The 53,548-nt window shown below is 29.7% G+C and overlaps 6 protein-coding genes across 10 annotated transcripts; 3 read left to right on the forward strand and 3 right to left on the reverse strand.

The window, feature by feature from the left end:
- The first annotated feature begins 861 nt into the window (after positions 1 to 861).
- Positions 862 to 6,431, forward strand: LOC106765146. Of its 3 annotated transcripts, none has more exons than XM_014649656.2 (9): positions 862 to 1,146; positions 1,221 to 1,312; positions 1,442 to 1,513; positions 1,615 to 1,721; positions 1,887 to 1,942; positions 2,679 to 2,853; positions 4,106 to 4,189; positions 4,755 to 5,042; positions 5,429 to 6,431. In XM_014649656.2, the coding sequence occupies exons 1-9, from the start codon at positions 970 to 972 to the stop codon at positions 6,274 to 6,276; spliced, it is 1,899 nt and encodes a 632-aa protein (XP_014505142.1). In that variant the 5' UTR covers positions 862 to 969; the 3' UTR covers positions 6,277 to 6,431. The 3 variants fall into 3 exon arrangements, with proteins under 3 accessions (XP_014505142.1, XP_022637637.1, XP_014505143.1); XM_022781916.1 differs by having other exon boundaries at positions 5,531 to 6,431; XM_014649657.2 differs by lacking the exon at positions 4,106 to 4,189 and having other exon boundaries at positions 5,429 to 6,276.
- Positions 6,432 to 11,741: 5,310 nt separating this feature from the next.
- On the forward strand, positions 11,742 to 13,514 carry LOC106764403 (heat stress transcription factor B-4b). Its single transcript, XM_014648689.2, has 2 exons — positions 11,742 to 12,353; positions 12,706 to 13,514. Exons 1-2 carry the CDS (start codon positions 12,102 to 12,104, stop codon positions 13,270 to 13,272), a joined length of 819 nt encoding a protein of 272 aa, XP_014504175.1. The 5' UTR covers positions 11,742 to 12,101; the 3' UTR covers positions 13,273 to 13,514.
- A 7,727-nt stretch (positions 13,515 to 21,241) lies between these two features.
- LOC106765018 (F-box protein At2g26850) lies at positions 21,242 to 25,652 on the forward strand. The gene is made up of 5 exons (XM_014649500.2): positions 21,242 to 23,061; positions 23,228 to 23,307; positions 23,482 to 23,660; positions 23,904 to 23,978; positions 25,185 to 25,652. Exons 1-5 carry the CDS (start codon positions 22,384 to 22,386, stop codon positions 25,370 to 25,372), a joined length of 1,200 nt encoding a protein of 399 aa, XP_014504986.1. The 5' UTR covers positions 21,242 to 22,383; the 3' UTR covers positions 25,373 to 25,652.
- An 87-nt stretch (positions 25,653 to 25,739) lies between these two features.
- LOC111241827 lies at positions 25,740 to 28,494 on the reverse strand. Its single transcript, XM_022781917.1, has 3 exons — positions 28,470 to 28,494; positions 27,288 to 27,361; positions 25,740 to 27,203 (listed from the first exon to the last, which is right to left on the reverse strand). The coding sequence occupies exon 3, from the start codon at positions 27,117 to 27,119 to the stop codon at positions 26,025 to 26,027; it is 1,095 nt and encodes a 364-aa protein (XP_022637638.1). The 5' UTR covers positions 27,120 to 27,203; positions 27,288 to 27,361; positions 28,470 to 28,494; the 3' UTR covers positions 25,740 to 26,024.
- Positions 28,495 to 39,884: 11,390 nt separating this feature from the next.
- LOC106763107 (hydroxymethylglutaryl-CoA lyase, mitochondrial) lies at positions 39,885 to 44,519 on the reverse strand. 3 transcript variants are annotated; one of them, XM_014647288.2, is made up of 9 exons: positions 44,334 to 44,519; positions 43,000 to 43,190; positions 42,662 to 42,863; positions 42,292 to 42,471; positions 41,959 to 42,039; positions 41,725 to 41,888; positions 41,344 to 41,480; positions 41,025 to 41,140; positions 39,885 to 40,396 (listed from the first exon to the last, which is right to left on the reverse strand). In XM_014647288.2, the coding sequence occupies exons 2-9, from the start codon at positions 43,164 to 43,166 to the stop codon at positions 40,142 to 40,144; spliced, it is 1,302 nt and encodes a 433-aa protein (XP_014502774.1). In that variant the 5' UTR covers positions 43,167 to 43,190; positions 44,334 to 44,519; the 3' UTR covers positions 39,885 to 40,141. The 3 variants fall into 3 exon arrangements, with proteins under 3 accessions (XP_014502774.1, XP_014502772.1, XP_014502775.1); XM_014647286.2 differs by lacking the exon at positions 44,334 to 44,519 and adding an exon at positions 44,218 to 44,295; XM_014647289.2 differs by lacking the exon at positions 44,334 to 44,519 and adding an exon at positions 43,612 to 44,201.
- Positions 44,520 to 49,408: 4,889 nt separating this feature from the next.
- Positions 49,409 to 52,527, reverse strand: LOC106764033. The gene is made up of 6 exons (XM_014648233.2): positions 52,336 to 52,527; positions 50,869 to 50,919; positions 50,715 to 50,787; positions 50,500 to 50,540; positions 49,726 to 49,785; positions 49,409 to 49,605 (listed from the first exon to the last, which is right to left on the reverse strand). The coding sequence occupies exons 1-6, from the start codon at positions 52,399 to 52,401 to the stop codon at positions 49,552 to 49,554; spliced, it is 345 nt and encodes a 114-aa protein (XP_014503719.1). The 5' UTR covers positions 52,402 to 52,527; the 3' UTR covers positions 49,409 to 49,551.
- Between the last annotated feature and the right edge of the window lie 1,021 nt (positions 52,528 to 53,548).

The following is a 53,548-nucleotide window of genomic DNA, read 5'->3' on the forward strand; positions in this document are numbered from 1 at the left end:
CCTTTTCACCGCAGAGGTTTCTTTACATCATACATTTTTAATTGATAATTAAAATAATGATGATAAGTGTGTGTTTGTGTTTCAGAAGAAAGAATTTGTAATATGCTATCAGAATAATATAAAAAAAAAATATAAATATAAAAGTATATAAACATAAATACACATATATAAACAGAAAATAAAATAATTATAATATTGTATAAATTATTCACATCAATTATTATTAATTGTATTTTCTTTTATATAAATGATTTTCTATTATTCATGACATTTAAGCAATCAATAACCATTTGATTAATTAAGGAAAAAATCATCCTGATAATCCAAATTAGAGTTAAGTTGACTTTTAAAGCATTTATGGTCATTCGAAAACACTACATAGCTTGATCCTTTCTGGAAAAAAGGATAACGACTAAGAAGGAAGATCCATTGAAAGAGATTATGTTATCCAAATAAAAATAATTTACTACTATTACTATTATTATTATTATTATTATTATTATTATTATTAATTTTATTTTCTTAAAAGATACCTAGTTATTCCGTAGTTAATATTAATGTTATTTATAACACATTTTCTGATTAAAATTTTATTTTGTTATTATGTAATATTATATAATTATTTATCTTTAATTTTTAATTTAATTGTTTTAAAATGTATTTCACCAACAAAAATAATTAAAACTAATAATTTAAATTAAAATAAATCATAATATATCATTTAAAAAATAATCAAAGATAAAATTTAACAAATAGAACATTAAAATTATATATTTTATAAATGTGTTTTTACAACACTTTATATGATGCATATCAATGCGGATAGAATATATATTGTATAAATTTTAAAAACCATAATAGCAAGGAGTAAGTAATCCGTGGAGAATATTAGGATTGAAAAGAAGAGGGAAATAGCCGCGGTGGAAGTGTGACTAAAAGGTGCGTTAACACTTCGCCGCCACCTCTGAGATGGATCCGCCATTGGTATTAGGGTTCGAACAAGTAGCCAACGTGGTTGCAGAATCGTCCTCGTCTTCATCAAGCGCACGAAGATTGGTGCCTTGGTTGAATTGGGACGAGTGGCTCTTCGTCAAACACGCTCTCTTCTCCAATTCTCCTCACTCTGTTTCATCAGCTCTCAAACGAGTAAGTTTCTCAATTTCCTTCTCATAAGACGGTGCAACTGTAAACCTAACCGCGTTTTCTTTTCTGTGTTTCAGATATCCACATGGCGAAGTCGAGGTTCTCTGCCGGTTTTGATCGAAGTCACTGCTTCCATAATCGAAATTCAACTCAAAGATTCCTATTTCAGGTAACCTTAACTCCTCTCCTCTTGTACCTCTTATTAACATTTGCTATTTCAAATTAGAAAAATAATATATATGCATAATACATTAGGTATATGTTAAACTTTAAGCAGTTTTGTTTGATTTAATTGTAGGCAGGATCAATTGAATGAAGCTTCTCTTTCAGAGGAGATGCTTGCTATGCTGTATTGCATGGCGATCATGAGGTTTGCTTACTCTGCCTTTCTTTTTTATGTTTCTTTTTGCCATTGATAATCACATTTTGAAAGCTTTTCCTTGCTAAGTATAATGGTTTTTTCTTTTGAAGGCTTGTGAATTGTGCTGTTGAGAAGACGCGCAAGAAAGAAGTGGCATCGATTGCAGTGGCAGCTGATGCAATTGGTATTCCGCGCATGCTGATTGATATTCGACATGGTGAACAAGTCTCCTCCTGCCCTTGTTAATTATTGTTTTTGTCTCGCTGATAGAATGGGACATGATCTTCATACTGGTCAAATGTCAAAAAACTTCACATCATTGTTTCTTTCATTTCATTATGGGCGGCCATGCCTTTTTTCTTATTTATTGCTGTAATTGCAGAGGGATCACACCGTGAACTTCCATCACTTAAGATTGTTCGTACTGCTTCTGTCAAGGTCTGTACAGTTCATTTCAGTTTGATTGATTATCTGTCTCTCAACAATCTATAGGCTATTTTGTAATTAAATTCTTAACACGTGGGTGTAGTCCATGGTTGGGGTTAAATTTTTGGCTTTCAGGAAAGGACTGGACTGAATTTTCTTTCTCAATGTCCTTGTGTAACTGTACTATAATAGTTTTAATATATGAAAGAAAGTATTGTTGCTCTTGTAATGGTATCAAAAGACTGAGTACATGCATGTATTCACTGAAATATATGCTACATTTGCAATGGCACATTAATTTTTTCCTCCTTTGTACATTTCTTTTACATTGTTTATTGTTTAATTATATAACATTATGATGATTCAATTCAAATGATAACCAGAACCATTAATTATCCAAGTTATACTCTATACTCTAACTCAGATAATGATATTGTCACAGGACCTTGGTAAAATCTACTTTTAGACTTTTCAGGACTGTAAGTAAGAACTAGTTAATTATTCTATCACTTTCTATGTGCCAGCTTGGCATTGTCATGGCAGAAAGTGATATTTGAAGTCTACTTTGTAGTTTGTTGTTATAATCATCTTCAGAATAATGCACACTTCATTTTTACATTTTCAAATTGAATTTTAATATATCCATGATTGAATAGTTTTCTCTTACTTCATTGTGGACAATTTCTTCCCATATTCTTAACATGTATGTTTATCTCCAAACTCATCTAATGTTTGGTAATAATTTCAGGCACTTGATTGGTTAAAATCTTATTATTGGGAGCCTCAGAGCAAAGCAATTCCTTTTCAAGGTGAAGGAATAACAGAAGTCAAGAAAGAAATTAAGTCTAAGATTCGTGAATTAGCTATCTTCTTGAAAGTCAATGGGAGTGTCCAGTCTAGTTCTTCACAGCTAAAGGGAAAACGTCCGTAAGCAATTTTCATTTTCATCATATTTTGACTTTAGTCATTGTCTTGCACATGTTTATTTGAAGTCAAATATCTTCAATTCTATGTGGAATGAGAGATATTTAGGTTGAAACTTCTGTTTTCCTATTTTCTGTTTCATTTAAGTGCATGAAACTTATGCACGTGGGAAAGTATGTGATTTAATGTTGAAAGCCCAATACAAAAATTTGATGGTTGGAAGTCCTTTGCCCCATTATTTTGTGGATCGCGTATTCTGTGTTTAGGATGCATGATATTAAACCTTTTGAATCTAGTTTATTTTTTTCTTGGTAATCTAGTGTTCTTCCATCCTGGTCACTGATATTCCAATTCCTCTCACATCAGAAATAATAAATATTGTAAGAGTAATTAAAGAAACAATGATGTCCTTGTTGCTTTCTGTTCATTTTCAGAATGTGATATACCAAGAAAAAGATTAAAGTGAAAAAGATTAAAGTGATAACCTGTATACCAATTTAATTTTATACTCATGGCTTGTTTTATTTTTTCCCATTCACTTGCTTTAACTTGAGGTACGTAGTTAATTTAAATATAAAGAATAAATTTTTGTAGTATAATAGTAAGGGTAACACATGTCAAGGAATTTTTATTATTGGATGTAAAGTTCATGGTGTAGTATTGTTTTTAGATTGCATACAAGATGTATTTATAGATGTAGTTTACTACTAGCTGTTATAAGAACTGACAGCTGTACAAAGAAATTAAGAAGCTGTACAGTACATTTGTAAACTATACAAGTTAACTATAGTGTTTATACGAACAATAACAGTAAGATGACATTCAACTGCATATTTTTCTTCCAGTAATATCTTTTGAAGAGCAACTCCTATTATAACTTTTTTACAAGCTCGTTGCTTTTTAAAAAGCAAGTCCTCATTTTTCTATTATATTATATCAATTTAGTTCTAGCTTGTATAGATGTGTCCAACATATGAAGTAGGGTTATTATACTTGTCTGCAGAACCCTACAAACATCTACTTCTTGATACAGTTTCTTTTGGAAATTATGGATTTTTGCTCACATTAAAGTGAAACATTTAATTTTTTGCTTCATGTGCTTACCACCTTGTGATAATATTTTATTTATTTCATGGCAAGTATTTTGTCTATAGTCAGCTGTTGGGATAGATTTTTTGTTTTAAAGCATGTACTTGCCATTTCTTTTGTGTCTAGAAAATTCTGACGTCTTGTATATTTTCTCTTTTAAAGGGGTCAAACAGAGTGAATTGCTTTTTGGGCGAAATAAACTATTGTCTCTTATGAATTGGAAGAGTAAACCTTCACGAACTGGAGGTATTATATTGTTCAAATTTCTTAATCCAATAAAACTTATTTGTTGTATTTGTGTGTGTAAAAGGAGAATGGGTTGCAGAGGGATATAGGGCAAGACATACTTTAAAATTGTGTCTGAAGACCATGTAACTAAAAAAAAAAATTGGAAAAGAAAGGATGCAACACCATTTGTTTCTACTTAACCACTTTTACAGGATACTGTTGTTTTCTTGGTCTCTTTCTGGTCTTCAAATCACATCTTGATTTTTGAGAGTTCCTTAGTTTATTATGGTTTTCTGTTTTTCAGTGGGTGTTATTTCCTTCTTTATCGTGGTTGTTCTGTTTTATGAGGACTCCTGACCATCTCATCTTTTTTTCTTTCATAAGAAACTCAAGTGTTGGATTTCCTTAAAGCTGAGCGACCAAATAGATGAGATTCTTAATATATAATATGATATATTGGGTATTCTTATCTTACTCTGAAAAATAAGTGATGCTGAACTAATTTGTTGTAGAGTAACTTCAGTTTTCATTATTATTTCAGGGTATCCATGACCTAATTACTTGTGAATTGCAATGCTTTCAGGATCTAAGAAGCAGATCAAGAAGATCTTGAAATATGTTCTTCAATTATATTCCTCCTTTTCTTCAGAGATTGTTTCTGTTTTGTTGGAGTATCTTCTTAAAGCTTTAAGTTCCTCAGAGTTGGAGGAGAAGGCAGACGATGTTTCTATTGGTCCAACCACAGAGAAGGTTTTGGCTGATTGGAAGCTTGTCATACTTAAACTGTGCGATAAGGAACCAGAATTACTTCTGAATCTTCTGAAGGAAGTCCTTGATATGATCGAGACTCGGGAAGATATAAAGCACGAAGGTTGGTTGCATTTTTTTCCTTGTACAGCACCCCTTTTCATTATGTAGAGTTTCTGGTTGAAGTTTAATATCTGTTTGTTTTGGGGTACTTGGGATGTATCTTTCCTGTGTGCTTTTCTTCTTTGATATCATGTTCAGTTACTTATTAAATGCCATATACTTTCTAGGGCTTTTGCAATGTACTACTGATGGAAATGCTTTTTTTATTGGATTCCCTTAGGTATAGCTTCCGCCTTAAGTCCACAAGAAGTCAGATATTGAATCAATTTATTTTTGTCCTTCATTTTTGTTTGGGTGTCTGTTCTCTTACTTAGCACTTGACTTTAGATTGCTTAATTTCTTCAATATTGATCTCAAATCGTTCCATTCTTTTAAAAACTTTGGTAGATAACCCAAATATGGGGATTTTACAATCAAGGACAGAGTTTCGGCTTTCTTCTTTGTTTGCATGGCTTGTTGGAATTCTCAGTAGAGTTCCTTCTGCAGCAGCAAATATGCCAAGAGGAGTTTTCCTTGGACTTGTTCATAGATGTCTTCTAATATCACAACTTTGCAACAAGCAGCTCATGGATTCAGCAGTTCAGCTCACAGAATTGATGGATGACAACTACTTGATGGAGAAAGTTAAAAAGTTCTCTCGCATTAGTTTGTGGAATTTAGAGCAAGCAGATGATCAAAGCTCTTTATTAACTTCAAATAACATTTTCCAATTTGAAAAATCTATACATGAAGCAGCTAAACAGCTAGAGTTAGTTAAGCATCAGGTTACGAAAAATAAAACCCCAAAGGCGTCGGATTGTGACACTAAAAAATCACAGACATGGACTTTGGCAAAATCATGGAACCCATGTCCAATTGGAATGTTGCCCCGTGCTGTTGGATCATCCGGCCGTCTTCCCGTTCTTGACATTATCAACAATGAAAAACAGAATCAAGTGTCATCTGGTTGTCTTCCCGTTGTTGACATTATTGACAGTGAAGAACAAGATCAAATATGGGAAAAGGAAGAGAATTGGAAATTGACCCCACAAGGTGCCAAGAGAGATGCCACAATAGACCTTCTGCAACTTGATAATTCTACTGTTAAGAAGATGAGAAAGACCGAAGAATTTGGTGAACTAAACAATGAATTACCACTGCAAGGGGGCAAAGGATGTCTCATAGTAGGCGGAGTTTGGAAGAAACTTACAGACGAGCTCCTAGTCATTGATTCATCCGTTGAGATTCTAGTTTAATTTATAGTTACTGCTTAGTTCTTAGCAAGATTGAATTCATGATATGTTGGTTATTTGTATCCTTATTTGTTTGTTTTATTTTAAAAGGTAAGGCTGAAATATGCAATTTCATGAACATATAAGAGAATCATCATATAGCTTAATTACCTGAACAACATTCATGCATAGAATAGGAATTTCGGTCTACATTCTTTTTCCCTTGCTCCGTTTTCAACATTTGCTAAGTGCATCTTCAATCGGTTGCAGTTGGACGCCAATGCGGTATTCCTGTAGAGAAAAGTTCAGCAGGGGCGACCTGAGAACACATGAGCCAAACATTCTGAATACGTTTCATGTGATCTCAGGACGACCCTGTAGAACCCCTCTACCTCGACATATTTGGGAAATGTCTTTACCTTAAACTCAATGTAATGGGTTTATCCAATTTCATTGAATGAAATATATAGCCTCAAGTTATCCTGGTACTGCTAGGTTTGAATGTACTACACCGAAGTACTTCTCACAAAAAAGATTAAGGGGTTGTGTTAGAGTACAATGTTGTACTACTCGTTTTCACACATAGCTCAAACGCGATGTAGTACTACAACTTCCCGTTCCCCACACGTCAATACCAAAGATTATTATAACTTGTTCTTACATTACACAGGTTTGATAACAGATATTTAACTCAATGTGTAGATTTTACTTTCTGATTTGCCCACGATGTAGTCAATTGGGACGTGATTAGGTGCACAAGAATGTAATTTTACTTTTCATAAAGTTAGGGTTTTGTATTAAAGGGAACCCGCAAGTTTATCATATATTATATTATACAGATATTCTAAATGTACATAGAACATCAAATAGAAAAATGTTTAAACAAAATATACGATTATAAACTATATTTAGAAAGTGGGTTCAGGTATAATTAAAGAGGAAAACATGCGTCGTTTTTAATAGATAATTAATTAAAATTAAATCATTTTTAAGATAATGTTATCTAATTTAAGGTAAAAAAGTGCATCAATTAATCTGAGAACAATATTTAAAAATTGGGAAAAGGAAAACAAATTTGATGTAAAAAAGAGACAAATATAATTATTTAAGTGGATATGTACATGTGATTTAAAAGGAAAAAAAGATGAAAATATAATGTCGAAAATAACTAATAATTTAAAATTTTCAAAAATTATTTAATGAATGACGGTAAAATATATCTAAAGTATTTTTAATGAGTCGTTACATGAATCCTTACAATTAAAAATAATATTTTAATGCAAATCTTAAGAATTTCTAAAAATTGACAAAAAAAAAAACCCTCTCTTCAACGTAAGCAAATTTATGTTTGTGGAATTCAATCAAAATATTATTTGAAAAGATTAAAACATTAATATATCATATTTATATATGATTATGTTAGTACATAAGGTGGATAACAAAGAACATATATATATATATAAAGTCGTAAAGAAAGGATCTTAATATTTAATGATAATACTTACCATTCATTTCTATTAATTGTGATCACTTTTTTCTTTAATATGTTTGGAAAAAGAAAAGGAGTCAAATGTTGTATGTGTACTCTAAAAAGGTGAAGAAAAATAAAAAATCCTTGGCATGGGAGAGAAATTGGAAGAATGGAATTAAAATGGCATGCATACTTTCCATTGCAGAAATGCATTACTGCAGCACTTTGACTGTCACGAGGAAAAAACAAAAAACAAAAGGGCAATTGGTAAAGATTAGAGAACAAAATGTATGCATGCAGACATGGAAGAGAGTGAAAGGTTGGTTGGAAAAAAAGCCTATATGAAATTGCCCTTTCCATTCACTTTTATATAGACCACCATCCTTCATTTTTTCTAATGCTTTCTTCTCTCCACACTGCTTCACCTAAATTGTTGTCTTTCCTAGGCAGCCTCTCTCTCTCTCTCTCTCCACTATCCATCACTTTTTCACCTTTTCTATGCCCTCTCTATATAACAAAGTTCTTCAGAGAAAAAAGAGAAAGGAAAACTGTTACTTCCTGTGCTGATCACTGCTTCTGACAATTCCTTGTTCATATTCTAAAACTAAACAACTTTCAATAAACAACACTAACATTTTAAACTAATTAAGTTAATCTTATTTTTCTCATTTATAATGAAAAAGAGAGATAGATATACATATACATAGTGTAAACGTAACCACACTTTAGAGACAAATGCATGAGGGGTAACGATGCAAAAATCCAAGTAATAGGAGCAATTACTTTACATATAAATGCTTGATAGACTAAAGCTTCCTACCATTGTCCTCCGCATGTGAATTTTCATCATTTCCCTGAGATGTGGTGCTGAATTCTTCATCCACTGATGAGCCACTCCATACAAGGAACCACATATCATTCATATCACTTTATTAACCCTCCCACTAAGATTTTCTTTTCAAAAATAAAAATAATATCCTTCCACTATATATATCAGTATAACATGATATAATCATTTTTCATTCCATATTCAGTTATCTGCCCTTCTTAGAGAATGCTTACCTTATTAACTTCACCAGAAAAAGAAAATGACCCTTTGGTAAGATATTCAAAATTTCATCATATGTCAAAGTGTACATCAAAGTCTCTTAACTTAACTACTGTAGATTACTGCTGCTCTTCATTCTTCTGGTACTAGTTCTGAAGTTTATTGAAAAAAAATAGACATGATTAAGTTTCTCAGAATAGATATGTATAACATCCTTAATCATGATAGTTTTTATCTTGTTTATTTTAATCGAAGGTTTGAAATAGTAATTAATAAAGTACAGTAGTTAACTGTGCATGTGTATACAAATACTACACTGATGCAACCAAATCTGGACAAAAGCATATTTTGGGGCTAATAAGGTTTTTTATGCATTGAGTTCGTGCTTCTAGCTATCTTCCACCTTTTCTTTGTAAGGTTGTTTATCCCCTCCATTAAAGGTACACTTGTGGGTGCATGTTGTCAGATTTCAATTTCTCATTTTACATAATAAAATTACTTTGTTAGAACTGCAACACTCACTTCAATGATCTTCACCAAAGAATTAGTGTTTAACTTTCAGTTTAGAGATATTTTCAGTGTAAAAGCAGAAAAAGAACTCTCTCTCTCACACACACACACATATACATATATATATAAAGAGACACAGTTTCTGTTCTTCAAATTTCAAGAGTGCAATCATGGAATTTAATTAACCTGAGTGTTAACTTTTACAAAACCTCTAAGCATTTCAAACCTTCCCTTTTTGTTAATTAATCCAATAATAGTGACTTTTGGAGGCATCTTCTGTATATTAATTTAGTTGCAACATGCTGATATTCACATGTTATGCATTTAGATTTGTGCATGATACATAAAAGACAAAACCCTCTCTCTCTTTCTCTTTAAAAAGGCATGCAGTGGGTCACATGGATGGAGATGGATCATGTGATGCAACAACATACATTGCCCATTTCTACTGGAAACTGTAGGTGTACGTTGGTAACATTAATTTGTAATATTATTAGAATCTTCTCCTTATTGAAACATTATTTGAAGCTTTCAGATTCTTAGCAGTGATGCAGGGTATTTTAGAGGCTTCCTAACTACACATTGACCACCAAACAGTATCAAAAAAATTCAAGATTCAAAAGCATGCTTACAGTTCTTAATTTCAACACATACATTTTCAAAGTAATAAAAGTGAGAAAGAAGAGAAGAATGTGAAAAGAAAGAAAGAAAGTAGAAAGAGAGTGATATGAATGTGACCTCTCCAACAATGGAATCTAGAGCTAGAAGGTTGTGCACAAGATCATTTTCTTCCTTCTCTCATGCATATGTGATTAGAGGCAGCATTGAAAATTGAAATATATGTACATACCTTATCTAGTCAAATGACAGAAGATTCACTCATAATAATTGTGCAGTGTATATATAAATACATTATTCCATGATTGATGAGTAGAAGGAGCTACTTCTGTATGTGTAGGTCACGGGTGTGCTTTGGATTGTACAAAAATGAATAAAGGTCAGAATGTTCTACCTTGAAAACTAGGTACAAAGCACTTTGAGACTTACAATTATATAATAAACTCATTTTCTATCATGTTCTATAGTTATGTACAAGAGGCAAACTTTGACGTATAGCTGTAGTGGGAAAAGATTTAAAATGGTGACCCTCGTGATCCCAACCCAACAGTGATCCCCACAAATATCCCTATGAAATAAGAAAAAGGTATTTCTTCAGAAAATAAAGGGTGGGATGGATATCATAGCTGAGAAAAAGGGAAATTACAACCACATAATTCTTCAACAGTGTTTATCTTTTCTGGTTTCTGAGACACTTTTCTCATGCTGGAAATCAAAAAGTCATGATTTGGGTGATCTAAGAAAGTTTCTATCCCATCAATCCTTATTAGTACTTTATTTGAATGAGATTGTTGTGAGATTAACCTGTCATAGCTTCTGTGTAAACCATAACCTTCAATTATTGTTAAGATAACAATATTTGATGGTGATCATAAATAAAGAATAGTGCTATATATGTATAAAGATAGTTCATTTAACTTTTAGTATTTGAAGCACAATTTTTATCCTTTATTTCCACAACTAATGTGGAGTGATGTGTTCCAAAATTGATCACTTGAAAGAATCATTCGTTATTCAAAAAACAAAAGGGTGGATGGAAATTATACAAAGGTATCATTCAAAGGAACTCATCTGATTAACATTGAATACAGAACAAACCAGTCTAATTAAGAAATGGCTTCTGTGTTACACATTCAAAAAGCTTGAGAAGAGTTGAGAATATCTCCTCTTTTATTGGACAAAAAAATATACAGCACAGCAGGCTTTGGTTCTAGTTTCCAAGTAAAGACGAGGGTGGAGGAGAGGGAGGGACCAACAAATTGAACAACTTCTGACATTGATATAATAGTGGGCCAATGAATATACATAAAAGTAAGCATATTTTCTTTTTAATTTAGAGGACTATCACAACCTTCCAAGTTTCAGTTCCACACAATAGTGTGTGTCATACAGACAAAAATACTTAAAATATCACCTTCCAATTTTAATTATTATTCTAGGAATTTGCGGAGGACATGAGATCTTTGTATCCACAGAACAAAAGATCACTGTATTATGCAGCCTTCAAACTTTTTTAACTTCAAACTCAAATGAACTGATCTTGCAACCCATCTCAGTACATTTTAAGTTTTGATTAATTAATATGCCCTCATGCACCTTCTCTCCAAATTTTGGAGAATATTGTATGCATATGTGTGTGTATATATATATATATATCCCACTGGAATCACTCCAAAATAAAAATAGAAAGTAGCTCACATCTCTAGAAGCATCACAACCCACCACCACTGCATCCCAGAGAACAATCAATAGCTAATTAATAGCTCATTGGATCTTATTATAGCTTATCCTAGAAAAATACATTGTTTTTACTGACATGGTCATATGCTTCTTAAAGTTAGTAAACTAACTACACACATGATAGAGGGGGGGTCGGACAAAGAATAGTTATTTAAGTAAATATGTCATATGTTTCTGTTTCAGAGTTATAAAACTATGAGTAATGATACTTGCATATGTGCATAGTGTACACTTTGTTAGCATCACATAGTGTTATTTATTATACTTTTTGTTCTGTATCTGTTAATCTCTCTTTAGGGTCTAATAGCATAGCCACATAAGTATATGCATGCATCATTTTTCAAAATATAATGTGAGAGAGAGTGAATGAGGTTCTTTAAAACTTGGTGGTGTTGTAAAAGTGAATGAAGAGGAGAGCTCCAAAGCATAGTATTGAAAGCAGCAGCACTCTTTGGTTCAGTGATGGCTTTCACACTAGACAGGTGTGAAGACAGCATGGTGTTCACCATGGATTCTCAGAAGTCTGTGCCTGCTCCCTTTCTGACAAAAACATACCAACTTGTTGATGACCCTCTCACTGACCACATTGTGTCTTGGGGTGATGATGAAACCACCTTTGTTGTGAGAAGGCCCCCAGAGTTTGCCAGAGATCTTCTTCCAAACTATTTCAAGCACAACAACTTCTCAAGCTTTGTTAGACAGCTAAATACCTATGTGAGAATAATGTCTTCTCTATATGCACAACTTCTTTGTTCTCTATATATCCTTCACCATTGCTTTTGTGCTATCTTCTGATAAGTTAAGATTTCCTGAAAGACAATTTTTCACTCCATCTACATTTCTTGACAAAGTTTCTTATTCAGAAGAGTAGAGAAATGGAATCTTCTGTAGTATAAAACCTTAAAAGTACAATGGTCTTGTCTCCATATTTTTGCCTTCATTATTTGAACTAACAAGGATAAGTTATGATTGCCTAGCTAGCCACACAAGCTTCATGATTGACTTATGCTTGTAAAACTGCACATATATATCTATATCTATATATATACCTTTCCTCTTTTTGCAGGGTTTCAAGAAGGTAGCTGCTGATAGGTGGGAGTTTGCAAATGAATACTTCAGAAAAGGATCTAAGCACCTTCTATGTGAAATCCACAGGAGGAAAACCCCTCACCCTTATCAACAACATTACCATATGCATGACCAACCACCACAGCTTCTTCAGCCAGATGAGAATCTGTGTTGGATTGACACTCCTCCATTACCATCTCCTAAGCCAGGCAATGATATCTTAACAGCACTTTCTGAGGACAACCAGAGACTGAGAAGAAAGAACTTCATGCTGTTATCAGAACTCACTCACATGAAGAATCTATACAATGATATCATATATTTCATCCAAAACCATGTAAGTCCTGCTTCCTATGAACAAAGAAGCAGCAGTGCTATTCTGAAGCTGGTAGAATTGGAATCATCACCTCAGTCTCCAAATTTGATCAGACCAGCTAAGAGCCATATCATGGAGAAGTCTTTGGTAAGTTCCAGTGATGAGCCTAATGGTTCTGTGAAGCTCTTTGGTGTTCCTCTCTGTGGCAAAAAGAGATTGCACCCAGGTAACCTTGATCAACAAGAATAGTATGCACTTCTCAGTCAGAATCAGAACTTCTTCACATTATGTTTATCAGCTTTTATTGAACAACTCTCACTGATTTTGCTGACATTTGAAGAGAGACATGTATAGAAGAGGCTTGTGTTCAGATTAGCTAGACTTGTTTCTTTAGAACTTTCTTCTAGATTATATGTTTCTGAAATAGAAAAACCAAAAAAACAGTTTCTTGCTTATTTTATAGTCCAAAAATAATATAGCTTGTTAGTTAATCACCTTTTTTATCACTAATTTTTTTCATTAGTTCCTTAATTTTATATATAACACGTTATTTAGCTAAGAACCAATTCCAGTACTTCCTTAAAGAAAGGATCCAAAGTAATGACAACAAAATGACAACTATTCCTGTCATCACTTCAATGCTCAATTTTATAGTACGCTTCTCTCATAGAATAGACCTTTGAATTGGGAATATTATTAAAATATTGACAACAATATATTTTAATTGTATTTTCAATAAATATAAAATATAAAATGATTGTACATAAGATCTCTTACAATATATAAGAAAAGGGGACAGAAAAAAAAAGTTACTAGAGAAAAGGAAATATTTCATGGAATAAAAGGTAAATTATTTGAATTGTGAAAGAATGTTATAAAATATACAATATATAACAATAACTACTATTTCAGCCTTTTACACATAATATACATGGATAAACTACAATTTTAGTTTTTGAAAGTAAAAGATATTATCACACTAATATCTAAATATACAAATTTTAAAATAAACTTAATATTGTGATTTTAGCTCTTAAACTTCATTATCTTATTATTATTATTTTAATCCTTAAAAGTATATGGATACCATTATCTAAATCACACTACTTTTTGAATCTTAGTGAACTGAAATTAATGAACTCAAACTAGGAAAACCAAACTCATGCATGAATAATCCTTATGGATCTCCGTTGTAGAAGTTCAAGCCCAATTCCAACCCAGCCCAAACTCCTCCATACCGGATTTTTTTCGCAAAAATTAGTTTTAACATTCTGCACCCCATGATTATTTCTTGCACCTCATATTAGCAAGAAAATGACTAATATATCCTCTCTTGCTTACCGTATCATTGTCATTATTATCACTATATCTTTTTTTGTTGTACCCATGCCATCGCTATACTCACGTCGTTTCTAAACCCGATTAACGATGGAGGACATAAAATTAATAATCTGTAAATCACTGTTTAAATACACCGTAAAATATAAAATAGTCATTTTAATGTGGTGAAAACAGTAATTATGAGAGTGCAGAAATCAATAGCCAAAAATTTGACCTAAGAGGCCTGAAACAGAGTTCTGAATTGGACACTCATTTTAAAAGAAAAAAAGGGGTTTATTCCTCTACTTCATTGTTTTCGTCCTCCACCCCAATTTTTTGATGCAGTTCTCATTTTACCCTTACAAAATATATATTAAATAAATTATTAATATATGTGTGATATGGGATCTGAAATCTAAGACTTCATTAGATTACAAAATTTGATTAACACACAAAATCACGTAATAGGAATTTAAAATCTGATAAACAAAAAAAATTAACACTTATCCAAATTTTAAGATGAATAAAAGAATTCACACATAATTAAAGTTCAAAATTTAGTAAATAATATTTGATACGATAAATTTCTTTTCATTCAAATTTTAAAAGTCAATAAACAAAAATATCCACACAACTAAATTTTAAAATTCAATAAAAATAATATTAACATTTAAATAGATTTTGAAATCCAATAAATAAAAAAATTAACATTTAATTAAATTTTGAAATCAAAAGAAATTGACACCAAAATTCAAAAGGAAAAAGTTTTTTTAACAATTCTTTTTTAATAGCTTTTTTACAACGCATACATGATAACTTATGATTGGTCTGTTTCAAATATTTTTTTAAACATAAATTCAAACAGACCAATAAATTGATGACACGTGTCCTATTGTAAAAAAATTGTCAAAATATCATAATCCAATTCAAAATTTAGTAGAAAAATATCTACACTTACGGAATTCCAAATCTGGTCATACACTGACTTAACAACTCATGGTGACCTTTAAACCAATGCAGAAAGTATGAAAATTGTGATCCCATTTACGAGCTGCCTCCTAGCAAATAAATTGAGCACAAAAGCAACAAGTGATGAGTCGAATCCTCCGGAAGGGTACATCACTCGTCATTCTCTTAACTATAGTGAAACCAAACAAATAAAAGAGATGTTATGATAACCGACCATGCCATTACACCAAAGGAAGTTTCATGGACAAAGGATGAATTCGATCACCTTTCAAGCAAATGCAACATAATTGAGTTTTCAAAAATGGTTATTATATAATATTTTGTTGAAAGTCCCACGTCAATTTGAAATAAGATTAAATTATAAAATATAAGTGAAGTGCAAACCTTATCTTAGAAGTTGGTTTTGTAGAATTAAACTAGATTTAAACTCCACTTCTTAATATAATATCAGAGTCATGGTTGAAATCTATTCTAACGATATCTATATAAACATTATAAGTATAAACCAGCAAAATTTAGGAGTGCAAAAAAAAACAAAGAAAAAAAGCTAGTAAAAGTGGCAATAAGAATGATATAGAAATAAAGATGAGTGTTTTGGCATGTGGTTGATAGGTTGATAGAGAAAGAAAGAGATAATTTTATATGGAGAAATATGTGGGGTAGTGGTGGGGCTTTGATGGATCAGATGTTGAAACTTTAGGGAACAACTACCAAAAGATTGTTTGCCTTAGTGCAAATATCAATCCAATTAACCAAACACAATATTATGTTTAAATCATCCAACAAATATTTACTTCACAGTTAAAAACAACTTTTTCAGACATTATCGTCACTTACGAATTTGGCATTTCTAATGTTCATTCAGATTAACCAAAAAAGATTAATCCTTTGAGTAAATCCAAAACACCCACTGAGAAAGATCCACCAAAGTCATATGTATCTATCCCAAAGGGAACCACTTTTGCAGTACATTTCATTCCCTATTGTGCTAACTCACTGCATCCATTGCAGGGGCTATTTTCTAACAATGCTTTCTATCAGCCACGTTGCCCACTTCACACACCCAACAAAAAAAGCTTCCTTTTCTAATGTCTCAATCTTTTAAGCTGCCCTTATCCACCATTGCTCTTCAATTACTCACAAAAAATATTACACTTTTAAATTGTTGACCTCACCACACTCAAAGAACACTAATTATACTTTCTTTCGTATATAGCTTTCTCATTTCATCATTATTTTATCTTTTATATTATATATTAAATAAATATAAAAGTGTGTCTCTTATATTTATTAATGATTTTTTCGCTATTGTCTTTTCTAATTTCTCTTATATTATCATTGTATTTGATATGTTTATATATATATTTTTTTTATGACAAAGATGACTTTTGTTAGTTTATTATAGTAATTCTTCAATAATGACGTCTTTGTTAACTAGATATTAAAAATTCATTCTTTATAATGATTTACAAGAAAAAAATTATATGTAAAATATATATTTTGTCTTCGATAAATTATTAACAATTTAATGTAACTCGAGTATTTATAGATTATATTAATAAGGCTTAATAGCATCGATGGTTTCTATTTTGGTCAGAAAAGCTCGATTTGGTCCTAGTTTTTTTTTCGGTTCAATGTCATCCTAAAGAATGTAATTTATATTCATTTTATTCCTTTTTGTAAATGTCGTTTAAATCGTTAACGACAAACAGTCCAGCTATACATATCAGTGCTGACCTGCCTTGACTAAAACATGATGCAGCCAATGAAAGACTGCCACGTGGCAGTCCCTTCTCCACCCAAAAAATTACGGTTTCTGAATGTAAGGGGGAAGGCTTCCTTACACCTATGCCGCCGCGAGAGGAAAATTGAACGGGTTTCGAAATGCAGGAGCGTGGCAATGCGAATTTGGCTTGTGGTTGCTTGTCTGCGATTTTGTTTATTTCTACTTACAGGTTTGAAAAACAGCTTCGCGATGGTTGAATAAGATGAAGATTGATGGAGAATAGTGTTTTTGCGGAGATGATGATGACGTGACAAGGGTGATCTGTCACTTATTGCACACTGGACTGTCTGCCATTAGCAATTTATACCGCGTTTGCAAAAATGACTAAATTTAACATAAATTACATTCTTTAGAACAACATTAAACCCTAAAAAAAAATTAAGACCAAATGGAACTTTCCTTACCAAAATAGAGACCATAAGTACTATTAAACCTATTAATAATAATATATATGATTTATATGTATTAATTTAAAAAAATGTTAAATATATTATTTTTCTATTTTATTTTTAATTAATTTATTATTATTTCTTATTTATACATTGATGTACCATTATTCTATTTTAGTTTACATCAAAAATCAGAATGAAGCAAACCCAACAAAACCACTTTTGTTTGTGTTTGGCATTTGTGGAGTCCCTTAAATTGATAATGCTTCCTCATTGTACTCTATGCAAAGAATAGAAGCTTGTGTTATAGTACAATTCTGTATCAATTCCACTTTTGATTCTCCATTGTTACAGAATTATGATCACTATCATTATTAGCACAAAGTCTTTGTTTACTGTTAGCATTTGACTTTAAGCTTTTATAACTTTATCATTGATTTTCTTTTTGAAATTTCTAGTTAGAGATTCTTTTTAAATCTCTTATATTTTTAAAATTATTTCTATATCTCCTAATTTTTTTTTATCAAGATGTTAATGAGGAATTATCAACTGTCTGTCTATCTATTAGCATATATAGAAATAATTTTGATATAGCTATTGCTTATGGAAAAGGAAAAACAAGTTCCATTATTAATATGAATTATTTATCAATTTGTATTGAAGTTCAATTTCTAGATGAAACTTTAGTTGATCTTTCTTTTCAACCCGATAATTTGATTGTTTATGTAAAGCATGCAATATCCTTTTCATTTTGGTAATACAGTTGTTTATTTATTTATTTGTGTTATCACTTTATATTTATTATCAAAGAAAAAATAAAATTTATCTTTCCTAAATTGTATCCAATAACACTAATTTTAAAATAAACACTCATATAAATATTATTAGTAAAATAATATTCATATTTCTTATCATTTAATGGATTTTTTTTATTCTAATAAAAAACTTAATTTTTGTATTTTTTTAAGTGTGACACTCTCATTTCTTATTTACTTAAAAATATAAAATTAAATCAATTTTAAATAGAAATTAATAAAAATTGAGTACTTTAATATAAACTCCTCAACTTTTTAATAAAAAATTATATATATATATATATATATATATATATATATATAATTTTATTAAAAATATTAGAAAGGTGTATATATTTATTTTCAGAATCAGAGTAGATGTGAATTATTTGACACAGAGTCAAAGAAATTAAGTATGCAATTTATTTTATTTAAAAAAATTGTCAGTCTTAATATGATGATGTGAAGAATAAGATATGGCAAAGAAAAGTGCTTGTCTTATATTCTAAATTCTGTTTTACTAGTGATTAGGCTTTTTAATTAAACTACCAAAAGAAATAAGTTGGATATGAACAAATCATATTCCTAAGTTAAAAAAAAAAGTTTAAAAATTGGTAAAAGTGACTATTAAAAAAATCTCATGATCGTGATAACATTAAAAAATAGTTTCCAAACAACTTGCATGTGCAAATAGTTTCTTCAAGATATGTAAGAACATTTTAACTTGAAAGAAAAATGGTTCAAGCCAGATTAAAAACAAATTTAATTATGAAAAATAAAAAAACATTTTAAGGTTCAATTTCATTGGCTTAACTTAGATTTTCAAGTGTCTATATTGAACAGCCAAAAAGAAGAAAGAAACAAAGTTATCATTAAAAAAATATAAATAAAAATAAGAAAAACCCTAATGAATGATCTCCACCATGGACCATAAAGAAAGTATAGTGAGTGATGCTTAAAATCATAGCTATGGCTAAACCTAAACCTATATATCTATGCCTACTCTATAGCTAAATAATTATACTTTGTGTTATTAAATTAAAGTGAAGATATTGAGCATTTTTTTTTTTGACAATGATGGTTGCTCCATATATCAACCATATTATTCAAGGACCAATGTCATATATACACCTTTCATATCTCATGCATCATAAACCAATGACATGATCACAATATTTTATAGTGTGAGAATAATATTGAATGTGGATGTTCATTATTTGGGGTGTGTTTATCTATATATTTAGAACATAGTTATTCTCTTAAATGTTCCTCTTGTTTTTTCTTCTCTTCTTCTATGTTGACATTATCTTTGTATTTTCACATATAAATTAATATAAGTTTTTATAAAATATTATTAAAAATTATGAATTTAAATTATAGAGGTAAAAAAGTAGAGCCTTTCGTATTATTTTAAATTGAGTTAAAAATAAAATTTATATAAAATTTTAGTTGACTTGAAAGTTATATCATCTTCATCATAATATAATTCATTCTTCTCTCTGTATATGGAATATTGTGAGGTGATGGACCACCCAAGACATCAATCACAATATCAATATCAATATCACCAAACTGTGAGAGTGAGAGCTCCAATAATTCAATATTTTCTCTTTCTAACATCATTAAATTTTAAATATTAAATCCTGTATTTTTCAAAATTAAATAAACAAAACAGAGTTAGACAATACAACTAATAATTAGTTCATGATTTCATCTTCCTAAGCCTATATAGATTTATTCAATTTATTTTACAATTAGAATTCCAATTATAAAGTATTTGATTAAAAAAATATAAATGGTTATCTCGTGTTAATCACTGTCAAAGTATTACTTTTAAATTAAAATAAAAGATAAAATGATCCAAACTTAAAAAATTAAAAAGATACTTAGTCCACTGAAAGATAACTATAATATTAGTTTTTTCTGCAAATTATATATAATTAAAGCTTAGTGATATATAATTAAAACAATGATATAGATTTTTTTTTAATATTATTGTTATTGTTACTATAGAAGCTATAGACATCATAAACATATATTAAAACATTGAGAAATTTTTAAGAAAACACTTTATCCTAATCTGTAAAAAGTAGTATTAATGTTTAAAGAAGAAAATCACGTTCAATTTTTGAAGTATATAGATTTCATTAGTGAACTCAGTCTTCGTATTATATTCTTGAAAGAATAATATAATCAATGAAACGTATTTATATGTCAATTTTCTATTTATTTTAAAATTAGCAATTACTAATTTTTTTAGAAAAAAAAGTGTTTTCCCAAGTAATAAATTGTTCAAAACACGTGATGCATTAAATTGACTCACTATTTTGAACTGACCTCAAACAAGTCATTTTTTTTTCTTTTTTTTTTAAGTTTGAATTTGAAACTTGAAGTTAAATTTGACTTTGTAATAACGTAATGTTAGTGCAATGAGTTTATTCAATTAATTTTATGAGTGGAAAAAGAAAGTTGAATTATTTAAAAAAAAAAGAAAGTGGTGTAGAGAGATACATTTAGGGTGTGTTTGTTAACTTGCGTTCAAAAAAGTAAAAGTGACAATGATAAGAGTAATTAAGCAAAGCAACAACGCAAATTGACGTTAGAGTGTGTGTGGGGGTTTCGCACCGTCCAATTATCCAAACAAGGAACAAATATTTTAATTGAAGTAATGAAAAGGTGTGGGAGAAGATGTTTGTTACGGTGGACGCGGTTGCAGAGGATGGAAACCCTGAGCTGCAGCTTTAACGTTAACGAATCTCGTCCTATATACGTTATCCAACGTAGTTGCCTTTTGTAGTCAGACACGTTTCCCTCCAAGTAGAAGTTGGAACAAGAAAAAGAAATTGTACAAGATTTTGCAGAGAAAAATAATAATAAATAGTGCTATTGATAGAAGGAATTAAAAAAGGTTTAAAATTCATGGATATTTTTGTGGAAATCCGTGGATGATTGCGATGACATGTCTATGTTTAAGAGTAGAAATGTGTTTGGCATCCACAAAAATCTAACGTAACCTCAGCCTCCCATTTCATTATTTGTGCATAAATTACTCTGCCTTTTCCTTTCACTGTCCACCAATTGTTCTCTATATTGCCCCACAAACACAACAAGAAGAAGAAGAAGAAGAAGAAAAAAAAGAGAGAGAGAAATATTGTGTGATTGCATTTGCAGAAGAGAGGATAATAATTGAGGTGAGGTGAAGAATTTGGTGGAGTGAGGGGAGGCCCTACCACCCTTCACCTTCATTATCCTCTTCACCAGAGTCTCTTTTTAATCCTCTTCTTCTGTATCTGTTTGTCCATAATCTTCCCCACCATCCCAGAGATTGTCCTTTGCCTTGCTTCCCTTGTTTTTCTGGATCTTGAGGCTGCTCTGTGGGCCTCTTTCTGCATAACTTCCAACTAGCTAGATCTATTTTATTCTAGCTGCACGCCAATTATATTCCCAGAAGATTTATTCACTTACCAATAAGATTTAGAGATTCTATCATATATTTATACGTATACATATATATATTTGGTTCTTGTTGTATAGACTCATCTTCCATCTTTTTTCATTTTCAATTCCATTTCTAGGCCTTATAAAACTGATATCAGATCTTGGTGCCCCCACCTCCGTTTCTTGCTGTGTTGATGTTCCCATCTTCTGAGGACTACTGTATACAGATTCTTCATTGAATGACAGCTGTTTAGGTTGACTACACGGTTGTGTTGTTCTCTCTCTTTATTGGAAGCCAATAAGAGAGAGAGAGAGTTAGTATTAAGCTACTGTGGGTTTATTTCCATGGTTCATTCGTGTGGTTGTCTACCTAATTTATTCTGATCTAACTTCGGCCTAGGAGGCCCACCATTGGGTTTTGGTGGGCTTTAATTGAACCAATAAAACCCCCATCTTTAAAAGGTGTTTTCTTTTGAAGGTTCCAATTTGCTTCTTGTGTTTCTTTCCAACAAGGAAGGGAGGGTGTGCCATTAATCTGTGTCAAGTAGTGAGGCCATTTTGGTTTTCCTCTTGATAGCCATTGATGTTGCAAAATTGGCATTAAGGTTGTGTTATCGTATATGCCAAACTCGAACTTGACCTGTGATAGACATCTTACGTGCTAATGCTACTTTACTTTCTCACCTGCATCTCCTTCTTTCTGTTTTTAAAGCCTCTCCTCTCTCTCAAACCACTCCCATCATGGGCTGGTGAGGTCAGGTTGATCTCCCCTTTTTTTTACAAAGACTTGTTAGTGAAGTCCATCTCTAAGCTGTTTAGGAACCACTTTTTGCTTTGTTTTCCTTGTCCAATTCCCACAGCAATGTCTCTAGTGAAGAAGGCTCTTACTTCCAAGGTGGAGAATGTTGAAGACTCCCAAAACATGTCAGTGTTGGACTTGCCAGACCTGGTGTTAGAATGCATTCTTGAAAAGCTCCCTCCAGCTCCACTTTGTCAAATGGCTAGTGTTTGCCGCTCCTTGAGGGAGAGGTGTGTGAGTGATCACCTCTGGGAGAGGCACATGAAACAGAAATGGGGTAGAGTTATTGGTGAAGCTGCTTATAGGGAGTGGAAATGGCATGTTGCTTCTAAAGGGAATGCTGAAACTATTAGATATGGCAGGCAGAAGAGCTTGATGAGGCTTGTGTCCCTTCATTGGCCTTTTTCATGGATGAGAACCAAGGTGGATACAAATAATACCTGCAAGCAGTCAACTTACTTGCCTCCTGATTCACTCATGAGATGGTATCTTGCTCTTGAGACTGGCGACTTCTGGTTTCCTGCTCAGGTCTATAACCGTGAGGTATCTACAATTGTGAATTAACCCTTTGCGCCTTTTCCTATCCAAAACTTGTATTCTATCATGCCACCCTCAATACTGAATCAAGTTTGCTTTTTTATGTTAACTAGAATAGAAAGTTATTGTTTTTTCTCACAAGTTAGTTACATTTTTCCCTTTTTGCCTGCAGAATGGCCATGTAGGATTTATGTTATCTTGCTATGATGCTGAACTTAGCTATGATCCTCAAACTGACACCTTCCAAGCCAGGTAATTGGACATGATTCTTGGTGGTTCTATGTTTGTTCCCATCATCAGCCATTGAAAGAAAAATTCTCCGCAAGTTTTGAAGAGTTTCCACAAGGAAAATAAAGGATTATTAAAAAAAGGAAGAAAAAGAGGATAGATCTAGTGGCCTAATTATTTATTAATTATCGATTACAGGTATCCACCACATGGAAGAAGGGCAGTTGCAGTAGAGCATGGCATTCCATGGGAAAGGCTAAGAGCACCACCTGTTGATACTCCTCCACACGATCTTCATGTCTCCGATTGTCTGCATGATTTGCATCCTGGCGATCACGTAGAGATTCAATGGAGAAGGAACAAGGAATTTCCTTATGGTTTGCTCCTTTACTCAACTCGTTCTTCTACTTCTACTGTTATTATAGATAGTCTGTAGATTGTTAAGCAAACATTAAACAAGAATGACAAAAATCAAAACTTGGATGAATACAATTTTATGGGGAATTCAATTTTGAATCTTTGATATAAAACTAATTACTTAATTTTATTTATGGATCATAGTTTACAATTAATTACCCTTTCTTTGAATAGTTGCGTGATGAAATGCATCTTTATGGCAGGTTGGTGGTATGGTGTTGTAGGCCACTTGGAGTTATGCAATGGGAACGAAAATTACTGCCGCTGTCATAGTAGTGGTGAGTTGATGAATTTTCCTTTTAAATTAATGTGTTTCATCATTAGTTATAATTTCGTGGCTGTAGATTTTACCTTTTATCATTCATTTAATCAATGTTCTGTTCCTCAGTTCAAGTTGAACTATTTTCTGAGTAAAATTGAGCAGTAGATCAAAATAAGGAGGATATGATTTAGTGATTGATTGAAAGGATGACTCTAGAATTTAGATGAATTGTGTTGTCTTGGATTCAACTGAATAATGTTTAAACATGGAAAAAAAGGTAACAACCCCTGCAGAATTTTGAAGAAAAAGGAATTGAGTGAAGGTTGAAGTATTTTGGTTTATGGATTAAATGTTTTGAAGTTTTGTTATTTACCATCATTATGTTTTTCATTGTGGAGATCAAATGGTGAAAAGAATGAGTTGAATGTAAAGATCACTTTGGCAGAGCATACCACAATTTGGGCTAGGTTCCTTTCCTGATAATATATCAAAATTTGGACCACCAGCTATGGTATATGATTGGTCCCCTAGACATATCATGGTCCTCATGTCATTATTCCACCAACACATTGATAACTTATGTCTCAGTGGATACATTCATGGCCAACTATGTTAAAATAAACAAAATTAAATTAGTTTCTCTTGTAGGTTCTGTTTTCCTTTTATGTAATGTGGGGATACCACGGTCACTATAAGCTTCAAAAGTTTGCTTCCATTATCTGATAGGACCAGAATAATCCACAACCTCTACTTAGCTACCCAATTTGATGTTCCATTTAGCATTCCCTTAACAATATATAACAGTATCAACAGGAGAATAATAATGCAAAACACTAATCTGTGCCTCCTTGTGTATACACATTGCTTCCTGGCCATGATTACACATTGCTTTTAGCTGTTATCTTTCTGACAGAACTTTTTTCTGATAAACTCTGTTGTCATATTCTTTCATCATTTTGTGCAAGCATGATGACGGTTTTTACACATGTTCCTGTCTGTTTTTGTTATGAAGTTTTGGAGTGGACTATTTGATGCTGTGGACCACACAGTCATACATACCATCAAAAGCTTTTCTCCACGAATATTGAAAAAAATATAAGTTGGGCCAAAATGAAAACTGAACATGTCAATTTTTTGAGTCATGGCATAAGGCTTTTTGTATGTTTACGTTTCTTTCTTAGGATTCAAATATGGTTTATTTGACACTATGTGTTGGTTGCAGACATGGTGGTGCTAGAGTTCAATCAGTACACTCCTGACTCGCGGTGGAGGAAGACAAGTATCAGTAGAAAAGATCATAGAGAAGAAGGAAATGAAACAGATGGCTTTTATGGGGGAATCAGAAAGCTTAAGAGCGAGGCTGAGATTTCTCTTTGGAAAAGCATTTGGCCTTCTGAAACCTTGGATTAATCAGATTAATCTTCCACATAGCATTATGGCAAGACTAGCATTCTTCTCGGGCATTGGCAGGGCAGGTTCTTCTGCATTAGAGAAAATGGGATATAGGATTCTCATTCAGTCAAATGAGTGTTTGAGACTATCCTATATTTACTTCCCCCCCTTTTTATTAATACATTTTTTTTCATGCTCAACTTTAGCCTGTGATTTTAATCAATGTAAATTACTCATTTATGCACTACTGCTGTAGAACATTCATTCCACAACATATAGAAGATTAAATTAAAACCTATCTGCTTTTCTCAAGTTAGTAAGCGCTGAAATCAGATAACAACATGCCTAAAAAGTTCACTCTCTCTATACGCAAACTGGTTTCTCTTTTGGATATAAGAAGAAAAAGGGCTACAAAGGGAGTATACAGATTGTTATATATGCAAATTCACTTGAGAAAAACTCCAGAAAAAAATAGATATACATAACCAATTTCTGAATAGCATTGCTACCATAGGGTTTACAATTACAAGACAGTATAAAATGGTTAAGTAGAAACAAAATCCAACAACAAAGCTATTACACAAAAAGAACGAATTACAAAACTTTAATTTTCATAATTCATTTCAGCTAACTTCTATATTCTACTGAGACGTTGTATGATTGAATCACTTCACTTTTCGTCCTCATAACCCAAGCAGGGAAAAATCTTTGGCCTGTGGCATACCGATCTCCTTTTTGTCAACTTGGCTGTTCTTGGATCTCTATCACATTGCTTTGATTCTGTTGATGTCGCAGCTTCCAAGTCAAGTTTCCTCACCGAAGGTGGTCTCTCCTGTGCTTCCATTTTATCTTCTAACTTGCTTTGAGCATTGGCTTTTCCTAAGTTACGAAGCCGAAACAAAAACTTCTTTATGCATTCCCTCTTCTTATTCCTTCTCCAAAACCCACATCTTTTCCCCTCATCTTTCTTTGTTGCCATACCAAGTTTTGAAATTGATGCCACTAGTCTCACCTTTCTAGCAAACACCAATCCTTTTGACTCAGACAGCATATACGTTCGTCCCGATACTTCCTTCAATGGCCTTTTGTCAAGCTCACAAACTAGTTCAGCTTTGTCACTACAATGTGACTCAAGTTGACATGACTTTGTTACTCTCACACTTTTCTTAAACTTGTGTCTGAAACTTCTGAATGAAGAAAGTGACCTACTCCTCCTGAAAACATGTCTTGCATTTGTTCTATTTTCTCCTCTGACCTTCTTCAAAGCCACCATGAAGGGATCAGAGTCATCGTTCCGAAAACTATGCCGTGAAAGCCGAAGTCTAAACACCGATCCCGAGGACCTTGAAGACGCCAGTTTTGGTCTGTAAATGCTACCAACTTCAAATTTTTGAAGCCTGGGAGGAAGTTTGAGAGGTGGCATCAGTGGCAAGACTTTACCATCACAGAAAAGCTCATCAGCAAATGCCATAGTCTGCAATGAATCACCAAAAGGGTTCTTCTCATCCTTCTGGTTTATCTCAGAGTCCAAGTCAGTGACACTAACATTGAATCTACGACTGGTTTCAAATTCAAACTCATCCCCAGTGAAATCTGAATCCTCGTATTCTGTTTCCGTTGGTGTTGTGTAGTGTGTTTGAGAATCAAAGGGTGATCTCAGTCCGAGCCTGTTAGGACTAGTTGGTTCACTGTAGAACCACATCTCTTGGCCAAAACTACATGCACTCATGTAGCATGACTCGTTCGAAAAAGATATTTCCGTCATGTTTCGCACACAACACAAAACCTTATAAGGAAATGGTACAAGGTTGTGTGTATGTGTTTGTGTTTTGAGTAGGGATTGCTGTTCCTGAAATGAAGGGATTTGAGTTATATATATTTGAGGAACTTTGTTGTCATCTTTCAAAGTAATCTTCAAAGTTCAAAGGTCTACCTGAATTAAATGAATCGCTTTTGATGGAGTTTTTCTGCTCTTCTGTCTCTTTCTGCGTTGGCCTTATATTAATGCTGCATTTCATAAATTTCAAGCAAGTTAATGTTAATTCTAAGCAACTTAATTCACGATCTTTGCTTTTCATCTTGACCCTATTGTTGTCTTCTTATGATTTCTTAATAACAATCTTAAATAATGCACCAAGCCTATAATTTATCTTCATGTTCTCCCCCTTGAACATATCACAGAATATACCAAAACATCACAATAACAAGGAATAAGTTATTAAACACCATTTTACTATCATTTCATATCCTTTATAAGAGTAAAATACTCTTCACAAAAGTTAATTTTTTGACAACAATATCAACACCCAAAAAAGCAAGCAAGTACCTTTTGTAAAAAGATAATGATACTTTGACAACATTTTAACATCATCTACGTGTCTCATTCTGTGATTAGTTCATGCTGGTGTTTATGATTATTATTATTGATTCTGAAATAATTTTGGACCAATCACATAATGACATATAGATTGTGTTAAAATGTTGTTAAAAAAATGTTGTCAAATTATTATTATCCTTTGTAAAACCATCTTTGGTCCATAGAGTTATTCAAATTCAAACAATTAACTAAACTAAAAGAATTTCATCATGACAAAAAATAATGCTAATGCATGTTTGGTCAATTTCCTCTTACCTATGACATAAGACATTCCTATGTTGTCACAGGTCATATGAGGAAATAAATATAGTGGAGTTATTATCCTTTCACCCTTATTAGGAGTCTACACTCTAGAATATATATGTCCATAAAAATCATGCATTGGCACCGAATTTCAGGACATGCAATAAAAAAATCATACATTGTAATTTCAGTACTTTTCAAAATTAAAATTAAGAAATCTTGTTTTTTTTGTTTTTCAATCTTGCCACTGAAAAAAAAAAACATTTTCAAATTTTAAATATATTAATTTTTGGATGGTAGAAAATAAAAAATAAAAATTTGAATTAAAGGACCCAGTTTTGCTTTAGACAAAACAAACGAAAATTCAAAGGATTAATAATGAAGACCAGATAAATTAAATGATGAAAACTACAGATAACTGAATTAGCTTTCAAACATTGGATGAAAAAGAAATTGGACCATTTGAAATAGTAAAAATTATTAGATTGTTCTTACCCAGAATAAAATGTCTATGACTGAGGCAAAAGCTCCAAACTTTATGAACTGAGATGCCAATATGAGAAATTATCTGATCTCCAATGAAGAAAATTTCAATATACAAGAAAATTGGAGGTGAGGTGAATATATATAGTTTTTGATAACCTTATCTTATCATAAGATAAAATCTATAAATTCTTAAAAATAATCCTAGAGATAACAAAAATTATCTTCTAAGAAATTATGTGATATTATATCATAACAGTTTGGAGAAGATATTATAAATAAAAAAGTTTGATAAATCTTATCTTTTATTTATTAACTGATTGAATGTGTTAATAATAACTTATCTAAACAAGATTTAATTTTAAGTATATTGACTTTGCAAGATATGCTTTTAGAAACATTTATAATAATAAAATAAGATAAAGTTTGAGTATCTTCAACTATAATAATTTTAGTTTCAACTACTTGCATTTATCATTTGTTTATTATTATTTGTTTTGTGTTTATTTTATAAACTACACACTTTTAGTGAAAAAGATGTGCATGAGTTGAGTAGAAACATTTTCAGACATAAGAATAAACATATTTTTAACACGATTATAATTACTTTGTATATATTCACAAATAAATTACAATGTGTTGTAACTTTTTTACTTTTTTTAATGGTAATAAAAAATAATAAAATTATTATTATTGTCACTTATAAATATTTTTTATAATTTTATGTGTAAATAATTTTTATTTATTCTATAAATAAATTTATAATTAAAAATACTTAAGTTTAAAAAAACGGTGAAACTAAAAAAAAAATTAAACTTAAGATAAAATTGATAACATAATTATTTTAATTTAGAAAATAACATTTCAAAGATAAATGTGATAAAAAAATCTTTTTATATATGTCTTATATATAAGTCTCTCTCTCTCTCTCTCTCTCTCTCTATATATATATATATATATATATATATATATATATATATAATTATGAAAATTAATATAAATAATTTTTATAATTTTATTTATTTTATAGGTAGTTATAATTAAAAGAATAATCAAGTTTAGAAACGATCAAATAAAAAAATAGTTAATTTTAAAAGAACTGTAATAATAATAAAATCATTATTTTAATTTTAAAAAATCATTTAAAAGATAGATTTGAAAAACAAATATAAATATAAAAATGAAATCTTTTTTATATATAGTTATACGATTCACAAATAAATTATCTTTATGATTGGTGGAAAACTTGAAAATCATCAATTTTATAAATAAATTTATAAATAAAAACTACAATAAATATATGTATATATATTATAAATAAAAACTACAAAATGTATATAAATTTTCTGTAATTTTAAATCGATATTTTCAATTAAAAATGGATATTAATAATATCACCTTATTATAACTTTATAGTTTAGAGATGATGTAAAGATAACCATGTCTTTTAGATTTTATCTCTTATTTGTTATCTATCAGTTACGAATATTTAATTTAAGATATAAGATAAAATCTAAGTATCTTAGTATGAGCACTCTAAATTTTATGTGCGAATTAAGTTAAATATAAAATATTTTATTTTGAATAAAAAAGTTTCAAATAAATTATGCATATTTTTTTTTATTAAAATAACACCAAATAATGTTTTAAAGTTAAGAATAATATAATCTGATTTTAGCAGTAATTTATATAATATATTAAAATGTTTGAGAAGGTGTCTATATTCAATAAGATACAAATTAATTATATAAAATTATAAAATTTTAAGTACCTATATTCCTGCTATCAATATTTCTAATTTCTTAACTTTTAGATACGTAATGTAGTGATGATTTTGTATTTATTTTATAAATTATAAATAATATATTTCTCTTTTAATTGCAGTTTGAAATCCCGGTTGAATTCCTGATTGTGAAATTTCTTTTTTCAAAATAAAATCCTTTTATCAAAAAATATCTTTTCTACTATTCTTATGGAAAATAAAAACATATTTTATTGATTGTTGTAAAATATTAGTAAAATAATAAAATAAGTTTATAGTTAAAATCTTGATAGTTATTATTATTGATGAATTTAGAGTCTAATTATTTATTATTTTTTTATTAATTAATCATTAATTATAATTTTTAATGAATTATTAATTAATTATTATTATAATGATTAATTATTATAATGATTAATTATTTTTTGTTTTTAAAATTGATTGTTATTTAAAGAATATTTTTGATGTTTTTAGATTTATATATATAATATATGTGTGTGTTAATGTTAATATATTAAATAATAAAATTATCTTAAACTCTAGGTTGGTATGAAAACTTCATAAATTTCGAAAGAGTTTCCAAATGTGTTAAATTATATATGTTTAGAATTAATCTTAACAGATTTTATATATATATATATATATATATATATATATATATATATATATATTTATTAATATAATAATATTAAAATAAATAAAAATTTATTAGTTATTGGGTATTTTAAAATTTGAAATTTCATTATAATTTAATTTTTAAAAGATGTCTAAAAGAATTTAAAGAGAAAAATATTTTTAATTTTTTCACATAATTTCCAATATATATATATATATATATATATATATATATATATATATATATATATATATATATATATTCTCTAATTTTAATTCGGTCCTTTTAATTAAAAATTTATATTAAAAATATCATTTTAATATAACATAATAGTTTAAAGGTGACACTAATATATAATAATGTTTTTTATATTTTTTTCTCTCTATATATTATTAATCATAGTAGCATATGTAATAACGTAAAAAGATAGACTATTAGTGTTGACATATGTTTTAAAATAATAAAATTAAATGTTTTAAATTTAAAATAATTTAATAAAATAAATAAAATTTTTTAAACTTGTTTTATTGCTTAAAACACAAATTATTTTTGTAAAAATTTTTCTTTTTTTACGATAAAAAATTTCTAAAGGTTAATAAGAGAGTAATCTCCATTTTTATCTGATCAATTTTTAGTATAAAACAAATAAGTTTCGACTCCTTTTTCTTTTTAGTTCTTAATTTAAAATCATGTAAAGTGATTCTTGATTCATGCGTCTTATTGTTTATTTTCCTACTTCTTTGGTAATTTGAAGACCAATTATAGGCATTCCATTTTCAATTCGGTATTTTATAGGCATTTTTAAAGTTCCTTGAGCTCTAAGCAAGGGTTTGGAGTTTATAGAGTTTTATTGATATTTTGTGAATACTAGTTTAATTAAAAAAGGTATAATTGATTATTTCAGAAGTGGTTTCTGTTGAAATGTGTTTTGGATGTTGTTGTTGTCATGAATGGTAGGTTGTAATGTTGTTTTAAAGTTTGAAATTGATAGAAGGGTTTATGAAACATTGAGTTGTAAAAAATGTAGGTTTTGGGGTTAAAAATGAGGTTTTGGTAAGTGACTTTGTGAGATAAGGGTTGGAAGGGAAAATCAGAAGTTTTAGGTTGAGGTTGTTTATTAGGTTATATGTGACTTGTATAGAAGATTGAAATAAGAAAAATCTGATGTGGAAGTGGTAATTGCTTAATAAGTTGAGTTTCTTAGCACATTTTGGTACGTTCTAGGGGTTTAGATAGTGGAAATTGAAAGTTGAGATGTTGTGAGGAGACTGAAGTCTTGAGGTGTGTGTTTGGGTCTATTATGACTTGTTCATGCAGTTTGTTACAAAATTTGGTTAAGAAATTGGTATAAATGAGGTTGGGAAGTCTAGTATGGTTAATTTGGTTTGGAGTGGTCAATTTGAACTATAAGTCTGTTTTTAGATGTTTCTCAGTGTTTAAGAGGTTGTAAGAACCATTCAAGTATGGGTAGAGGGTAACTAAAGTCAAAATAGAAGTGTTTTAGAATCTGTTGTCGTGTTGGGCGCCAACTAAGCGCCCCTTGGGAGCCCTTTTTGCGAGAAGAACTCGTTCAAGCGCCCCAGAGTGCCCCCAAGCGCCCCATTCCAGCAAGTTTGATGCCTAAGCTCCCCTTTTTTAGGTCCTGAGCGTCCATGAGCCAAATTTTTAGGTTTTTCAGTTTTAGGGTGTTTTGTGTTTTTTGATGCATTGTTTTGGATTCTTTGACATATGTGTAATGGTTTATTATGATTTCTATGGTGATATATGTAGAAATATGTTTAATTGTATATGGAAATGAAAATTATGGAAATTGAGTTCCAAGGAGGAACCCTTTATTGAATGTTTCAAATATTGTTAGCATGAATGCAAGAAGCTAATCTTGATGGTTATCTTAACACTTTAGTGGTCATTTATTCTCAAGTAGAGAAGATTGACACATGTAGTAAGAGTAACAAGATGTCTTAGTTCAGATGCTTCCAGTATGACCTAAGATGCGGTACATACTAACCTTTTGAGTGTGATAGGATGAAACCCATTGGCAATGACGTTGCAAAATAGTAGAGGCCATCACAAATGCACAATCTGCCATAGCTCGACATTCATACTAAATTTGGATAGTCCAGTCTAGGTCATTGCATGTTAAGATGTTTGGTTTGATTCATGTTATATATATGATTCGTGTATGCAATGTATTAAGTGTCATATGAATTGTTTTGTACCTAGCTTGTCCTTTTGTTATATTATGTTGTTATCTTTTCATGTTCCTGTTTTGGCTATGATCATCCGATGGGTGTGAGCAGGGGTGATGATGTGACTATGGAATAGACTCTAGATGGAGGGACGATAGATACTTAATTATCTTTTAAACTAATTCTTTGTATATAGTTTTGTTTAAGTTGGTCCGTATATAAAATTTCTTTTATAGGACCGTAAATAACTTTATATTTCTACTTATTGACTGATTATTTTATTAAAAACTGTGATAACTCTTTTATAATATTTATACTATATTTTAAGATGTTACAATACATTTTGCTAATTTCTTCATGGATATCCCTATTCAACTCCCGTCTATGAAATTAAAACTTTTTTTTTTTTAATTCAAGAACATATAAAAGCTCTTTTTGTTATTTGTTGTAATGAATTAATAAAAATAACTACACACTACAAGATTAACATTGAAGGATATATATTTGAATTTTATCTAATTTTAAATCAAATTTTTAATTAAAATATAATATTGAAAATGTTTTTAATTTTGTTTTAATTATTCTGTGAAATATCATTTAATATTTATTTTCTTAGACTAAATAAAATTTTCTTAGAGATAGTGTGATTTATCTTAATTTATTTATGTTTAAGTATATTCAAACTAAACATAAAAAAATGTATAGTTCAGTTTGGATTGATTTGAAGAAAAAAACTAAACTAAAAAAATTTTCGTGACATTTTTTTTAATTTTAAATTCCATTTGTGTTATAAATATATTTCTTAGAACTTTCTAAAACATGATGTAAAACTTATTTTGTAAATTATCCTAATATATTAATAAAAATAAAAAATGATTTTTATAGTTACCATAAAAATAGATTAATTATATATAATTTTAATGTCGCTTAATGTTTTTTTTTTTTTTAATTTCAGTCTCTATAAAATGTACTTGTCAGTTATTATCAACAAAAATGATAAATTTTTATATTTGGGAGACGATGATACAAATAATTAATATCCATTCTTAAACTTTAATTCAATAAAGGAAAACTTTGATACGACAGAAATAAATTGGAAGACATTTCCACCTTCACTATTTGTTTTCTCTTGTTTCAATTACAATTATAAATCTCTGTAAAATTCTGTAGCTTCACAAAATTAACAAGACTTGCTTCAGAAGATTATTAATCTTAATAAATTCAATAGTACATTTGATTTGAACTTTCTTATTAATCATACATTAAAGTAATTAATTAGACAGACATTTATAATTTTAATATTTTTTAATAGATTAATAAAAAAGTGCCAATGTGATTATTTTCTAACACTTAACGTAAGCAATTAAGCAATTAATGCAACCCAGATATCCATGATGCAAACATTGCATCTCCTATTTTTTTCATTTTCATTTTCATTAATGCAACTAAGAGTAAAAAAAATAATACAAGAACTTACACATATTTTCATTTTCAGTTAACTAGGAATTGTCTTTTGTGATAATTTATTTAACTTTTTTTTACCATAATTGCTTAAAATTTACTATTAAAATGACCAGTTAACAGCACAAAAAATGAAAAATCCTTCCCATTTTCTGTACACAGAAATTAAACTTCAGTCCAAAAGAATTATGGAATTAAAAACCAATTAGCCAAATTAAACATAAGATTCTTACACATTGTTATTGTCAGTACACCAGAAGAAACTGGTGTATGAAAAATAAGTGACAGACTCTCTCAAGAAAAGAAATGGCAGAAAGAACAAGAAAACAAGTAAGAAAAGAAAGAGAGAAAAAATTATATATGTATATATACAAATTACAGAGAGAAGACCCTTTAGAGCTAAAAATCTGCACTTATCTGTTATGCAGAGGATTAGGACCAGTGTAGATTATCCTTTTCTCATCAGCAAGAACAGCTTCACCATTATTCTGTCTGGAACCTCCTTTATCATTAAGGTAGCTGAGATTTGACAAAGGTTCATTTGTAAGGCTTTGAGATTCTGCATACCCTTCAGCAGCAGAGGAAGAGAGTATGGACAAGAACAGAATCAACAGTAGGAATGAGAAACAAGGTGGTAGATTGATCAACCTCATGCTCTCACTTAGGTGCAGATGGTGCATGAGAAGCTTATAATTGGCTCAAAACCCGGTAAAGTAAGAAACAAAATCAGCTTCTTTTGGATGAGATTGAAAAAGGGTGTCACTAGAAACACTCAGAAAGAAAAAATAAAGGTTAGAAGAAGAAGGGAAGGGAAGTAAAGTTACAGTTTTGAAGGAGGGTGGCCCTTTTTGCTGTATGGTGTGAAGAACCTTGAAGTGTGAGCTCTGAAAATGAGGATTGTCAATGAGAGGTGTGAGTCAATGAATGTGCATAGCATAGCATAGGGGTTGGTGCCTAAATGCAAATAAATAAATAAATATGTTGCAGAGTGTGTTTTGATGCTTTTTACTTGGGAAACAACTATGGACCAGAGAGAGAGAGAGAGAGAGTTTTTGCTATTTTTGTTGGAGCTTAGGTGATGTTCTTCTGATCACTTATTATGGCTCATGTATCCATATTTTTTCACTGCATGAATGTGTGTGAGAGAGAGCTTTGAACTTGAATAATATCATTGCATATCTATCTAAGTCAGTTTATCAAATAAATCATCACTATATTGTTTTTCTTTTATCTTCTGTGATGTGATCACAATTATGCAGAAACTCATCATGTATATAATAGGTTAAAAAGAGAAGAAATTCAACAATGATCTTATAAAAAAAGGTTTAGTGTTATTTGACTATTCATTTATCAGGTAATTTTGTTCATATTTTTTACTTCATATATATGCAATACTAAGTTGCTTTCATTTTAATTAATTGTCTCTGATGTACCTTTTGGCTCCATATAGTAGTAATCTATCAGGTGTAAATTTCAATAAGTGTGGTGGAATCCACTAACCAACCAAAAGTACTGGAGAAATAAGATTTTAAGCATTAAACAAAGAACAATTAGCTGTGATCATAATGCCATATCAGACTGCAAACAACAAAATTCCAAAAGATGCTGCAGCATATTAGAAGCATGATCAAATGCTACACTAGATCTTAGGTTCTGAGATAATCTTTTGCAAAGAACACTAATTAAGTTAATTTTGGCTCATTCTAGCACATGTAAGTCACAAGAACATATATACTTATAATTATTTTGAGATTGAACAGTAGAAGGATATAATTTGGTCAAAGTGGTGGGGGGTTTGACAAATATAAGCCATGAAAGTGTTAATAACTAGCACATGAATCTTTTTCTTACAAAGAATGATGTTGTCTTTACTAACTTTACAAAAGTGGAAACTTTCATGGCTTTTGGTTGTGGCCATTTTTATATTTGTTTGACTCTCTTGGTGAATGGCACCCTTGGCTTTAAGACAAGAAAAACTTACACAAATTTGCTGAAAAATCTACTTTTCTAGATTACAAGCTTTTGGCTTTTCATTTTAGTTGAATGTGATGCCATGGTTTTTATAACACTTAGTATATATATTTCACTAGGATCTAAACATGAATTTCTGTAATCTCTATTGGAAAATGGGAATTGATGAACATGGCAGAGACATGTCATTCTTTCCCATGCCCTTAGAATGAAACACAAACGTATCTAGAAATTTTCACATGCTCTTATAAAAAATAATAACTCAATTTAACTCTCATGAAAATATGAGTTTTTTGAATTAAAGATATATTATTTTTCTCCAATTTCAAGGTAAGTCACCATAAAATAATACCCTTTTATTAAAGGAACTCTTGAAAATACTCCTATCATTTAGAACTTAGTATATGCCATTATGATTCTATTTTATTCTTAACATCGTAGGATATATAGTAGTGGAAATATCCAAGTTATCCATACAATTTTCTACATTTAATTAACTAATAATGGGTAAAATATTATCAAGGATTTTTTGAAAAGTAACACTATAAGTTATAAATAAATTTTCCTTAAAATTATGAATAAAATATCTAATGGCATATGACACTAAAAAAATAAAATAAAGTAAATGTTACTGTATATTTTTTAGTCAAAATAAAAAAATATTATTTCAACTTTAAATTCGTTTAAATAAAGTTTAATTATTGTTTATTTTGGAATTTGAAATTTTTTTATCTTTAAAATAAGATTTTTAATGATAAAATTCGCTAGAAGAAAAAATCAATTACTTATCATCAAACGTAGATAATAGTTAAAATTTATAGGTAATTATGATTTATCGTAAATAAATGTTATTTACAAATATATTACCAATAGATTTATATTGCAAAACTTTCGATGTGAAGAATATCTAAAGTCTAAAAGAATAATCCTTTGAATACAATAATTGATCTTAATAATTTCATCTCATAGGAAACGAATATAATAAAACTTAATCTTAAATACAAGAACAAGAACATATGGTGCACAAATTCAAACAAGTAGAATGGTATTAAATGACTGCTATTTTGGAATGGAATTGCCTCTAACAACACGAAAGGTCCCATGCATTGCAGGAGCCATGACCGACGAAGAAATCATGACATTTATTCTAAGTAGAAGCATTTGAGATTCCAATTATGGTAAAGGGAAGCCATGGCTTTGACTGGTAAAAAAGGGTACCAAAAGAAAAGTAAAAAAGAAACCTTCATTATTTCATTTTGCTTCTCCACCAATTTATTTCCTTGCCTTAATCATACCCTCATGTACTCAACAAATTGCATGTTTTTTTTTTAATCTTTTGACAGAAGAAAAAATAAAGAAGTAGAAGAAGAAAATATTGTTGGGTCTATCATCGGAAAGACACAATACCAATTCGATCTGAACCTGATTATATAAGAGATTGACACTACTGTTTATCCAAAATCTCAAGACAATAGGTCTTTCATTTTTATATAGTACTATACTTTTTCATTTCTATCCAATCTGAAATTTAGACTCACACTTAGATTTTCAATAAATGTGTCTGCTGTGATTGAAGACTTAACAGGATGAGAAGATGATGATTTTGCTAAGTTGAACTTTGAGAGTGCTGGTGTCCCTCATCATCATGAGTTAGCTTTGTCTTTGATAATGTCATAATTAGGTTTTGTGAGTGTTATACAGATAATTTGAATTTGCATGGTAAATTTTGCAGAGTTGAAGGAGCAAGAACTACATGATGGCATGGGCATGAAGTTTTTGTATTATTACTATTTTAGGATTGACATGATACGTAGGAGGATGAAATCATCCTATGAGTGTTGTCAGATTCGTGTTGTCACGAGCTACCAAGAACATCATCACACAATGACACAAACTACAGTTTCGTATTTCAAAAAGACCAACACTGTCAAAGATTAAAATTTCTTTATCAGCATGCTCATAAAAGGGGTAACTATGTTTTTCTTGCTTTTCTAAAGTTTATACGGAAAGAACCCTAGTTTCAATTTCCCTAAATAATTAACAACTTTGTTGTAGAAATTTAAAAATAATAATACATTTGATCCTTTTAGCTTCACATATTTTAATCTACCCTTTAATCTTTTTATGGAAGTTGTTAATAATTAAAAAATAGTTTTATATCGTAGTTTAAATTAAATTTAAATATATTTGTGCAATCTTAATGGCTAGTTTTATTGTAATAAAAATATAATAACTCATTTGTTTTTTTAGTTTCTTAAAACTAAATCATTTTTATTCAATATTGATGTATAGTTTAATTACTTAAAAATGCAAACATATTTTCAACCATTACAATACTACAATTTATTATTGTGCATAATTGGTTGGTAATGTCATGTTCATTTGGTTTGAAATTAATCAAATCCAATTAAATAAATATGAGTTTAATTATTATTGGTTAAAATTCCACCCATCTAAATTAACTTATTTTTAATTTGAGTGATGTGTTTAATACAAATGATCCTATTTGTTGACTAGAGATGTTAAGAAGGGTCAACCCGTAAGTCATTCTATACAAGTTTGAGTGAATTAGAAAAATTTTAGTTTTTTTTTTTGAATATGGGTTAAATTAGATTCATCAAAGTTAATTCATATGTTAAATGGATTTCAGTCAGATTAAAAAATAATAATTATTTATTAGTTTTTTTTATTATATTTTTACAATTTTTTTATTATAATTATTTATTATTTCAAATTATGTAGATTAACCATTTAATATATTTGAAAGTAAAAGATGTTCAATAATAATTGTAATGTTTAATTTATTTGTTTTTTAAGTTATATAAGTTGACATTTTAATTTTTAATTATTATATTTATAATAAGTAATGTTTGACAAAATAAGTGAATAATTTGATTTTGCTACTATTAAATAATGTTATAAAATAACAAATCGAGTCAATGTATTTAATTCTAATGCGATAAATATGAAAAATAAATTAAAAAAATCTTGAGTGGATTAACTTACAAATTCATTAACCTGTGTGATAGGTCTGGTTATAAAATTTTGATTCACCAAAAAATTGAACAAAATTTAATTGACTTATTTTTAACTTTCACACTCATTCTATATTTATTTTATGGATCGATTGTAATATACTTTTAATGTGTCTTAAATTGACAAATTTATTATGATTTGATTTATTGAGAATTATATTTTTTTAATTAGATAAATACTTGAAAAATACAATTTTTAACAAAAACATAAGAAATTTTTTCAATATCTTACTCCAACTAAATCCAACTCACCCAAAATGTATGAAAAATATAATTAAAATGTGTGTTGAATAATGAATTTGATGAAATTCTACACAACCCAATAGTAAACACCTGTACATCCTACACGAATAAATAGTAATACGAATTCTTCAATATATTTATTACAATCTGATAGCTTATTATCTGTGAATTAGAATTGTTAAAATTTCATACATAATAAAATTACTCATTTGTGAGACTACTTTTGAATTAAACTTTCAATTATTTACTGTAAAGATTAACCATACTCAATACATCCAAAGTGATTCCAGAGTGAATATGTTATTCCTCTGGTAGTAGCATGCAGAAGAAGAAAGGAACATCATATATGTATGCAGTGATGAAGTGATAATGTAATATTCCTTTGAAGGTAAATTTAAGAAGATGAATCATGATGGTATGTTGGAGGCATTAGTTGTAACTCGGTTCAAGGCAATGGCAGTTTTTGAAGTTGAAGGCCTTTCCAAATAGCTGCTGATAAAGTCACCAGCTAACAGAAGTTTTCCAATATCAACATTGGTTTTCACACCAATTCCATTCAACATGTACACAACATCTTCAGTCGCAACATTTCCAGAAGCTCCTTTAGCATATGGACATCCACCAAGCCCACCAACGGATGAATCCACTATGCTAATTCCCATCTGTTCACACACAAATTATTATTCCTTTTCTTAACATCTTTGAAGGTATCGCGTGTCAAAATTTAAGTCTGTCACATGTCAAAATTAGAGTCATCTTCTATCTTTGAACCTGTGTGATTTTGACACACGATACTTTTCAAGTAGAAGATGATCCAGATTTTGATTTATGACAGACTTAAATTTTGACTCATGATATCTTCAAACCTGATTAATATCAATTTAATAGAATTCACGTCGAGTCTTTTTTACAAAAATAAAGACTTCATTGAATCTTTTTCAAAAAAATAAGGACTAAATTGAATAAACAAAAATCTAAAAATCAAACCGAGTAAATGACTTAAATATAGAAATCAAATTACTAATTAAATTCATCTATGGCATGTCTGCATGCTATCGTTGCAAGTGAAGAAAAATATACAGTTAAACCATAACCAAAAAATGTTACATATGTAATGAGGTTGTGGTCCATGCTACATTGGACTAACACTAGTTTGTCATAACTGTCATACATTTACACCAGTATTCCTTTTTCTTATTCTTTCTCAAACAATCATAATGAAACAACTAATAAACTCAACAAGTTTTACACAGTGAAAGGTCAAACCAAGAAATTTAGTTGAGGACTTACTTGGAGGGACACAAGTATATTTGGAAGGGATTGGCCATAAGTGTCATGGAAGTGGACAGCTAGTTTCTCTATTGGAACAACAGCCATCACAGCCAAAAGCATAGGAACTACACTTCCTGAACACAACACAATACAAGTACAAAGATAATATACCAGAAACCAATAACATTCTCAGTAAAAGACAGAAAAAAGACACTTGGTTTTACATTCATCAACCTTATCAAGTTTATACGCAGGATGTCTACAATAATAGAGAATCTTGTCTATCAAGCATAGATTGCTTAAACTTCCAAAGTTCAGAACTCATCTAAGTTGTTACCTGGTGTGCCAACTCCAATTGTGTCACCAAGGGAGATTTCAAAGCAACCCATATCATGAAGTTCTTTAGCAACATATGCCACTTTTGAGGGAGGGATTGGTCCTTCTACAGGGCATCCAACAACACATGATACATACCTATCACATTTCAATGTAAAGAAACTGTTTGTCATGTGGAATAAGAGAATTGAGAAATAATGTTGTGTCAGAAAAATCTACAATATCAACTGATATGATATGACACTTTCATGCATCCAACTACTGGAATTTGACCTTGGCCTTGCCACCTTTTGAGAGGTTTTACCCATTACCGATATTGAAGCAGACAGTGATAGCATATGATGTAATCTTAGAATGATGAAGAAGAAAATTAAAGGCATACCCTCGAACAGGAATTGAGAGTTGTTTAGCAGCACGAATAACAGCTCGGTAACGAGCAAGACTTTCTTCAATACTACAATTAATGTTGGATTTTGAAAATGATTCAGAAGCTGATGCAAAAACAGCAACTTCTCTGGCACCAGCAGCTACTGCAGCTTCAAAACCCTACAAATGTAACATGTCACAGATCTGAATATAAATCGTACGGTTTATGGTTTTATCAAGATATTTGTACCTTTAAATTAGGGGTCAGAACTGGCATTCTGATGCTCCCTAAGTTATTTACTGCTTGCATTACATCCTTTGCATCAGCCAACTATAAGATAAAGAAACACAATGATTTAAAATCAGATGGAATGGAATAAGTCATTCAGATTTCTATAATTGAACTAGTTTTTTCTACAATTGAATGACTTTTATCCAACAGAAGCCATCCAAAAGCCTCCACATGATCCATGTGATTCAGAACTAATTTCAGATACAAGCACTTTGGTACAAATTTACTCAACCCAGCACTCTTTAAAATCATCAATATCTATTTACCACAAATAAGGTAAAGCAGTTGTACCTGTGGGACCCATTTGGGAGACACAAAACTTGTAACCTCAATAACAGATAACCCTGTAGAAGCTAGTCTATGAATCAATTCAATCTTTACATCTGTAGGCACAATGTTCTTCTCATTTTGTAATCCATCCCTTGGACCAACTTCTACTATCTTAACAAACTTTGGTATACAGTTCAGAAACTGCATAAAGCCATTATCCAATTAAAAATTGAACATAAGCTAATTACCAGAAAAATAAATGTAATAAAACAAACTGACAACAGAATGTTTAGAATATATATTACATAATTGGAAACACAAAGAGGCAGAAGTTAGTAGCTGAAAACTTGAACAAAGAACACTAAAAATAATGCAGCAGCCACTGAATTACCTTATATGCCAAACCTTGCAAATCTTTGGTATGGCATTTTGGACTGCTTTGGCTATCAGAGAATGAATCATCAGTCATCCCAAATTTCATTGATTTCCTCCCTTTGGTCACAGCCTTCTGAGTGAAGGAGTTATCTTGGGATAAGTCTCTTGTTTGTCTTTTCCATGGGAATGTCTCTGCTGTATATTCTTCATCATCTTCACTACATAAAAATGCAAGGTATTGTGATATAGTAGGCAGGTAAAAATCAAAGACTATACAATGAAAAGTGATAAAGGTTGAATTATAGAGCAACGAAATGTATCAGTCTCTAACATGAGTTGCAATATATGACTCACTTGCAGCTGTTAGATGTGCTGCAAATTCGTCCTTCAATCCAGCAGTTTCCCATGCCCAAGTTATCTACCCTGGGACGGCAAGCTCCATGTGAGAACCTCTGAATCCTATCAATGGTGTTCATACTTGGCAATTTGTCAAGACCAAGTGGTTCCTCCAAACTTGACATGGTGAAGAGATAGGTTAAAGGGAGCTAGCAAAAGATATGAGAAAGTAAGTACTTTGTTTGAAGAACCTATTCAAACCAAACTTAGCTATCTCTATCTCCAGGTAGAAAGCAGAGACATATTTTCATCTACATATCATGCTTCTATTTATCTTCACAGAAAGAGAGTCAGTAGCAAGTAATAATGTTCCGGATTGAAATTGTGCTTCACAATCAGTTAAAATTGCAAGATAAACCCTTTAAAAAATCCATTTACTACAGATGATGCCATGTCATAGAAAAAACAGTTAAAAAAGAATCACAGTTAGTTGCAATTGATTTTGAAGTAATATGGTTCATGTTTAGATGTTTTAATTCTAAAAGTATGTCAGTAGTAAAACTCAATAACTATTTCAGCTCCAAAAATAAATTTTAGAGGCAAAATCAATTTCTTGAGAGGAAACTTAACATGTAAATCCAAACATTAGCCAGCATATCAACGTGGATCATCTAACGAGAATCCAAACATATGGGGACAATGGTTGTCTGAGCATGTGGAAAATGAGGGAAATGAAATGGAGTTAGACAGAAGAAATGTTCAAATCTTTTATCCTCATTGTAGTGGGCAAAAATCACTTCCAACTTGCTTTGGTGCAATAATGAGGGCCAGGATTTGTGGTTGTAATGTAAAGGAGTTTCTTCCTCCACTTACAACCTTTCCGCATTTTGCAAAGCACGTGTGAAGTGATTTTCATTCCTCATTTTCCACCAATTCAAATTAGGATAGCCATAGTCACAAAAATGGTGATCAATAATAATCAGCCACAAGGTTATAAATATTTGTTTGTTCTGTGCTTAGTGTCCCAACATCAAATCGAAAACCTTAAGTATAAATGAGAAAATGCATCCCTTATAAGATCATGAAGATAAACTATGCTTCTGGGAATTTTAATTGCTGCTGAATCACAAAAAAGGAAAAAACTTGAGCAAGAACTCAGTAGAAGCTTGAAACCCAATTCCACAAAAAGTAAATAAATAACTAAACTTTGAAAAAAGGAATTCAGTGGAAAAGAACCATGTTCAATGAATAGTCCAAAATAAGACAAAGTTATGTTTTTTGTTGTAATTTGAGAGTTTGTTTGGCAAGTTGATATGAAAGGCAAGAAAATAGAAAATGGGAAGCAGACGGACCTGAAAAAGTGTAGAGAGGAAAGGCAAGAAATTGGGGAGAATGGAAAGAGGGAAGAAGAATGAAGGGTGGTAGATGAAGAAGAAGAGTAGGAAGAAAGGGAAATATGACTATGACTTTTTGTTTGATTATTTGAATTGAATGAAGACAGAGAAAGAGGAACAAGTTTTCAGTTGGTAGTTAGGTCACTCTAGTTAGGTTAGGTCACTAAGATTTTAAAATAAACAAAACTGTCTTTGCTACTAAGAATTGCTTTGAAAACACTTATTTCATAGTTCACAATCTTCCTTCTGTTCAATACAATTCTTATCAATGAGACAAAAGTTTATGCACACTTCAAACTTAAAAGTGGAACTACTTTGCTAAACTACCACAAATTCTTTATACCAAAGTTTTTTTTTCTCTCGAATAATATATTTTGACAATTCTTTTTTAACAACTTTTTGACAATAAGATACGTGTCATCATTTGATTGGTCTGTTTGAATTTATATTTAAAAAAATATTTGAACCGGATCAATCATAAATTGTCACGTATACGTTATCAAAAAGTTGTCAAAAAAGAGTTGTTAAAGAAACTTTTTACTTCTCTATCTGAAAATGCATTTTTAGAGAAATTTATCTAAACATACTTTTATTATATTTTCACTACCATATGCATAGATTGAGTGAACAAATCATGTCACCCTCTTTAAAAAAAATCCTTGTTCATTGATAAATGATTTTAGATAAATTGATTTTTTATATTGTTGTAGTAATGTCCATGAATTTAAATGTATTATTAATATTTAAAATTTAGTGTAATAATTATATTAAAAGTAATAATTAATTCAATAAATAAAACATACAAAAAGTAGTGCGCTTAGTCGTTTTCATTTCAATATCCTACAATAATCATTACTATCATATTACTTAATTATATTGTAATTACAATTAGTAAATTCAAATATGCTCTAAAAAGTAACTTATAATCTCATTTAATAATGTAAAATTATTAAATAAAATATTATAAAATTAGATAACGCATAATAAATAATTAAGAAATATATAAAATATTAATACAGTTTTCCATCTTAATAATTGTAATAACATAATATATCTACATATTAATTATAAACTATAATAGTTAAACAATCCATTACATCACTCAAAAAGAAGAAACTCTTACATAAAATAACTAAATAAACAATCCATTACATCATTATCTTTTACCAAAAACATATAATCATATCGAAAAGTAATCATAATAAAAGAATAACAAAACACAAAAGAAAAAACAAGATAAGCTAATGTATAAAAAACACATCATAAGATGGTTAAATCATATTAAATATCAACTAAACAATGATAAAACACAATAACTCATATAAACAAACAAAAATATTGACATCAGACTCAATTATCCAAATACATTCTTGACATAGGGTTTTACTATAGGCATGTACCTGTAGTAGTATTTATGTTTTGTAGAGTCAAAAGCATAGGGTTATAATTACCTTATTACTCATAAGATCAATCCCATTTATGCCTATGACCTAAAGTCCAGTGGTTAGGACTTTCTACCATTCTTTTCCTCCCATCATTCCTCTCTATATGAGTTGAATAGTTGGTAGAATATCAATATACCTCCTTTCTGAACTTCCATATGTCAATGCATTCATTACACATCGCCACTACACATAATTTCTCCTTGAAATTCTCTCAACAACAATACCACACATGTTCATAACAAAAATCCTCATTTTCACATACATAGTTATCATACTCACAAGCATGCTTAAAGATTATACAAAATCAATACCAAACAACCAAGAAAAAAAAAATTAACATGTAGACTGACACTCAAAGGTGTTGCCCAACAACGAACAAATTCAATTGAATCCTTAAACCGCATAATTCAATTCAGACATAAACACCAATCAGATTCAACCAATGTACTAATAATATTTGATTTATCAAATTTACACACACTAAAACACACATACACACACACAAACTGCCCCTATGAACAACACAAACACAATTATGACAAACAATTAGGACTAATTATTAGCAAAAACTAGAAAAAAAAAATTTAAACACTACATATGAGTCAAAAGGGATCACATGTAGAAAAAAAATCAAATAGACTTAGAAATAGACATAAACCAGCTTATCTATTGAAAAAACAGAATGAACTCATTGTAAAAAAAATCTTACACCCTCTGATCCTAAAAAAAAATAAATGGATAATAGAAAACCTTAGAAAAAAAAGAAAAAACGCTTTAAAAAAATTCTAAAAAAAATATATGTTTTCAAACCTTAGTTTATAAAAATTATATTTATATTTTAAAATTTTAATATTAAGATAATCGAATTTTATAATTTTATATATATTATGAATTCTAAAACACAATTTTGTATTATATAAAGTATAACTATTTTTATACTTTTTTTAATTACAATTATATGTGTCCATTTCTTTTATTTCTTTAAATGAATAAGTTTTTTTAACTATATTATGTTATGTTTCTATTATTTTTCTTCATTTTTATCGTTTGGAGTTAAACTATATTTCTAATATAATAGATTATGTTTTTCTTGTCTGCCTCTTCTTTTACTTTGCATTTGATTTTAGTTTTCTTAAATGTTAAGGATGATAACACTGTTATTAGTAAATAAATAACATCTTTACAAATTAATATTGTTTGTAATGTGAATTGAATCTCACAGGTTCTTTCATACATAAATATATAAATGGACTTCACTGTCATGACATGATGCAACATAACATGCGTAATTAATTTTCAATAAATAAGTGAAAGTGATTTTTCTAACTATTTTCTGACAAACCATTTTTTATTTCTAAAGCTAGCGTAGTATGCCAAATAAAATAATTACCTAAATAACACACTTCTGATTTGGTTCAAATTTGGTATTTAGGTGTCTGATTTTTTATTTTGTTTTCTGAAAATTAAAATTCAATTTTGAATAATCAAATATCTAAAAGGAAAAGAATTTTTTTTTTTAAATTTATCAATTAATTAAAACAATTAACATTATACAAAAAGTTGTTAACAATTGAAATACTTGTTTCTTTTTTAAAGATTTTTGGTTTTAATGATGCTTTTTAGTGGCATTCTTTATAACTTATTTTTTTTATTTGTTTTTACTGTTATCATCTTAATTAATAATATTTATGCTATCCGCATTTATAATATTAATTTAAAATTTTCATTCTATGTTATGCATTCATTTCAAAAATGGACAATAGTTACTGATAAATTCAACACATATTTCTTATATTAACTAAATTATAATTTAGTTTTCATGCATAAATATATAATAAAAAGAATATGTTCTCAAATCATATTTAACTTAAGTTTTACAGATTGCATTACACAAAAATTCAAAATATAAAAATATATTTTAAAATTTTATCTCATATATAATTCACTAAAATTGAAACACTTAAATTTTCTTGTATTAAAATAATAATCAGAATTCAGTTCCTCAAAAACTCTTCTTAACGCCAGAAAATACAAAAACAAAGCCATTATTGGTTTTCTAATAATTAAAAAGGAGACAGTGTGTTACACGATTCCTTTTGTGACCTAACAAATCATTTAAGAGTCTCTTTATTTTTTCAACTCCATTTAACTTTATCTTAGTCAACAAACTATTTTAAGCTTTTTTTTTTTTTAAAAAAAAGTAAACAATAAAATCAAGGAAGTTTAAATAAAAAATTGAATATATGTTTTCTAAATTTAGTTCTTACTAATAAAACTCACTCTAATTTTAAATGTCATGATACTTTTAGAAAATAATATTACTTTTTGAATTTTTAAAATATAGTTATTATTTTACAAAATAGATGTACGGTAATTCTAAATCTAGTTTAATTCATGTCATGTAACAAGTAAAAGAACAATGAATACAATTTTTTAACCTTACCTCATATATATCTGTATATAGTTTTTAGACATTTTTTTAACAGGGTAATAAAGAAAACTGAATTTAGATAAACAATACGTGAACAACTTTATGAAATGGTGGTTTTCCCATAACAAGGGAGGTCCACATAGTTTATACGTTATGGAAGTGGAATGGGTATAGGTTTGATTATTTTATTTTAAATAAAAAATATTATTTTATATATTTTTTAAAATAGATATATAATTTTCATCTTTAATTAAATATTTTGTATAAAAAATTATATTATAATATTATCAAGTATTTACTGTAATATAAATTTTTATATATAATGTTAAATATTAAGAAAAAATATAAGTCTATTAATATTAAATAACAATTGAATAGATGTTAAATAAAATTGATAAAATGTGTAACTAAAAGTTACAAAATAAACATTAAAGAAAAATTAATATAAGATTTTTTTAATTATAAGATATCTTGATAATTTAAAACATTATATATATATATGTTTTAATCTAAAAGTTAAATGCAAAGTAATGGTGATGCATGTTTGAAAAATAAAGAGGTTGTTGGCTTGTCCACTTTTGTGGTATGGTGATTTTATAAGTAATGGTGGTACCTATGGAATTTGTGGATCAGATTTTATACTAACTTACTCCAGAAATATTCATCAGAAAGAAAAAAAAAATTGTTTCTAGTTAATTTATAAATTTTTTTATATAATTTTCGAAATCGATATTTTTAAACTAAATTAAATTTATATAAAAATATTGCTATTTAAAGAAAAAAAAAATATTGCTATTTAAAGAAAAGAAATATTGGTATTTTGTCGGTGACAGATACCCACTAACTGTTACCATCATTAGTGACTTGCCGTAAGCCCAAAGACAATTAAGACACAAATGGGCATGACATAGACACGTTTCAATAATTATTTCAAAATAGTTTTTATTTTTTATAAATTAAACATAACTTTAAAAAGTAGATAATTTCCTCTAAAAAAGAGAAAAACTGTTTTCTGTATTGTGTTTTTGCAGTTACAATATATAGGTTTGTTTGTAAGTTGAGAATGTACAAATTCATTTTAGTATATCAATGCTAACAAACAGACTTTATCGATGATGCTCCAGCTTCTAGGCACATAAAAAACGAAATTCAAACAATTGAAATGAAAAAAGAAGAAGATATATTAGTTCTTCATATTACAAAAGTATAAAATTATAAAACACTTTGATACAGTACAAAGAATTGCAATGGCCGATTGTTGAATCACAAGGAAAATGTTGAAAGCATATTCTTTGGAACTCTAGGATGATTTTAAGAAGCTTCGAGCTGCTTCTAAACTCAACTCTTCATTCACCTAAAAAATAAAATATAATGGAAAACATAAAATCATTTTCTGTAATTTCAGGGAGAAAATATATCTTTCGTAGTATTTATTATGGAACAATGACTTAAATGAAATTTAATAGGCACATACTAGTTTCTTATGGATTTGTCGGAATGCCTTGCAAAATCTCTCTGCTTCTTCTGCATCCATCTGTTGGAACATTACAATCAATGAGCTGAGTTTCACTCAAACCATAATTGACAGCTTTATTTAATAATGACACATCACCAAATTTATAGGCTTAAAGCATAAAATACTATGACATAACTCCCTTCTTTCATTTGTCACCACTGTGCTTGCATGGGTTTAAGAGTAAATTATTGTTTCTCAAAAACAGGTTTACAAAAAAGACAAGTTGCCAGAAATAATAATACGAATGTTTCTCTCCTGAAAGACAAAATCCCATTACATTGGAATGCTTTTATCCTTATCTTTACAAAATAAAGTACCCACAAAATTCTTGACAAAATAAAGGTCCATCATTAAATGAAAATTTCAACTGGGCAAATCAAGTAAACCAGGTTACTGTTGCCCCAAGGGAAGGAGGCAATGATGCAAAACAGCTGATATATTGACATACCATATGGGACTCGAAATAATTATAATAATAATACAGAAAATAGAAATTTTGGGTTTAATCAAGAAAATAGTAAGCAATTGACGACACGAATAAAAACTAATGCATCCCTTCATATGTAAAACTCCTCTCATGGAAGGGTAGGCTAAACCATGTGTACATCTAAGACATGCCATTACTTCCAATTAGAACTTCAATATTCACATAATCAGCTTCAAACTTGTTAAGGGTGCAAACAAATTTCTGATAATTTCTATGCATATCATAAAAGGTAAATTTTCGAATACCTTCCTAGCAGCCTCCGTCTTTAGCTTGCTCCAAAATGAATCTGTACATTTGAAGAATTCACACAAGAATAGCATGCATTAATTTTTCAAAAACATTATTCTGTTTCCTACAAGTTATAACCAAAATAAATAAATATATTGTCATGCAACTCATGGGTGTTGATGCGCTTTCTAGAAAAATGAAGTTGATTAAAACGTCCCAAAGATAGTAGTACCGTGTTGATCAAGTCCTTGCTTCTCAAAATCCTTATTTTCCTTTTCATCCCATGCATCTTGCCATTGTTTTACCTGAAGATACAAATTCGTTAGCTAACATGATATATTTGCAAACATCCATGCCTATAACAGATGCAGGTTCAGCATTACCACCTCATTCTGTGCTACCCCAGATGGAATTTGTCTGGATGACGCTGCTTCTGCCTGAAATTTAACTGTTATCAATTTGGTACTTGAATGCATTCTCAGATATAAATCGTAAGTTATTTAAGCTAAGAAACACAAATTTTAAAATTTGGATCATATATAGTTTGAGAGTACGCTCCATCCGTATCACAACTTCAGAAAATGCCACTCAAAGGAGTAAAGGCATTTAAGGTAGAGAAAACCAATTGATTCGTATAAAATAAAACGTCAGCATTGTGGACACTACATATGTAAGTGGACAGAAATGGAAAATTATTCCAATCTTTGTATTAAATAAAAAATAAGAATAAGATGAGACAACATTAACCAGTATTGACAAATTCCGGGGCAAATCCTAGCAACTGTAAGGCAATCTTCATAATCCAAACTTCGCACAAAGGAGGTACAGATATAGAAGGAGAAAGGTCAAGGTTTTGTCTCCAAAATAGGTCCAGTAGCATGTGCGTTAACATCATCCAATCATTTCTCATTCATCAACCAACACAGAACAAAATAGTTGAATTAAATGATCCTTCAAACCGTAACAAGCAAGAGAAGATTTTTGGATTTCAGTACGTTCAAATTATGTCAATGAAGTTCAAAATTTGGCGCAGAATACTATGACATTTGTAATTTTCTATAAAACAAGTATCATAATATGAAAAAGAGAAAGAACACACAAAGGAAGGAGGATGAGCTATCCTCCAAAAAGACTAAATAATAACAATAGAAAAAAAAAGAGTACAACACAACAAGGAAACTTGAAAGAACAGATGTTTCCTTAAAAAGTATGAGAAGGGACCCAGGTAATACCCATGAATTGAATACAGCCTTTTCCCACGAAAACTCCACAGAAATGAATATCCTTAAACATAAAATCAATCCATTTCAACGAAATACACCATTGGTTTGCAAAAATCGATAGTCATACGCTCACTGCTCCCACCTCCTACCAAAGCCTCTGGCTTCAATCCCAAGGTAAAACTGAGTACATCTTTTCTAAAATATTCTTTCAACTCGATAAGTATATAACTAAAATACCCAATTTCACCACCAAAACTGAAACCATATATTTCTTACCGATAAAGTCCACCCAAATCATTCCTGGACCTTGTCAAGATCTCATACCAAATCCTTGTCATGTTTTATGGTATTCGTAACCTAAAACTTTCACCTAAAATTTCCTCAAGAATTGAGACACTAATATATATCAATCTGCACTACCACCTTAAACTAACATCAAAACCAAAAAGGATTTAATTGCATTAGAGAGAAGCATTACGTGAAATGCAAAAATCACAACATGGGTCTCTGAAAGATCGAAACTTTAACCGGCAGAGAAGCCAGATTGCTAATGCAGAGTTGCAGAGATAAAAAAAATTAAGGAGAAGGCATAAAATTGTAAACCCTAAACAGAGAGAGAGAGAGAAGTACAGAGTAATCGCGACAACGAACAACGGGGAAGAGTTGGAGAAGGCGTTGAAATTCAGCTTCATCCATGCTTGCACTGCAAACCCTTCTTTCTTCTAATTCTTTGTCTTCTTGAAGGAGAATACTTCACTGAGAACGGAGAGAAACGCAACCTCACTCACTATGATTATTGCTTTTTATTCTGTCATCATTTCAATTGTTTTGAAAGGTCTCTATATAATTTGTATTAATGGTTTTAATAAAGGATAATTAAATTTTAAATAATTCATCTAATTTTTTAATTAATTCCTTATTAAATTTGTTTAATTCGGTAATATAATTTAAATATATTGAATTTCGAATAACTTTTATATCATCATTATTATAATCGAAACAGGTTGTCGTAAGAATCACTTCATCTATTTAACAAAAAAAAAAAACAATTAAACAATAAAAACTCAATTCAAAAATATAATCTTTTAAAATTTGTATATTTTTTAATAAAAAATAAAGTAAAAATACTTAAAGTTATAAAAAATAAAAAATTAATTAAATTTTAGTAAATTACTTAATCTTAATTTCAATAAAAAATTGCGTAATCTAATTTATTTATGTTTAGCTATGAATGAGTTTCATAACACAATGTATATTTATTTATTTTAATATTTAAAATATATCTTACTTGAATTTATTATTGATAAATTTAATATATTTTACCCTAATATTTTTCTCTACTTTCTAACATAAAATTATACTCTTTATGATTAGCATTTCTTTTCCTTCACTTTTACGTAAAAATAATAAGGATAAAAGATACATAAAATTTTATTAAAGATTACTAAATTTTTTCTCATTTATTATTCCTCTCAATTTCATTGTCTTCCCTTCACTCGCAAAATCAAACAGATAAAAACTAATAATAAAGAAATAAGTATTTATTTTATCATTGTTCTTTATTCTATCAATCTAAACAACGTAAAATTATATTAAAAATTCCTTAATTTTTTCCGTCTTTTCCCTCTCAAATTGATTTCTTATCCAAACCATAGTTTTTCCTTTAGTTTTTTTTTCCCATCATTTTCCTCTCAGCTTCATTTCTTATCCGAACCAAATGTTAAAATAGCCCCTCACACAATAAACAAAATAATATAAACTACTAAAAGTTAAAGAAGGAAAACTGTATCTAAAAAAAAAAAAACTCAAATATAAAATTATTTGGCGAAATGTTAATATTTAG

Source organism: Vigna radiata, chromosome 6 (assembly GCF_000741045.1).
Source record: "Vigna radiata var. radiata cultivar VC1973A chromosome 6, Vradiata_ver6, whole genome shotgun sequence".
In the NCBI taxonomy this organism is placed as follows: Eukaryota; Viridiplantae; Streptophyta; class Magnoliopsida; order Fabales; family Fabaceae; genus Vigna; species Vigna radiata.

Bases quoted from the DNA above. Each gene is read 5' to 3' on its own strand.
- LOC106765146 (XM_014649656.2), top strand. From the start codon at position 970: ATGGATCCGCCATTGGTATTAGGGTTCGAACAAGTAGCCAACGTGGTT. The intron at 1,313-1,441 runs GTAACCTTAACT...ATTTAATTGTAG, and splicing joins CTCAAAGATTCCTATTTCAG to GCAGGATCAATTGAATGAAG. The intron at 5,043-5,428 runs GTTGGTTGCATT...AAACTTTGGTAG, and splicing joins GGAAGATATAAAGCACGAAG to ATAACCCAAATATGGGGATT.
- LOC106765018 (XM_014649500.2), top strand. From the start codon at position 22,384: ATGCTACTTTACTTTCTCACCTGCATCTCCTTCTTTCTGTTTTTAAAG. The intron at 23,308-23,481 runs GTAATTGGACAT...TATCGATTACAG, and splicing joins ACTGACACCTTCCAAGCCAG to GTATCCACCACATGGAAGAA. The intron at 23,979-25,184 runs GTGAGTTGATGA...TGTTGGTTGCAG, and splicing joins CTGCCGCTGTCATAGTAGTG to ACATGGTGGTGCTAGAGTTC.
- LOC106764403 (XM_014648689.2), top strand. From the start codon at position 12,102: ATGGCTTTCACACTAGACAGGTGTGAAGACAGCATGGTGTTCACCATG. The intron at 12,354-12,705 runs GTGAGAATAATG...CTCTTTTTGCAG, and splicing joins TTAGACAGCTAAATACCTAT to GGTTTCAAGAAGGTAGCTGC.
- LOC106764033 (XM_014648233.2), bottom strand. From the start codon at position 52,401: ATGGATGAAGCTGAATTTCAACGCCTTCTCCAACTCTTCCCCGTTGTT. The intron at 50,920-52,335 runs GTACTTCTCTCT...GTTAAATTTCAG, and splicing joins TTCGTTGTCGCGATTACTCT to GCAGAAGCAGCGTCATCCAG. The intron at 50,541-50,714 runs GTACTACTATCT...TCAAATGTACAG, and splicing joins GCAAGGACTTGATCAACACG to ATTCATTTTGGAGCAAGCTA.
- LOC111241827 (XM_022781917.1), bottom strand. From the start codon at position 27,119: ATGACGGAAATATCTTTTTCGAACGAGTCATGCTACATGAGTGCATGT.
- LOC106763107 (XM_014647286.2), bottom strand. The intron at 42,864-42,999 runs GTGAGTCATATA...ATTTTTATGTAG, and splicing joins AGCACATCTAACAGCTGCAA to TGAAGATGATGAAGAATATA. The intron at 42,472-42,661 runs GTAATTCAGTGG...GGCTTTATGCAG, and splicing joins TGCAAGGTTTGGCATATAAG to TTTCTGAACTGTATACCAAA.